Source organism: Vanellus vanellus (genome assembly GCF_965231255.1).
Source record: "Vanellus vanellus genome assembly, chromosome: 1".
NCBI lineage: Eukaryota > Metazoa > Chordata > Aves > Charadriiformes > Charadriidae > Vanellus > Vanellus vanellus.
Window position 1 is genome coordinate 30,221,675 of NC_138905.1, and position 72,089 is coordinate 30,293,763.

The 72,089-nt window shown below is 39.1% G+C and overlaps 2 protein-coding genes and 1 long non-coding RNA gene across 3 annotated transcripts in view; all 3 read left to right on the forward strand.

Moving 5' to 3' along the window:
* Positions 1-6,881: 6,881 nt before the first annotated feature.
* On the forward strand, positions 6,882-44,802 carry SAMTOR (S-adenosylmethionine sensor upstream of mTORC1; the record flags this gene model as incomplete). Its single annotated transcript, XM_082482686.1, has 5 exons — positions 6,882-7,065; positions 19,805-19,946; positions 29,612-29,785; positions 37,189-37,303; positions 44,111-44,802. 5 exons carry the CDS (start codon positions 6,882-6,884, stop codon positions 44,738-44,740), a joined length of 1,245 nt encoding a protein of 414 aa, XP_082338812.1. The 3' UTR covers positions 44,741-44,802.
* Positions 44,803-45,368: 566 nt separating this feature from the next.
* LOC309673047 lies at positions 45,369-47,455 on the forward strand. The gene is made up of 2 exons (XR_014269283.1): positions 45,369-46,687; positions 47,166-47,455. It is a non-coding gene; the product is annotated as an uncharacterized lncRNA (long non-coding RNA).
* A 7,551-nt stretch (positions 47,456-55,006) lies between these two features.
* The window catches only part of TMEM168 (transmembrane protein 168), a gene marked incomplete at its 5' end in the record, with an annotated part of 24,366 nt that continues 7,283 nt past the window's right edge, over positions 55,007-72,089 (forward strand). Inside the window, 2 exons of the mRNA XM_082494994.1 lie at positions 55,007-56,143; positions 71,293-71,435. Of these exons, the coding sequence (XP_082351120.1) occupies positions 55,007-56,143; positions 71,293-71,435 (1,280 nt within the window). The remainder of the gene's footprint in view (positions 56,144-71,292; positions 71,436-72,089) is intronic.

The window sequence follows — 72,089 nt, forward strand, 5'->3', positions numbered from 1 at the left end:
GCCCCCCGCCATTGAAACATCCCACCGGAATGGGAAGAAGGGATGTCTGAAGGTAGTAGATGCATATTCCCTTGCTGTTTGGCAATTTTAATTTTTCAACCTGCATTTAAAGTGATTTGTGTTATGTGTAGCTCAAACACACGTTTTAAATTATTACTGAAATGTTTTCAGCGTATGAGAATTCATTATTTTAACGAGACCGAAGGTTCCAACCACAATTATAGCACTCCATAATGGAAGCTTCTTAGTCTAATGTTTTTCTAGGAGTTAACAAGACGGTTAATGTCCGAGAACTCTCTTACACATAGAGAAAGGGTTTTATTAGCCAGAAATCTGAAAGACTTCAAGTCTTCACTAGAATCTGAACATCAGTATGAGATGGATGTCTCCATTAACTGCTATAGTACCTTTCTGTTCTATTTCCTGGTTTTTGAACATGACAGTTTATCAGTATATCCCCAACAAATTGAAACGGTTATTTAATTTTATCACAACTCTACCTATCTTTAAATAAGCATTTCAGAACTGCTCTCTTCCTCTGCAGACTGTTGTCTCATTCATACCTCAGGGCAACTGTTATCAGATCACTCTTAATCCATAGTAGTAGGAGATAAAATTTAAAAAAAAATGTAGTGTGGAGAATGCTCACTTCATGGCATTTGTGTCACAGTTGTTTTATTAGATGTTCTAGAGAAGAAAAGAGAAACCATTCTTCTAACAGTAGATAATCTTTATCTGTGGTGCTCATATGGGTAAACTATTGCATACCTTTGTGTATTTACTGTCAAAAATTCTGAAACAGCATTAATATTTGTGGTTTCATTTCTCCTACCACCATTCTTTAGGCTCCTAAGTCCCGGTCCTTCAAACTTATGAAAAGAGTACTAACCCCTTTAATTTTATCGATAATATCTTGGGCATTAACATTACTGAGGCCAGACTTACCCAAACCTAAAATATTAACTGTGCACTGAATACCGTGCATGCAGGGTAAGGGCTTTGGCATTCTTTCCTCTTCCTGAAGTTTATTACACTGCCTGCAATATGTTGTCCCAAAGACAGAGCTCCGTTTGATGTTGTATAAATAGACTGTTGTTGTTCTCTCATCTTCTTAACTGAAAACTTGACTTGAACTTCAGTAGAGTCCCAAATAAACCACATGACAGTATTCAAGAGGCGGGAGAGATTAAAAGGAGTTGGGCAATCTTTGGAATAGACAAGAATAGTTTATGCACACTAAAGATGTATTCCTTTATAGGTCATATCTAATGATACCCAAAATACCTTCTCCCACACCCTCTCAGGAGGGGAAGGAAAGAGAAAAGTGAAATGATGCAGCATACCCTGATCTATCCACGGCATCACAGGAACAGATTATTCTCCATAGATCATTTTTTTCTTTTCTGTCTCAAAAATTCACACGCAGCTTAGTCTTTCCCGCAACTCCAATCAGACTGTGAGGTCATATTAGTTTATGAGTCAGGCTATCACACCTGCAATACAAGATTACAGGGATACTGCTGTATTTCCCAAGTTGAAAATGACCTAATGTACAGCTACATTGCTATTGAGCTGAACTGGAATTATATATACTAGACTCATGCAGGAAGACTGGAATTTGAGTCCCAAGAATTGAGAACATCTTTAAAGCTATTGGGTTCCACAGATGCACAAATAATCAAACTACCGTTTTCCTACTAGCACTGAATTTTCTTGAAGTTACTGCGTCTGAATTGATTACTCAGCAAGTTTATGCAAGCAGCTGACAGAAACATGAATCAGTGCTAAAACCACATACTATTTTGACTGACACTGGAAGAAAACCAGTTAGACCTGCTGGATGTTTTGACATCTCTTGCTAAATCAAAGTGATTTTATGAGTTAATCTTTTATGGCAGCAAGAAATCAGCTAAGAAGAAACTCAATCTAGAAAGAGTAGCTAGTAGTCTTTGTTAAAGTAATCATTATATTGACTGTCTTAATTTAATAATTCATACATTCCAAATAACAGAGGAGTGTGCACAGACTGAAATCAATGAAAAAAACAGATTTTTAAGGGAATCCGGGATTATTTTTCAATAAATTATGTTTATATTTAATGATCTTTGTTAATAGAATGTTAAGTATGTTTGCAATGCTTACGTTGCAATGAAGTTGTACAATGAAGTGTAGCATTTATTAAAAAAATTGCATTATTTGTTCTCAGTGTTAAAGGATCATTTTACTTTCTACAAGTACACATAACATTCAGAATAACTCAGGTATAAAGTACTTTGCTGGCTTTCAGTAAACATTTCACTAGTTCCACAGAATTTAATTCCCACTTTACTATTAAACAAGCATCAGACTGAAGGGATTAACAAAGTCTTAACTTTTCCCTCCTGTGTCAAAAGAAAGAGCTCCTTTCCATGGACAGACACAATTGGTATCTGCTGGCCACAATGGAGGCATTGTTTATTGGAAATACTGGCTACTATTAAAATTATTCCTGCTTTATTGCAAGACAAGCTAACAAGCAAAAGACACAATTTCAATAAACAAAATATCCTATCAGTATCTAATTCTTGCAGTCTTGAGGATACATAATTAGACTCCATAATGATCCCCCATGTGTGAAGGATTTTTCAGTCTTCTCCAAGTTGGGTGTCTCTGCCTACTTGAGGAGCAACTTTAATTGGTCCTTCAATAGAAGAATCCTCTGTTTTCCAGAAGAAAATGTTTACTTCTGTAAATATTGGGATTTCAGATGCAAACTGAAGTCAATATCAAGGCTATTTTTCCACTAAAATACACAGGGGACTAAGTAATGGGACTGCTGATGTAAACTTATTTTTAAAGGTGTCAACCTCCAGGAATGGAATCCAGGATCTGTAGTTATAAAATTATTGTTATGGGGTAGCAGATTTAATTACTATGTAATGTTAATTACTAAATTACTAAAGTGTGTAGTCTGGAGAAATGTAATAATGGACCAGCTCTTAATAATTGCCTCAGTGCAAATTCAGGGATGTGACTCCCACTTTTTAAATCAAATCATCTTATTTTTGCGGCTTATAGGACTCTACAATTAATGAGGAAGAAAAATCTTAAATTCAAACCAAATATGTTATTGCTGCCTACTTGTCTTCTCTTTGGATACATATAGCAAAAACAGTTCTGCATCTAACGTTTTATCCCTTTTAAATTACCACAGCGTTTCAGTATTCCATTAAAATCATTACATGCTTTTGGTAATATTTTTGCAAATTACATTGCATTAGAGACTCTTATGATGATGTCATCACACAGAAAGAGTGTTGTCTAGAAAGGTTTCTTCTCTTTGATGCTGTATCATTTTTTTTGTTTCTTTTCAAACAATCAGCATCTGTGAGATAGAAGGGATGAAGAGGCTGAGAAGGCTTGATTGTGAAAAGTACCACTGAAATAGAGATGGAAGCAAAGCACTGCTGATTTGCGCAGCTCAGAAAGTTTTTATGTTACTTTTCTTCCATGGTTTCCCTGGGGAGAAAGACTGAAAATATAGGCTGCTGTCACCCTTCCCTGAAAAAGGAAGAGCACTTCCACTTTGTGTAATCTTGTAGTGAGATGTGGGTTCAGATCCCCTCGGGCAGAGCAGGGATGTGAACTGGTTTTCCCACATCCACAGTGAATGTTCCAGCCACCCGAGTGCTGGAAAGGGCTGCGGTTATTCCTCCTCCCAGCCTGTGAACCGAGACTTTTGTTTCTAATGCTATTCAAGAAATGTGATGGGGACTGAAATATTGCAGAAATGTCAAAAGAAACTGTTCTAGTCTGTCCTAGATATTTTTTTTAGAAGGTAACTAATACACTGAGGATCATTTGGCCATTTTCTACATTCAAGATAGGAAGGCCAGCTGCTCAAAACGATTCTTTCCCAGATGGTCAAGCTCCATCGTCCCCATCAGGACACAGATAGTTTATTGTCTTATCCCCCTGGAGTAAGTGCATGCATCCTTATCGCTTGTTCTGCTCTCGTGCCGCGGGGACAATCACAAGATTTATGTTCATCTTCATTTGTTCCTTGACTCTTCCTGTACTGCGCTCAAGAAATGTACTGAGCACAGATGTTTTCTCTCCACCTTGACAGAGCACTGGGTCATCAGTGCCTGCCAGAACCCGTCCTGCTTTAATCATCCACTCCATCACCCCCCTGGTATCTCCATGTAGCGCTCTGGGGAAGTGCCTCCTTCGATTGCTTTGCATTCGGATTTGGTTGCTGGGATCCTACTCTCACCACATATTGCGAGGTAAGTATCTGTGTGTCCTGAAAGCATAAAGCTTCTTCCTCGAGTATTCTTTCATTTTTGTTCCTGGAAAAACCTGACACCTGGTAAATGCTGTTTATTTGCTTATTGAAACTAAACATCTAAGTTACTTCTTTAAGAAGGACAAATGTATTTTACATCTTGGTCTATTTTCATATAGAACCACTTATATTAAAAATTCAGTACTTCTCCATTTCCTATTTTTTGATAATAGATTGTACACCAAGATATGAAAGTAGTCTGTCCATTCAAGTACTGAGTTAGATTTTTTTCCCTTGTTGACGTAATTCTAATATACCAGAAAATAATCAAAATATTGAAAATATAAAGCAACATAATGATTAACTTTTATAAAAAAGGAGAGTCATGTAAAAACTGTACAGTGTAAAGTCATAGTAATAAAGTATGCCTAATATTAGTACTGTAAGTTTTGAAATAATTGTGATAAATTAAAACCTCTTTGTATTTAAAACCAGTTAGTTTTAGAAAGAATTCCTAAGAACTGAAAACCAACAGTGATAACATTATTCAAATAGTAAGTTTTCATTACTATTCTGAGAGAGTATATTTCACACAAGACAATCAGATTTCCAGTTTTCCAAACCACAGATACACTCATATATTTTGACTGTGTACCCTGCACTTCTGAGTCTGGAGGCTCGCGACTGGGGAGGGTTGATGCCACCGCAGTATCTGCTAGGCATCCTCCAAATGCCTCCATCTCCTTTCCATCACCTCTGGTACTCCTGCTCTTCTGAGAAGGCTCCCTTAGTGTTCTCCTTGTATCCCATTGCACACAGAAGACTGGCTCATGCTTTTCCTCTTCATTCTGTGCTTCCCCAAATCCTACACAATGTAAAAGCGGAAGGAAAATTAACCACCATGTAGGCTGTCCCTTAACCAAAAAGGTCCCCAGTAGTTATCAATGTAATCTCTTTTTACACGGTCTTAGTTCTTCTTATGTGGACTTGCATATAAAACTAGAAATAGAAATATTTCAGAAAGCCATCATTAACCCCAGCACCCAGTCTTCTTTCTAATTCAGATTTAACTTCCTGGATCAGTTTGGTGAATATGAAATGCAGTATCCCACACGAGAAGCTTATTTTCAGATGTTTTCCAAGTCAAAACAAAATTAATATATACTGGTATTTTTTTAATTAACACGTTCTTTTTTTCAGTTTCAAAATTAAAAGAAAAATATAACTAAAAGAATAACTCAATCACTACACTTCTCTCTTCTTTCTTAGCGCTGACGTCAGTAGCAAAAATTGCAATTCTTCCATCATTCTCCTGTATTTTGAGAAAAACAAAAAACAAACCTGAAATATTTCGACAATAAAATACCTAATGGCATGTAAATATAGTGATGGAAGATCTGAACTATGCTGAAGGTTTTTAAGCACTCCCTGAAAAATAACAGTACTGGAAAAGCTGGATCTGTACTCATAATGTGCAATCGACTTTCAGGGCAGTGGGAGTGATGCGGTATTTGCCTGCGTGGCTCCAAGTGGAGTGAAAAAGGGGTGACTTCGCAGTCAATACTGATGAAAAGCTTTTGTTTGGACATTGTTGTTTCTTCTTGATAACTGTACCTTCAAAAAGAGGTTTATCGGGAAAGCAGAGTGACACCGTGCCCTGTGATTACCTGTGAAATCCTTTTGGCAGGAGCAACATGGTACTGGTGAGAACCTGTTGTACACCCCTCTGCATACAGTTGCATGTGTCACTGACTTCTCATTAGTGTGAAATCTTGACCCTACCCAAGTCGGATTTGTCACCCATTTAATTGCAGCCACAATTACCTCATTAATGTTTCTGAACATCTTCAGAGAAGGCAATTAGCTGCTTCTGGCCAAGTCAAACAAGCAGGCAGTTTCATGGCAGGTTCCCCTGTCGTGATCTCCTGAGGAGTGGTTTTGTCAGCGACAGCTGAAAGAGAGCACTGGTGGAGGGCTGAAGCTGGGCAGAGAGCTGCAGATGAAAGTGTTCTTCCCCTCTACCGGGCAGTTTCACTGGAAGTGGTGTATTTCCACCCAAATCACATTAGGAACTGTACTCTGCCGAGAAACAGGCCCAGCAGCTCCACAGAGACAAAAAAAGCCTGTACTAAACTGTGCTCTTCAAATGCCCATGTCCACACCGCGGACACCAACCTACCAAGGCTTGCTTTACCTTATTTTGAATTCAGGTTGTTTCCACAAGGCCTTTTTTAGGTGGGGGCCATTTTTTACCATCCAACTTAGGAGGGATTCCTGCCTGGACCTGTATGGGGTTCCCTGGGGCAGCAGGTGAGTGGGGGGCCATGCAGGGAGGAGAGAGGAGCCCGCGCTGCCCCTGCACCCTTCGTGTGTTTTTCACCCAATTTCTCCCACCGGTTCATCCAGCCCCGCAGGGCGACCGCCTCCAGCTGCACGGGAGGGGGGGGGGCGGGCGGCTGTGGACTCCATTTCCCAGCATGCCCAGCGGCGCGGGCGGCCTGCGCATGCCCGCCCCGCCACCGCGCCCGGCGCTCACGCCCCCTCTCCCCCCCCCCCCCTTCCCCCCCCCCCGCGCCCTCAGCCCGGCTGCGCGCGGCGGAGCAGCGGTAACACCATGGAGGCCGCTCCACAGCCACGGCCACGGCCTGGCGGGGCCGCCGCTGCCGCCTCCGCCTCCCCCTCCCCCCTGCCACCGCCGCCGCCGCCCCCCCCGGAGCAGGAGCGTAAGCTGGAGCAGGAGAAGCTGTCCGGGGTGGTGAAGAGCGTCCACCGGCGGCTGCGCAAGAAGTACCGGGAAGGTAACCGCGGGGGAGGGGGGCGTCCCCCCCCCCCCCCCCCCCCCATCCGCGATCCGCGCCGCCCAGGCCGGGCCGCCCCGCTCCCCTCACCGTGGGACCCGGGCCGAGAGGTTGGGGGGGCGGGGAAGGGGGGGGCGGTGCGGGGGGGAGCCGCCGTGCCGCGGCGGGAGGAGGGGAGCCGCCCCCGCGGGGGACTCGGCGCGGATCGGAGTGTCCCCCCGCGGGCCGAGCGGAGCGGGGCGCGGTGGGGCGGCCCGGTCCCCTCCTAAGCCGCTGCCGGAGCGCTGCGGGCCGGCTGGGCCGCCGACCGCTGCCGAAGGGGGTGTGTCCGTTGGGGGGGTGGCTGGCAGCAGCTCCGGGCTCGCTTCCTGCTCCTCCCCGCAGCCCCACCGAGGAGCCCCGGTCGGGTCTGCTGAGGTTTTGCCGCTTTCCTGGGGTTGTTGGCAGCGGAGACCCCTTCGTGGCTGAGGAGGGCTCAGGGCGCATCTCTAGAAGCTTTCCCCGTGGGATGTAGGAGAAGAGGAATGGCGTACACGGATAATGCTGCGAGGTGAAAATGTGCGCTTGGCTATAGGTGTGCTACACCTGTCTGTGGACATGGGTCCGTGTGGCCCTGCGTTAACACACCGTGTGACATTTAGTAGGTGATAGCTGCTGCGAGGCCTTTCAGCATAGGCAGCTTCCACGCCGTACAGCGATGTTTTCCAAACTGGGAATCTGCAGGGTTGGGAAGGACAGTAGGTCATGAGTGCCAAGAGAAGACCGAATGGTGATTTGGAGGGGCACGGGTGTTTGTGAACTGTTTGTGCCTCCTGTCTTTCAGTTGCGGAAGGATAGTTCAGGCTGCAGCACTAAGCAAAAAAGTTGGGAAAAGCTGTTGTAAAATAAATTACTCTGAGTCCTTTAAAAAAATCTACTTTGTCATCAGTATTAATGCCCTTATGCAAGGTTCTTATGGGTGATGTTGGAATGCTTAAAACTCCCCAGAAATGCTTTCAGATAAGTGTCAGAGTTGAGATTTGTTTTCTGAAATTTGTAGTCTCTTCAGGTTGATTATAATGATCTGTCTAATCTTTATAACACAGGTTACAAAAAAAAATCATCCATTCATTCTTTCAGTGGGTTCACAGCTCTTTCTGATCTGGCACATATCTCAAGAAGGACTCTTATAAAATGCGAACTCTTCCTGTTGTAGGCACTACTTGCCTCTCCTGTATGTCTGCGTATGACACTCCTGTTAGAGTAACAAGGTCATTCTGCTTTCTGGACTTCAGAAGTCTCTGTGGGAGCCTGTCCATGGGATTTGGGCACAGATGTCTACCTATGTAGACAATGATCAAGAGTTACTGCTTGTTTTGGACATGGTAAGCCAAAACTGAAGGGAGGATCTCCCTTGTTCTCCTGACATTTAGGTGAAGGAACATAGTACATTTTAACAGTTAAATCCTGCCAAAAGAGCCCAGCTTTGAGCAGTTCCTATTTCTCTGTTATTTCAGAGTGCCTGCAGATTAAGGCAGGCAAACATTGGCACTGTTAACTATGGGGGGGGGGAAGTGAGCAATCTCTGTAACAACTGAATTTTTTTTAGATGAGAGTGTAAATTACATAGAATTCTATGGAAGCCTACTTCTCAGCAAAGAGCAAGTTAGTATGTAAGGGTAGGTTGTGTTTTATCTTTAGTTCAGTGTAATTTGTTAAACAAAAGAGCAAATAGCACTCTTAACTTACTTCATATGTCCTGTAAATCATGCGTTAGTGAAAACTTTACAGTGATTTTTCTAGTCACTCTAAATTAGCAATGTTATATGTGTTTTCATGGAGAGAGTTAAAACATAAACAGTTCATTACATCTATGCAACAAGGAGAGCTCCATCTATTACCTACCCATCCAATAGTAGGTGGTCTTTACAAGTTACTAATGATTAGTAGTCGTAGTACTTCATACATTAGGTTGTTTCAACTTAAGAATTTTATTTTTGGAGTCTTTTCTCCCTACGTTTCTCTATGCTTCTAAAAGCAGACCTGAGAATCTCCTTCCTAAGTGCCTTTAATGTCATTCTGAAAGTGTAATACCAGTATGTGCTTGACCTGTGAAGGATCTTTTCTTGAGGTTTTGTTTGTTTGGTTTGGTTTCTAATACTCAGAGACACTAACTGGCAAGTACATTAGCCTGGAAAAATCAAAGTTGACAGTTTGCTAAAGAGAAGTAAAAAAGCAACAAATCCTGTGTGATTTCTCAGTATGAATTTAATTATAACTTGGATATGAAAAAGCAAAGGTAAAAACTGCATCCTTGGTTATATGCTTACAGCTTATTGCACAGGAAGAGCCTCTTGTCTCCACAGTGCAGTGCACCCACCTCTATATGAAGCAGAAACAGAACTATCTGTATTATTTCAGAATCTTGTATTGTCTTATTTTTTGTTTGGTCTTTTTTTTTTCCAATTTTTTTTTTTCATTTTGCCTCTTCTCACGTTTGCTAGAGTTCTATGAAGCTAGTTTCCATTTTGTCTAAATAAGCAAACCGTACTAGAATTGCTGTTGCATGGACTTTGGTGCTTTGTCTGTAGATACTAAAATAGAATTGCTTAATAATTTTGTTGGTAGAGGCAAAAGCTTGTTGAGTATCCTTCTGAAAGCTGTATGATTATGTTGCACAGGGTGGATAAGTCTAAGAAAGCCTTTGGTATTGTAATATGATCTTAAGTTACTGTCTTCTGTTAGAATTGTTGAAGGGAAATAGATGCGTCCTTGAGACACCGAGATGTTTGTTGATAGAAGTTATACAGGCTTGATTTTAATAAGCTGATTTCTTTGAGAATTCATTTGCCTTGCTGATGTTAGCAAGCCTTGAGTTTCAATGAGCAATTGTAAAAGGCCAGCCAGTGTATTATCTGACTTGCTTATAACTGGCACCATTGTTATAATTTTGTTTTATTTCCCACAATGGTTCCCCTCTTTTTTGAAGATGAGCCAGTGGAAAAGTGACAGTATGCTTCAAAACTGTAAGCTAACATGTTTCTGAAGAAGTCACATACTTGTCAAAGTGCAAGAGCAGTATTTCTTAACCAGGAGGGATGCATCACAACATTTTTTTTTGCAGTTACTAAGGAATTAATAGAGTAAAGTTCAGTCAGCATCATGGAATCTAAATGGTTTGATGTGTTTTTTCTTGGTGAAAAAAATATAACTCTTGAGATTCATCAGAGCTGAATCTTGGCTACTTTTTTAAGTTCTGCATTTGTTGAACCACTTCTGTACTGTAGCTCATGTCATATCATAGTCCCAGAGCATGCTAGTGTATTTATGACAAGCATTTGCCATGTTCAAAATGGTTCAGCTTAAACTTTAAGTTAGCATTGAACTGCATTTTCTGTTTTCTTCAACAATTTTAACTTTTTACTGTATGACTAGTACTAACCTTTTCCTATTTTTGAGGTGTTGTTAATCTAGTGTGACTTCCTAGTGGGAATGTTTATATTTTCCTCCTTTTTTCATGTCATTTTCCTTTCATCCTTTTCAATTTCCTTCTCTTCGCCTTATGCCCTCCCTGTTGATTAATAAATGGAGAAGGGTAGTATATAATCATAAATGCTGTGGCAGGTTTGATATTTTGTGATTGTAGGATACTCTTCCCCTGACACTGTGGATGCTAAGGTAGTATTATACATCATATATTTTAAAATAGTTTAATTAAGTTTAACTTAATTAAGTGTGGGAGGTTTTAGTGTGAATAAAAAAATGTGTATTAATTAAGGTGATTGATCCTTGTCCACACTGAGTGAATGTGTCAACTACATTAGCCTGTTGTTAATAAGTTCTCTCAGACTACTTTAAGACAGTGATAGAGAAAAAGAAAACATGTCTTGTGGTTCCTAAAAGTACACATCATTCCTCAGGTTAGCCTATAATCTTTTTTTTCACGGAGAAAACATTCTTAATTGAGAAAACACACTGAGTTGTAGTGTGTTCACTTAGGAGTGTGTCTCATTAGCATAAAACAATGTTTTTATGAAGTTTTACTTCTGTTTCCTGTCCAAAAGGATTAGTTTAATCTTAATTACCTCACACACCAGGGTAAAATCCAAAAGCTGAAACAACAGCTCTCAAGTGCTCAGTTATTTACTCATGAGAAACTTCAGGGTTCTGCATGCTTGACACAAGCACTTAGAAAGTATGGAAATCATGAAACCTGAATTTGGTCTTCTATTAGCCTGTTGCAACATGGGAGAGGGGGGCGGGAGACAGTTTCTCATTTAGTTTCTTGCTCTTAGTTCTGTTGCCTGGTATGATAGATGACCCCAAATTTTACAGGATTTTCCACTATGCATCTTTTAGGTACCTGTAGCCATAGGCTGGAACATGTCGTATTGGTTGCGTATATGCCTGTATGTTGTGTGTACTGCACGTACGCTGATGTCTGTCAGGCCTGACAGACAGGCTTGTTAAAGCAGATTTAGTGGTTCGTAGGGAACTAAACATGATCTGTGGAACATCTGCTATGTAATATTTGTTTGTTTCCTGTTGCTTGTAGCAGCCAAGTAGGGTTAATTTTTACTGTGATAAAAATCCCTCCCCTGATACAGAGGCAGCCTTTTTTTTTTTTTTTTCCCCTCTGAGTTGTTTGCTACCTTTGTAGTCATACAGAGCTGTATTTATCAAGTAAACACTTTCTACGCAGCATGACCCTCAGTTATATAGATGGTTTTATATGTAGTCTGGAAAGATGATTTGCAAGACCCTTTACTTCTCCCTGGAAGTCCCATATTCAGTACAAGTGGAAAAAATTTGCTGAGGTATCTGTAAAGCTATTTTATGAAATATTTTGCTGTGTGTTTTGTCTCTCCTTCCATACTGTTCAGGCTTAGAATCACAGAGCACTGATGTTTGGCCTGATATTAGATACTGTATCAGAAAAGCTGATAGAAACATTTCTAGGTGGTAGTTCGATTCATTAAAAGAAATATTTGTTGAAACTTCAAAGAAATGGGTAGTAACTTTATTAAGGGTTTTTTCAAATCCAGAAAACTAGGAAGAATTTACAGAACACTGCCTGACAATAATAAGTAGTCTAAGTAGGTAAGTGCTTTAGACGTTCGTGTGAGACAAGTCATTCTGAAGTCAGTTGCTTTATGGTCTCTTCCTCTCTCATGTTTTTCATGAAAAACCTTGAGAGAGCGTAAGTTCTTCCTGATGTGAAACAGGAAACATTTTGCAATAGTGGCATTTTTCACAGGACAGGAAAACTTTGTCACTAACTTTACATGATGAGTTAACAGTTGTTACTCCTTTTTGTTGAAAACTTATTTATTTCTACACAGTAAACCAGTTATATTTTAGTTCTCCATTTGTCTTTCCCCACTTGCATGAATTTCTTGGAAGAGGTGAACATTTGGGAACAGTAATTGTTACATTTTCAATCAACAGAAACTAAATTCCATTTCATTAAAAGTTAAAGTTGATGGTATTTTATGACATAGGCATTAAGATATGATTGTCCTTACAGGTTGCACACCAATTTTACAGTGAAACTTCCATTAGAAATCCCATAACATTTTACCATTTGGGGGATTTAACTAATAAAATTGTTGCTATAATTTAGCTAGCCCACAAATTTTGAATGCCCACTGGCTACAGCACAGATTTGCATCGACTGAATGCTCTATGCAACCGTCCTTCCTAGCTCCCTTATTGCCTTTGCGGGGAAAATGGTGTTCCTCTTGCAGTCAGCGTAATGAAATCTGTGCCTGTGCCTCAGCTGCTTGGCTCCTGTGTTTGCATAAATCTACCAAAATCAGTAGTTTCTGTTAACTCTGCAATGGTGGTGTTGAGGTGCAGCACATAGTCTCTGCCAGAAGGTCAGGTTTGGGGAAGAGGAGAGAGGGGTGATAGTTTCCAATAGAGTAGGTCCAACACCTGGGGGCAGTAATTGCTTAAACTATCACAAGTAGGCTCCCCACTGTTTGTGTGACAGCTGTCAGAGATTTACAGCAGATTGGAGACTGAAATCATTCTTCAGGGTGATACAAGCTGACCCCTAGTAGATGCTTTAAATGGCAGATGAGTTGTACCCTGGCAGTCTAGTGTAAACAGATAGATAGGAAGTTTACCTGACAGGTCAGATGTAGAAATCTGCATTTGGTCAAATGGAACCTTTCTATGTGAGTAGAAGGGAGGAATGTTGATATTGAGATAGAGAAAATAAGGTTCTTGCACTTTGTTGTTTTTTTAACATTTTATTGTGAAAGATTTCAGGTAAATCCTAAGAAATGGAAAGCAAACACTAGTCAGACACGAGAAGGAAAATATTAGCTCTGATTGCTTGAACTTTGCCCGAGTTGAAGTTCATATTATGTATTTAGACATATAAAACTGGAAAACAGTGAAGCCAAAAATACCTAATGTCTTTCACAAGAAGTACTGGATATGCTGTTTTAGTAAGACAGATGTTCAGCAAGTTGCTAGTTTATCTTGTATACACTGAAAGCTGTAAATAGCATAGTATTAGCTGATATTCCTCATGTAATTTTATTAATCATTGCCACAGTATCCAGACGTTTAGTAATACAGCTAAATTTCGGCTAAGTCACTGTTAATGAGGAAATTTTGTTGGATATTCACAGGAATTTGATTTCGGCTTTAGCCTGGCAGACAGTGTTGTAGAAGCTAGTTTACTGTTTCCAGCAAGTAAATGAGAGGTGGTCTTAAGCGGCTAAAAATGAGATGGATTTTTTCATTCCGCAGTGCATTGCCATCAACAACAAAAAAGAAAGCTCAAAGATCTTGTTAGGCATTGCTGTTGCCAGCAGCCTGTCATCTGAAGTTACCCAGGATTGTCATGGACACTTGTTAATTGTGGGGATAGCTTTGTTTTTTACAATAAGCAATTCCAAGAGCCCAAGAGCTTTATTAATAACTATTGCACAAATAGGAACATGTCACTTTTGCTTCTGGCTTTCATTGTTTGTCAATTTAGTGAGCTTATTTTCTCTTCTACCAGAGTCATCAAAGGTGTGCATAGGAAGGCAATGTACTCTTAAGTAGAAGTATTGAAAAGGGAGTGGATTGAACCTGTTTTTTTTACGTTACGAATTTATATCAGCATGTAGGTAGCCAAGACTTCAAACCCTGAAACCCTTGGTTGGTTGGGGTCCCCCCCCTTTTTTTTTTTTTAATTACATCTACTTTGAATTGGAAAATTGTGGTTTTCCTAAAGGAAACGATGGTTGTTCTAATTCTGTTTTTCTTCAAGTGTTAAAAAACTGTTTCTTTTGAGAGGAGTTGTTGATTAAGACCTAAACCCACATTGCATCTGCCTGAAGCTTAAGTGCGTGCTTTTAGTTAAATTTTGGGATGCAAGATCTTGTTCGGTGGTGGATGAAGTATTTCGTACTTGTTTTTGAGATTGTTAGAGATGACTGCACTGTTTTTTCTGAAGAGCATGGTGGAACTAAGGAATATAGTAGTTACAAAACTTGTCTCGTGGATGCAGTAGTATTTTTAACTCTATATGACTTCAGTATTTTATTGCTTGATGAAATAGAATGATTCAAATCACTTGTTTGGGGTTTTATCCCATTCCAAAATGAAAAATACTGCCTTTAACAAAACTGAGCTCTGTTTCTTTTATATACAGAGGGTTGTGTTTTGTTTAAAATACCAATTGATAAGACTTGTTCCATCAGAAGTTGAAGAATAATTGACTAATTATTTTTTCCTATTTATTTCATAAACATACCTTAAATGACAGTTCCGTTTAGCACTCTACAATGATGTCTTTTAAAAATAAAAAAGACAAAAAATAGGATGCAAGAAAGTTGATTTCTTTTTTTTTTTTTTTTTTTTTTTTTCTTCTTAAAAATAGACTGCCTGGAGAGAACAGTTATGGTGTGGGATTGTCCCACCAAGAATGACAAACCTGGTCTTCTCATGCTGTGCTGGGGACCTTTGAGATCTTGTAAATAAATGTGGAATGATGGGAATTCTTACTGAGCTTGTATGATTCTTTCTTCTTTATGAAAAATGTTTTCAGTTGTTGAAGCTTACAGCTAACGTTAGGTCTTTATTGCTGTCACCCACAATTAAAGCTATCTTATAATTAGGATCATTTAAAAATAACTTCTGCATGCCTGACCTGTTCTGTCTGTGATAGCATTCAGCAACTGCTGATTACTCTATGGAGGTGTTTGGGGGTTTGATCTGGCTATTCTGTGGGCAATATTAATGTGGGTGGAAACTATTTAGAGGGGTTCATCTGTTCTAGGTAAAAAGTATTGGATTTTTGTTACTGCATTAGAAAAGACTGTTACAAAGAACCTACAGGTTGGTCAGTCATTTGTTGATTGACAGAATTGCTAGAAAGCAGTGGGCTTTGGGCTTTTTTTGTTTTTAAACAAATAACAAGGTGAAAAGTAGGTAATTTATTTATTTTCTAGGAAATTCTGGATACAGAGGAGAGCAAACATTTTAAAATTCTCTAATGTCGCCATAGTGATTTGAGAGGTGTGTGAAACCCCTGTTAGGAGCCGGTCTTGCCAATTGCACTTTTCAGCTGGAGGTTGGCATAACTGGTTCCTTGATGGAGATCTGAGGTGTATGAAGATCTCTGAAGAGTCAGTGCTCAAACCAGGTTTTAAATCACGTAAAAGGTGATCTCCACATGCATAGTAACAGTGTCAAGTAGCCTTAAACTTTACATTATGATATGGTTATGAGTACGTCAAGTGAAAAGTTTAATGCACAATATCAAATGTTGACTTTAAGATGTGATCAAACATGCAAGACATTTTTTTTATTCCTTTAGATTAGCCTACCACAAACTTCTGCTTAATTTACTTCATTATTGATTGCTTAACAGAAGAATTTATTTATCTTTTTAGTAACCATTAGTTTTGCAACGAAAGCTTCCTGCATATTTTACTGCCTTTTTGGTTACACAAGCAATGATTCATAAATAAATGTTTAACTCCACTAGAGTTAATGCAGTATTTGCACATGGATTATAATGTATTGTTTGAAAAATTAATACACAGTAGATTGTAATATAGTTTGAAAAAATTTAATACGTATCTCTACTATGTGCCGGATGTCAGTTTGAAATTGGATGCTGGAAGACCTGTTGTAGTCACTACCTCAAAATCTCAACAGATAGGAAGCATTATTTGCATTTTCAACTCGGTATTTGAGTATGATTCTGGAGTTAAAGTTCCTGTAAATCCAATGTGCCTGTCTGTGCCTTCTCAAAGCTCACTCTGGAGAAGAATGGGGGGAAAAAAATCCCCGAAAACAGCTCACTACCATGGTACTTGCTCAAGGGAAACTGAACCTCAAGCACTTCTCTGAAAGTCCCTGCACAGTGGTGCCAATGTCTTAAGAAAACCCTTTCTCTGCAGTTGTTTTGGAGCTTACGTTAATGAAAGGGCAGATAAACAGGCATCATATCAAACCCAGTATTGAGAGTGGGTCAACAGCAGATGCTCGGACAAGAATAAATGAGAAGTGCTGCTGGAGTATCACTGTATGGTTGCTTACCATTCTGACTTTCAGTGATTTCATGGTCTAGGAGCTTCTAAGTTAGAAATTGCATCTTCAGATATGAAGTTTGTTATGGATTATTTTGTTTTTGCCCAGCTACATGAACTTTAGGTGTAATTATATACTTTGTGAAGAATATTTTGGTTTGCTTTGAAGCTGTCTTTTTATGGTTTTCCTGAATGCCTCCTACTCTTGAAACAACCAGTTGTTGTTCCATATTTACCTTTCCTCTGTCACTCATGTTCTTATGGAGGTCTGTCCTCTCCTGCTTTCATCTGCCTTTTTCTTGACTCTGTTTAAGTGTTCCTCATACAGAAGCTGTGCTCTGTCTGTCCCATGTTGACGTTTTCTGTATCTCTAGACCTGCTGTATCGGTAGATGAAAACAAACCAGAAGTGCGCACAAAATTGACTTGATATAGGATGTGTGACAGAATTACTTTGTGATGAATGTTTCACTTCTGTTCTGCATGTCTCTCTCAATAGTCTGTATCATTCCATTTTATTTTCTTGTCAGCTCAGAGCCAAGAAGCTGTTACTGTTATAGGCAGCTCTGTTGTAACCCAAAGTTCATGTCTCAGAGTGCTGGTAGTCAGCTCTGTGTCTGTTGCTATAAATCTAAATCTAGGCTCCCTTATCTGTGGACCTTTTTGCCCCTCCTCTGACTTTCAGAGAGAAGTGCAAATCTGCCTTGTTCGGAAAGAAATAAGAAGAACTTCTATGAGAGCAAGATTCAGTGTTAGGAGGCATTGCTACTTTGCTGTAAGAAAGGACTGGCTCGTTAAGAACATCTGGTCTTTGCATATTTCTTCTCCCCATCTGTCTTATTTCTTAAGTTTTAAGGAAAAGCGATATTTGGAAATAGAATAATTGCTTAAGAATAGACCAAATGAAGTAATGGACTAAAGGAAGAACGGTATTAAACTTGGGATTTTGTATTTGTGATGTTTTCCCTCGGTAGGTGTTCACACATTTACTTTTTTCCTTTCTAATTAGCCGTGTATTCTTCAAACAAAACTCTAGCAACTGCATGTCATTTGAGCATTTTACAGTTGTCTGGAGCATGCAGTAAGATTCAGAGTATTGGGGCAGAGAAACTATGAAACTTTATCTAAATTGCACCAGAATGAATTTGCTTTGACAATACACTTTGAACTTGGCTAGTGCTGTCTGGCTTGCTGCTGTGTACATTCTGTACTTTGTTGACACAAGAAATAAAGATTTGAAGAGTTGTGCTTATTTTGCCCCCTTTGCTGGTAGGACACTGTCTATACCCTTTCTTGCTCTCTTTTGTCAGTAGAGCATGTTCTGTCCTGCATTATAGTTTTTACATAAGGCTTTTCTCCTGAAAGCTCTGGAAAAGAGACACGCAGGTTTTAGGAGAAACCCCGGGAGGAGGGGGGCTGCTTGCAACTTGGGTATCTCTCTGCTCTAGTAGTCAGTTGGCGACTATGCTAGTGCCTTTTCTTACAAAGCATATCTCTCTGAACTTGGGTCATTTGGGAAATAATGAAGGATACCTCTCAAATAAAATACAGTATTTTTTTTTGTCCAGTCTAATAACTTTCTCATATATGCTTGTTGAATAGCAAGCAGAATACATGATTTCTTGCATAGTTTAGTTTTAAGGAAATAAGGAAGCTATATCCACTCCCTTGCATCTCAACTGCCATCTTGCACAAAGGAGTATAAACACCTAATTTTAAACATGACTCATTTTGATGATGGTACAAGTGTGCTAGATGATTATTTTTGAAGAGAAAATTGCCATGACATCCCCAAACCAAACTTAAATAGGGAGTAACCTGGATGCTTGGTTTAAAACTTCTAAATATACAAGTATCTATACTTGTCCATCATATCCAGTCTTGCTGTAATTGGAGGACAGGTGAGGTGAGGGGTTGTTACAGCTTTGCACACGAGGAATTAAAAAAAAGTTTCCTCTGGAAGAAATCTGTTAGTTATTTCCTGCTAATTAAAACAAAGCACATCAAAGAAATTGCCAAAAGTGGGTTAGCAACAGAAATCTCTTACTGAAATGAGCGCAGGTCGTACTGTAGGGTAGTTTCAGGCTTTAGCAGACATCAGTAGTTAGCTTATGCTTGATACACTTTTAAAATATTTCTTTGTAATATGAACGTGCTACAAAAACTGTTTGTGGAACCATGTTGTGAAAAGGTGTTGGTTGTCCGAGTCAAAGCTTAAAGTATAGCTCTGCTCTTGAAAGCTTGTTGTTAGCTGTATCAGCTTGTGGGTGCAAAATCAGTAGATAACTTTTATTCTACAGATTTATATATATTTATACTGGATGTGTGCACACATTTGTGATTAAGAAACACAAAAGGAATTAGTGAAGATCATACCAGTGAGCGTGTATTTTTCTTTCTTAGGGCAGAAATGTCTTTTTAGTAAGATATACCAAGGGTTTGCGTGCTTTAGAAAACCGCAATAGGAATTGTGGCTAGCCATGACAAGCATTTATCTTGTTTTTGTTTAGCAGTGCATTATGTAAAGCTGGGAGAAGAGGATACTTAGCAGAAGAAGAGGGAAAATCATCATGTTTAATTATTTTGCAGTGCCAGAATTTAACCTGTAAGACTTCTTTATGGCAAGGTGAAGAGCATGGAACTAAATCTGTCCTTGGAGATCAGCAGAGAAGTTCACCCTGACTGTAGTCGGTTTGATTTTTTTTTCAGTACTTTCAGTACTTTCTCCTAGAAGCTAATTCATTGAGACTGGCTAGATTAGGCAGACATCAATGAAGGCTTGAAGTCCTTTTCCAGTGTATCCAAAGAAATTGATATTCTGGCTTAAATTTTCTGACATTTTTGCATGTAATATCATCTGTAGTATTTGCCAAGAAGTTGAGTGCTACCGGGAAACCTTGCATTCTTTCATTTCTAATGTTAATGCTCGTGGACAGAAATCTGAAAGCAAAATTTCCCAGGGACTTGAATTTCACAGGACAAAACTGAACAAAATACTGAGAATATTGCTAGTTTATCAAGTACCCAATAGTCCCTTCCTTCTCCAAGACCTGGAATATTGTGTTTGACTAGGGAAAGGGGACCTTGTTTTTGTTACATGCAAGTAAAGTAATCTCTTGGTGTGTTATGTAACTTCTTTTAATTGGAAGATGGGGATTTTGCCATGGAGATAAAGAGGCACTTTGTATCTAATGTGCAATTTTTTGTTGTTTTGTTTAGTGGGAGACTTTGATAAGATCTGGCGTGAGCACTGTGAGGATGAGGAAACTCTGTGTGAATATGCTGTGGCAATGAAAAACCTTGCAGATAATCACTGGGCAAAAACTTGTGAAGGGGAAGGCCGAATTGAATGGTGTTGCAGGTAAATCTTAATGTATTTGAAAGAAGCAATTGCACACTTCTACTTGCAGTTCTTTATAATGCAAGGCTTAAGCGTGTTTTGCTTTTTTTGTCTTTTTTAAGATTTGTTCTATAACATGTTAATGATTTATTGCTTCTTAAAACAAGTACCTTCTTACTGTTCTAATTTACTAAGAAAGTATAGCTTATGAAGTGTTTTGTTATAAAGGTGGCCCTTTTTAAAAGTATCTTCAACAAACAACTTTTTTTCCTTGAGTACTGAAGCTGTTGCAAGTAAACGTATGAAATAATTTTCTCTACATTTGTCTGAACCTAAACCGAACAAATACAGTGAGTGTAGCTCAAGTTTAATTTCCAGGGCTTTGGTTTGATTTGTGCATATAATAGTGCTTGATTTCTAATTACAAATCTCTGCTGCTTAATTTTCAAGTCTTAATCTTGACTTTAACCTCTGTGAAACTTATTTTAAATGGATTTTAAATTCCTGTGTCATAAACATCTAATAGTAAAGCCATGAAGTGAGTTCAGCTAAACTATTTCAGTCCTTGAGGAAAATAAACTCCTAAAAGAGGGGAAATATTGGTCACTCAGGATTCCTGCATGCAGTTGGCATCCAGGGCATACTGTGGAATCTGTACAGCAGAATAAAACTGTATAAAAACTGTATAAAAGACTGAATAAAATACTGTTGAAATCTAACCAGGAGGAGGATTTATCAATGGTCTGCCCTTTGGGAATGGCTTTAGACAGGTGAAAAGTAACATCGTGTGCCAGTGTGTAGGTCCTGCAGGTGAGTGTTGCAGTGTGATGAGCAAAACAGCAAAGAAAAGCTGGCACAGTATCACTAAATTTAAATTCATTACATGGGTCCTTTGAGCTCATAAAGCAACAAAAAAAGGGGGGGGAACAACTGTGGAACAGTTGATCTAGAGTGTATTTTGGTGCTAACTTGAGCCGTTCTGTGGCTTCTGGAAATGGAGCAAGTAGTAACAAGCTGGTTTCCTTTTTCCCTACGACAGGCTCTTAAATATTTGTAAATCATTCCTTTATGTATCAATCTTTTATGCTTTAGCTTAACCCCCACCCCCACACTCCCCGCCAATAAAGTTCAGTGTTTCTCTATAGATCCTTTTCTGGACATGCGTTCCGTATCCTTATCCCCGTTACAAGAGGGATGGATCAGTTGGAAAGAGCTATGCTCAGAAATGGACACACCATTTCCCTGGCCTTGTCAGGGATAAATAAAATTAAGAAATATTACTGAGGTTGTAGTAAACTCTTGTTATGCTGCTGACCTTGTTTGGGTTTTCTGTGGTGTTTGTTTTTTTTTTATTGGTGCAGGCATTGATTTATGCTCACTTGTGATCCCCGACTGCCTCTTTCTTTTTTACAGGCTTTCTCAGTTGCTAATTGTTTTCTTGTATTCGTGCTATTCATTACCTGTATAAAAATGCTGATATTTGTCCTTCTCTTTACTAAATTACTCTCTTGAATCATATTGAATTTTAATACAGTGATTTCTTGCAGTATCCCTGCCCCACCTTGGCATAGTTTGCAGATCAGTTAAGAGGAGCACTGACTGTTCCCAATGTTCAGGTTATCTGTAAAAAATACTAATTGTACTGGACCAAGGACAGACTCCCAAAGAACATTGCTCGATATTTTCTTACAATTTGCTTGTCAAATAATATATGAAGCTTTTTTCAGCAGAGCTGTGTGCACTTACTTTGAAGTAACTTCAGCTAAACAGTATTCCCTTAGCTTGTGGCAAGCTTGTCTGTTACCCTGTAGGACAGGGTTATGTTTCTTGTGGACAGTTGATGGTCTGTGTATTGAAGTTGTTTGGCTTTGTGTCTCGCTTGTTTTCTGTTTGTAGTTCTTACAAGACTTAGAAAATAAACATTTAAATAAGTGTTCAGCTTGGGCCTTGCAGCATGAACTCATATTAAGAAGAGAATTCACCTAGTGAGAGACACTAATGTTCTGTCTCAGTCTAAAGTTCCAATTAAAGCAGGTCAGGAGTTTTACATCAGTAGAAAAAGAGGGGTACTTTTCACTTTTGTGTGTCTCGGATTAAACCGAGGCCTGGATGGCTAGATACCAGAACATATCAGATTGAGTTTGTGTTCTGCTATTTTTTGTTCCTTCTCAAAGGGCCAGGAGGTGTGCCAGACAGATGGCAGGTCCCATTGCTGCTGCTACTCCTTGTGTCTGGGTGCATAATTGCATGCAAGAGAACTTGACTTGCATGAGACTTCACTGAAAGCTTTTGCTCAATGCTTTAACTGTGTCACCATGACAGCAGGAAGGTAGCCGATGTATAAGATGAAGTTTAATTTGGGAGTGGAATGCTGAAAATACTTTGAAACCATGGGTGCATCCCTGCTGAAGAAAGGATAGTCTAGGCTTTTTTGGTTTTTTTTTTTGAAGAAATATCTTTTTCAAGATCTGAAACTGGGAAGTGTTTTTCTCTCCTAGTTAAAAAACAAAGTTGTGTGTATTTTTTTTTTCCATCTTTCCTTCATTTTTCTTGACTTCTTTTGTAAACTTGATAAAATAAATCAGAGGATGCAGAATAACCACTAGAGAAGCCATGTGTATCTGTCAGGATAGAGAATAAAATTTTCTTGTGGGGTTGAAAAGCCTTTCTAGCTATTTAGTTGAAGCCACTGGAAAAATGCTTATTCTGACATTAATTCTTAAACCAGATGACATAAAACTTATTATTATTTTACTACTTCATTATTTGTTGATTTAAACAAGTACATATCCAGACTTTAGAAGTTGTGAAAGATGGGAAGCAGTACACGATAGACTGTGCTGATGACCATATGCTGCATTGTATAGGGCCAGTTTCATTTATTGTTTCAGTGCAACATTAGACAACTGTTAGCTTGAGGGGGGGGTGGGCAGGGAGGGAAGAGGGATTAAAACTTTGTCCCTTCTAGATGCAGGTTAATGGTCCCCTGAGTGGTGCTGTAAAAACGCCTGCAACACTCAGCTGTCCTTCCCTTACATTCTTTTTATACCTTTAGAAAACTGAATACAGTAGCAAATGGCATTTGGAAACTAACATTTCTGTTTCTCTTTCTTTTCATTTATATTACAACACAAAACTTAAACCAGAATGGGGTAAGGTGATGTTTACCCTGTTCTAACTCTTGATTTTTGCTGGCATAAGTAGGCTGGTGAACCTTTGTATGGGCAATGAATGCCAGCCTGTTCTGGTTCTAGTTAAAACAAGCTAGACCAGCAGGTTTGCTTCTTTCTGCTGCTTTTGCATCAGTGTTAAGACTCGTGTTGACTTGGCAATTTTTTTAAATAACAAAACCCAAAATCTGCACTTCTAACTAAAAATGGCTGTCATGACAAAGCACTGTTTAGACCTGCACCTTTTTAAAAAGTCTTTTGACTTTCATGAGCAAACTGAAGAAATAAGGACTTGATGAAGTTACTGTCAGGTGAGCACAGAACTGTGTGGAGAAACTCGCAGAGAATAGATGTTAGAAGCTTATGTTAAAAATGTGATTTACGGAGGACGACTCTGTCACTGCCTCCATTACTAATCAATATTTTCATTAGCAATCTGCTAGAATAAAGTATATTAAATTTGCAAATGAGATCAAACAGAAAAGAATTGTCACTTTGAAAGCAGGATTAAAATTAACAGTGTTGTTAACTATACCAAATATTATCAACTATACAAATACAGGCCAGGGAGTAATTGGTTGTGTCAGTCTTTTAGAAAAGCATTTGGATTCTGTAGCAGGCCACAAGCTGAATATGAAACAGTCATGGGATGCTTTTGCAATAAAGGCAAATAACATACTGGAGTGTGTTAATTAGATTGTTCACAAGATACATAAAGTACTCCTCTGACTTTGTTTAGCATTGCTCTTAGCCAAAACATCATTTTGGCCACTGCACTTAAAAAATAACAAGCAGCAGCTCAAGTCCAAGAAAGTCAAAGAAATTATCAAAATTCTTCTGTTTTTTTTTTTCCACAAAAGCCTTGTGGTTTTTTTTCTAGAAACTGGCTGAAACTCTCTAGTCAAAAGAAAAGAAGGTGAAGTGATCTCTTACAGGATCTTTGAGAATAACAGGTCTCTGATAGAACTGGAAAGCTGATCCTGTTTGGGTCTGGAAGATTGAATGAATGAATGTTTGAAGTCCTTTCAACACTGTTATGCAGCTTTTCTTGATGAATGCAGTTAGTCAAGCAATTCACTTTCAGGAGAATGGAATTAAGAGGGAGGTGGCATAAACAGGAGGAGGGAAACGATTTAAAATAGAAAAAAGACTTAATGGTCATTGTTCATGTTTGTATGACAGTCTTCATTTTTGCTCTTAAATAATACTTTGTTCTGGCAAAACTATATCTGTTTGTTGAACACTAGAGCTAATTACAACAGTGATCATATGATAACTGTTGGCTATTTTCAAGTTCTTGGAATCCTCTGGTAATGAATATTGCTTCCAGAGGTTGACTTGGGGTGGAGGGGTGAATACACCACCAGAGAAACATCTGATTACAAACCTAATTGTGTTTCTCAAAAGGAAAATGTCTCAAAGCCCTAGAACTGAGACCAAGTACGAAAAATGTGTTGTATACAAGTTTCTCAACTTGAAGTTTAACAGAATGTAATTGTGATAATAAAAAACCTATAATAATTTAGATTGAGAAACCTAGTGTATTTCCTTCACCTAAAGCTGGCTGATCCTGACAATAGCAGAATATTTTCCAGTCCAGAGGAAACTTTTCTGCTTTTTCTAGGTATGATTAATGTATACAAGGGAAATAGAGAATTCTCCCTTCCTTGATTTTCTTTGGAGGTTGGGAGGTGGGTGGGTTAATCCTGTAGAAGAGTTTACACTTTTTTTTTTTTCAGGCCAGCAGTTCTGTCAGTTGACATTAATAAACTTATTCCTCAATGTGTGGGAGGAAGGGAGAAATGTTTTACAGACAGAAACCATGATGAGAAGGCCAGACTCCTGCAGCTCTGAAGGGAAATATGTTATTTCTCTGTACCCTCGCTGAACTTCATCTTCAATATTAGGTTTTGGTTATTAAATACTGTAAGGAACATAACTCAGGCTCACCTTTTCCTCATTATAAAGCAGAATGAAAGAGATGGACTGTGTCAGTTCTTAACCTGTAAAACTGGCTGCTTGAAACCCTTAAGCATTGATAAGGGCTATCAGAAACTGCTTTTTGGCATGATAAATGCTGACCACATCAGCTTTAATTTAGTTGTTTATTATTACTTGATGAGGAGAACTACCTATGGATTCTTTCGTGGGTTTTAAATTCCATAAGGTATCTCTTTGGCAATTCTCTCCCCTCCCCCCCCCTTTTTTTTATAATTATATATGCTATTGAAACCCTGGGATTTGGTCACTGTACTCGAAAACAAAGCTTCTTTTTCATTGCTGGAGTGTATTAACAAATGACTATGTATTTATATTGGCTTTTACTGAAACTTGCTATACATGTCCAGCCTAAATGACAGAACAGGGGTGTCAACTTGAACAGGTTGTTTACCATTTCAGATCTCAAGTATGGAAAACAAGTTTCACTGAGGAAATACCGATATTTATTCATTTAACGCAAAGACATGAACTGGACACTTCACCTGTCTCTCTGCCAGCAAACTTAAACAGTTTAGACCCAAAAAGTTTATTTCACTGTTTGTGTAAACTGTAGCAAGTGTTAGCTCAGGTAGCATTTACATTGCACAATTCTTCACAAACAAGTACGTTAATTGTAGAGCTATTATTGTATCATCAAAGCCTGAAAGCTTGAATGTCAGTTCAAAATGGAGCTGTGTCAGTTCTCAGAATTATAAAATCATGGAATCGCGTAATTTTCAGAGTTGGAAGGGACCTCTAGAGATCATCTAGTCCGACTCCCCTGCGAAAGCAGGATTGCATAGAGCACATTACTCGGGACTGCATCCAGGCGCGTCTTGAAAATCTCCAGAGAAGGGGACTCCACAACCTCCCTGGGCAGCCTGTGCCACTGCTCTGTCACCCTCACCGTAAAGAAGTTTTTCCATGTATTTGAACGGAACTTCCTGTGTTCTAACTTGTGCCCATTGCCCCTCGTCCTGTCACTGGGAACCATTGACAAGATCCTGGCTCCATCCTCCTTCAACCCACCCTTTAGATACTTGTATGCCATAATAAGGTCTCCCCTCAGCCTTCTCTTCTCCAGGCTCAAGAGTCCCAGCTCTCTCAGCCTTTCCTCATAAGGGAGATGCTCCAATCCCTTAATCATCTTAGTTGCCCTTCGCTGGACTCGCTCCAGCACCCTGTCGCTCTTGAACTGGGGAGCCCAGAACTGGACACAGTATTCCAGTTGTGGCCTCACCAGTGCCGAGGGGGAGAATGACCTCCTTTGACCTACTGGCCACACTCTTCCCTATGAAGCCCAGGATTCCATTGGCCTTTTTGGCAACAAGGGCACATTGCTGGCTCATGGATAATTTACTGTCTACGATAAAAATAGATTCCTGTCTACAGTAAAAATAGATTCCTTAATTTTACTTCTCTTTCTAGATAATTCAGGGATGTTCTGTTCATTACTTGAGACAATTGTTAAATGTAGTCTTATATAGCTGCATACTCAAAACCACAGTGTGATCAATGATGGCTTGTAATGGCTGTGAAGTTAAACGTGTGGCTACGTCAGCAAGTTACCATGGGGTAAACTGATTGCATTACCTCTGTTTAACTACTGTGCAGTGACTGCCCACGTGCTCCTGCCCACAGGAGGTGTGGGGAGTACCTAAACAGCTCCTCTGAGGCCACGGAAGCCAAAAGGGCAATATGTAGTAATCCTGCCAGAATTATTGTAACTTCAGAAGGGCGTAAAATGGAGGTAACCCCCAGTGGTTATGAAGTACACTGTTTCCTGGGGTTTTGTGTTTGGATGGATGGATGGATGGTTTTGGTTTGTTTTTTGTTTGGTTTTGGGGATGTTGGTTTTGGGTTATTTTTGCTTTCCTGTGGTTCTGCACAGACTGGGATCTGAATTTGAAGAATTTAACTCAGTCTTGGTCCTTCCTGTGGCTCTGGCCCCTCCGTCCACCAGCAAAAACACAGGAGTAGAATATGCCTTGCCTCATGGTTGACTTTGATAGTGTCTTTAGTGTAGACAAGGAAGGTCAGCTGAGAAGAAAAGAGAATTATGAGAACTCAGTTGACATGATAGATTTGTGCTGAGAATGAGGAAGAAATGGCTGCTCAGTGACAAGGGGAGCTTATACGACACTTTACAAGTAGGTGGTTCTCCCATACAACAGTTCATTAATCAGAGCAACATACCAGCTTCTAGTGAGTTAAAAGGTTGATAACATCAGTAGTTCAGGAGAAAAAAAAATACTACATTCTCCCAAGGTAGTGAACTTTTTGATGTGTTCTGACTTACATGTCAACGTGAATGGCAGCGCAACACTATTTAAACTGCCGTTGATTCTGGATGTCTTAAGAGAGATAATGAGAAAAAAAAGCTTACAATAAAAATAGAGACTGGAAGATGCTAACAGAGTAGTAAGGTAGCTGATAAACTGTGAAGAGAAAACAATATTTTTTTCTTAGTTTCTCTTCTTTGACTGACTAAATAGTTCTAAATTGATCATATGCTTATAAACAAATAATACACTAGAGTGTAAAATACACTTTTATTATCATACCAGCAATAATTCAAGTATTTTTCTAGGGTTCTCTTTAGTTTACTGATGTTTTTAATCTCTTGCCTGCTAAGTTAAATCTACTTTAACTTTGTTAATTTCAGAGTTGTCTTTCCACATGTGCAAGCTGTAATGGATGGAGTTGGTATGGTTTCACAGTGCATATATCTAGGAGTATTGCAGTCTGGACTGCTATTCATGCTTCTGCATGTGATCTTGCTCCATATTGTTAATATGTGGATTTTATTTATTTATTCCACCTAGCTTCTCTTTGGTCTGAAAATAGCTTTGGTTACTGAGGAATTGTAATTATAAACTTGTTGATTGTAAATATAATGTTTACTGAGTTTCTTTCTTATATAGCTGTGTTTTCTGCTCTAAGGTTACTGTCTGCGTTTAGACTTATTATATGAAGTGCAAGAACGCCTACGGCCTACCTGAGCAAGTAAAACTTGCTTGTGCTTTGAGTTTCTTAGACAGGTCAGTTTTGATCTGGAGGTCCTGTAAGCATGTCAGCACAGAAATGTGTCCAGGATAACTCCCCCCCCCCCCCCCCCCCCCCATGGCAAGAATTAGTAACCTGGACGTAATGTGCTACTGTAATTATACCTTTATTGACTCAAGGTGGTCATTTCCTACCATCTTGAAGTAACACAACTTCTACCTGTACCTGTTTGATTGTGTATGTTTCTCTTTAAGAAACTCCAACCAATTACTTTTTTTTTTTTTTTTTCTCCTTCACATCTTATATGGTGGAGAGGCTGGATATATTTGTTGCCTATAATATCACCAGCCCTCAGATAAAGCCTGTGTGTTCCAAGTCCTTGTCTCTATTTGTGATTTAAATGCAGCATTATACCAACATGTCCTTTCCTGAATCTGTGATGTGAAATACTATGTTATCTTGATCCTGCTTTGTATAAGGTGTTATTAAACTACACTTGAATTTATGTTTTCTGAAATCTTTCCTTCAAAACTCTGCAGCTTTGTTCAAGAAAAATTGAGTGAATTTCAAGAAAGCACCATAAAAATGGGTTGTTATGAAAATATCATACAAACAAGTACTATTTCTGTTAAACTTTCTATGCTAATACTTGGCTGGTACATCTAATTAAAAATACTGCTTTGTTCAGGGTGAGTCAGGCTTTTTAATTTCACAGCAACAAATTGTTTCCAATTCTAGTTCTGTTTTGTGGACAGAATTCAGCTATTCTTGAACATAATGCTTGCTTCGCATACACTAATGCTGACTACTGGTTAAGTATGCAGGTGCAATTTAACTTTTTTGATAACATTCTTTCCTTTAAACTGGTTAACGTTTCTGTTCAAGTATGACCAGATTATTTTGTTCTGGTTCCTATGAGCAAATTAAGTATGGGGAAAAAATTGGAAGCTAAAATAAATCTTCCACAATAATACAGCTACTGCACATATCTTTTATTTAAAAACAAAAAACATCCCAGGCAAACTCAATTAAAATTAAAAACTGGTGTATGTAAGTTAGCCCATAAGCTTGGATTATGTTTCTTTTCCCCAACATTATATGCCTTACAAGGCAAAGTTATTTCAAAAGCATCTGCATTTATGGGTAGCTAGTTTGTAACTCTTTGCACCTTAGCAGAGAACTGTGGTGCTCGGGTGACAGCTGAAGTAAGTCTACACTCTGGTGATGTTCTGACAAGGCTTCTGCTATCTTGCTCTAAAAGTCTATCCAGATAAAACTATTTTGAGTTTGTTTACTCAGCTGTGATTTACAGCCTAATTTCTGGAAATAAAACAGCAATCGACTTCAAGTGTGTCTTTGGGTGTATTGCATCTTTCCTAAAGCAGATTTACCAAAGCTGCAGTAAAACCCAGATTTGTTTAAAAGCTGACCACTTTTATCTCTTAAACCTCGATCTTGCATCTTATCTATAGTAATGACCAAAAAAAAGCACCCTGTTTTTGTGGGGAATTTTTCGTTTTGTCTTTTCAGTGTATGCCGAGAATATTTTCAGAACGGTGGAAAAAGAAAAGCACTTGAGAAAGATGAAAAAAGAGCACTTCTTGATTCTAAGACCACTCCAGCTTTAAATGTTCCCCAGGCACCCAAGATTGAAGATCCCTTGCCAAACTTTGGCTTGACAAATCATGAAGCTATAACAGAAGAGTAAGTTTTACTTGTTTTCCAGACTTTTTCCCACCCTCCCTCTGTGTGGTAAGACTTACCTGGATGTTTTTTTCCCCATAACATATTAAACCAGTCTGATGTATTTTTAATAGTTAAGAAAGGGCATTTTCATGTGAACATATATGTGTTTCAAGAAATATTTGTTGTATATTTTGGTGGGTGCCATAAAAAATTGCTTGAGAATGCTCTTAACACTTAAATGAAGATGACTAGTCAATTTCACTTTTGTATGTCATTGGTGTGCAATGCAATTTATATTAAACCTGGAGGTGAAATAAGGGAGACGTTAATTAAGTTAGAATCTAATGGCTGTTCAGCATTGTTGAAAACTCAATTGCTTATGTAAGTACCTAGTGTCAAATGTAAATATCAGAGTACTTAAAACTTTCTTTTCATAAATAATTGCAGAGAAACTCTTCATTCCAATTATACACTTCAAAAGTAATTTTGAATTATAACCCTTAATTTTACATGTGCTAGCGTTCTGATGACTGGCTCTGCAGAAGTTGTAGTATCCTTGAGGTATTTTCCTAACAACAGTTTTAATTTTGGTTTTGACCTTCACTCAAGTAAGAATTTTATTTTTGGCATTCAGGAGTAGCTCTATTATTTCAGTTACAGTTCTTTTTTTCCTAAATAACATGGGTCATTTTTGTGGCTATTACATGTATGATGGAAAGAATTTAATATTTTGCAAGTACAATGGAATAATGCATAAGCATATTATCATTAAATGTTACACTTATGACTTTTTTCATATTCTTTATAGACCAATTCTTACAACTGTCTGCAGTAGTGTTTATTCTGTGAAGAGATTTTTCTCATTATTGCAACATGTGTTCTGTGATTAGCGTTTACTGTAAGTTAGATATAGTATTAGTTAGGAAAGGAATGAGCGTACTACTACTGTTACTAGCAGATGTGTCTGTCCTTATAAGCTGGTATCTTTTTTTGCTTTTTTTTGCTTTCTCATGCTTGTAAAGTAACTTGCAAAAGGCATAAAGATCTCAAACGCCTGTGTAGTTGAATAGTTATATGCAAAATGAAAACATTTTCCCTGTTGTTCTCCTCCTATGACAAGACAAAACAGATTCTTCCAAATTTAAGGTAGTAGCTTCTTATAAGCTGACTTCCCCCACAGATTCCTCTTTTTAGTGCTTGTTTTGCTAAGTCAGCCTCAAACGGAATACCCGTTTTTAATGAGAACTGCCAGGCACTTTTGCACAAAGGGCTGATGAGATACTGCTACCTTATAACATCTCAATAATGCTGGCATTTGTTAACACATAATTTTAGCGTTACTCTAAATAGCAGTGTGTTGGTACTTGTTTGTTTAAATCAATAGGTTTGATGATCATACACTACTTCAAGTTGATTTGTCTTCCAGTGGGAGGCCTTGTCACGACAAAGTATTAGTGCTCCCTTTGTGTGTGCTCTGTCTTTGTACTTGGTACAGTTTATAATGGCTGTTGCGGAGCTAACTTCACATGAGTTTCTTCTTGCTGCCAGTAGTCTGTAGCCTTACTTTCTGTTCTGAGTAGTGTGTATAGAAAGTAGTTAATACAGAAGTTTTTATTAAATAATTTTAAAAGTATTTGTTAACATAGTGATGATGATTTTTATCTTCATTGTCAAAACTTTACAAATACGTACATCCACATACCTGGCAAAGGCAAGATTCATACTATTTACCTGAGTAAGCAACAAATGATAGTAAGGATTTTAGTAGCCATACAGACCTTAAAGCAAGAAGGCATAGCTGTTCTATGTTACTGCCCAGAGAAATGAAAATTCAATTTTTTTCCTCTGTGCTGTATAAAAGAAATTACAGAGTTAATCAGAATGAAAATGGAGTGTGTATTACACAAAGCATGCTTTCCTCCTGAAATGCTTTTCTACCACGTCTACACTGATCGATTAGTGAAGTCTGAATCTTGGTGAGGTCTTGGTACAAAGGGTATGGGGGAACCTCCCCCCACGCGCACACCCTTGTTTAAGTACTGTCACTCCATTCTGGTCATGTAACGCTACAAATAAGAGTTGGGGGGGTAAAGACAATAATTTTGTTCTTTCCATATATAATCCTCTCAAGTAGTATTAAATCCAGGTTGTTTATGTAGGAGCTTTTTCTGAGCTTACCTTTACTGGCAAGCCATTGTAGAGAGACTGTACTTTGGTAAGGAGTAAAGCTAGCTCAGGAATAAAAAGCTCCGAAGGTAGTAAAAAAGATGCTGGGAGATGTAGAGAGAAGTAGGAAGCACTCAGCCAGCTCTTGAAGGTGATGGTAGGAAAAATCATAGGAACCAGAAGGCCAAAGTTTACTGCAACTCAGAAAGTCACTCAACTACTTTGAACCCATTTCCAGTTGCTCATGTTGCTCACCTCTTTGCCATATTAAAAATGGCGAGTCTTAAGAAATAACTAATGTGAACAGTCCTTTTTTACTTTAATCTGTATGAAAAGTAATGTATTGTCCACAGTACTTCCTTCCATCCCAGAATGAGTTAACATTACAACTGCACCTGTTGTGAAGCTGGACATCAAAGTGGCTCCATCTTGCAAGATAAAAGCAGCTGTTACCTGCTATTTAACAGCTCCTCCCTTCAATAAATCAGTCCCCCCTTTGTTCTGTTTTTGAGTTGTTTTCTCTTCTTTTTCTGTCAAATTAAGCAGTCTGGCTTTTTATCCTTAATGGTAAATATCATAACCTTTTTCATATGGATTCTTCTCACGTGTTGGTTTGAATGTCTCTTAGGATTCAACCTATCATTCCTTCTTTAATATAGCTCAGCAAACTACATCTTCCTAGTAGATATGTGTATGCATGGATGTTATGGAAGATTTAAGGCATACCAGTGTTGCCACTCAGAACCAGATGTATAGCTTTGTTCTGCTCTTCTGACAACAGCATAAGGCTTTTGAATTTTTTCCCTTCCCATCCTTGATAAATAATGGAGTAATTGAAAACTGTAAAGTAGGAGATCAGCACCTGAAGTGATTAATTTCAGAGATAAAGTGACTTTCCTTATGGTCAAATAACTGTGCTCTTTTTCTATCTGCTTCCAAGAGAAAATGTCACTTATCGGTACAACACCTAGTTGAATAATAGGTGTATTTTTAAGGGGGCTAGTAATCAAAAGCTGCAGTCCATTTAATAAAGTTCTTAAAATAAAGAAGTGTGGCATATATTAAAAATGTACTCATTTCCCTGGTTATGTACACTTCTTTACCGGTTCCTGATCTTTAACTATTCAAATTTTGTTTTTCTACATATGTACCAATGCATTGGAGAGCTGTGGATTTAAGATGTGCTTGGAGATTACCTGCAGTGGCAAAGTACTTCCTTTGCTTTTAGTGTTACCTTGACTGAAGATCATTAGGAAATGCAGCTGAAGGGTGATTATTAATGAATTCTGCAAGACTACAGTTCTAATGAATTCGTAGGATCACTGGATCAGTGATTGTTGCAGTTACATTCTCACTGAGGAATCTGACTTAAGAGTTAGAGTGCTGAAAAAGTAGGCATCTGAATCAGTGGTCTGTGCTCTCTGTATACATTCAGTGACCAAATCTAAGTGCTTCTAAAGAGCTTCAGAATTATTTCAAGCACCTAACTAGGAACCTGCCCCTACTGATAACTGGCAGCCTGAGAATTGCTACTAAGCAATTCATTGCACCTGTGTTCTGAGAGGCAGCAAAACCTGACAAACAACAGGAAGTGAAGACACAAGTGAGCATCTGAATTCCTGCTACTATTAAGGTTTCAAAGTACATTTGCTTTGAACTTAGACTACAAGGTTCCTTGAATGTGACACACCTGTCAGAGTGAATTTGCCCTCTATCAGATGCCTTAGATCTGTTGTCCTGTAGCGTGGAAGAGAGTTTCTGGCTTCTGATCAGCATAGAATCTGGAGTTGTAGCTTTCCAGAAGTGTGCCCCAATGCTGCAGTAATCTGAAGTTGTGTCCCCCTTCACCCAGTCAAAAATAATGCTGCAGCCAAGAAGGCAGGTTTTGTAAGAGAGGAAGACAGAATACATCACAGTGATTTTTCACTTTACTGTAGGTGAAGTGGGCTCTCCTGGAAATTAGATGGTTCTGGGTTGCGCTGCTTAATTTTAATCTGTACAAGTATCTGATCGAATACTTTAAATGGAAAATGTTAAGGTTTCTAGAGGCTGTCACTCTTCTTTATGGGAAGTTTTTTCTGCACTATAAAGTCATGTTCCTTCTTGTTGCATTTCTTGTGGTCCCAGATGTCTTCATCATTGGACTCTTATGTAAAACATAGGCATATATATAGACATACATTTTTGTGTCTGAATGATAAAGAATCTGCCATTAGGGTCTCCATTTGCTAGACAAGGATACATGCCAGTCTGAGAAATCTCATACTAGCCTTACATGGAAAAAGACACTACTTGACTTTAGCCCATGTTTGTGATTTATGGCCACAAGGATCTGAATGGTCTCTCTGCAGTATTCAAATTCCTGTTGTACAGATTACATTGTGATTAGCATCTAAACTGGGAAAAAAAATGTTGCTATCATCTTCCTTCTGAAATCTCACTCAGTACTGACTGACTTAGAGAGTATCCTGGTAATGTATGAGGTTTTAACTTAAAGATAATTGTTGCACTATTTGCTTTGGTGGTGCTGGTATTTTGACAGAAGTATCCCCTGGCTATCTTCTATTCCATGTAGAAGCAAAATCCTTAAACTTGGCATTATTATTCTGCTGAATGCAACAAGAAGTCTTCTCTTGCTTCTCCAACATCCTCTCTGTGGAGACCACTGGGAGTTTGCGAGGAGCACAGAAAGTCCAGATCTCTTTATTGCTGCATAAAATTTTGGGTTTTTTTTCCCCTGCAGTATTCCTTACTGCTTTGTTGTTGTAACGAGTACAACCGTGGCTTTGTTGGACTCCGTTCGCCCTGCAGATCTGTTTCTGAAAGTTTTTGCAGTTACCTGTCTCTCTAGGGCTGAATCTTTCCCAGAAACATGACAAATGATATTTTGGAGATGCCAGTTGGAATTGGCTGCAGAAACTTGAAGAAAAAAACAACATTTACTTGCTGGAAGTTACCATTCTCCTGCCTGTGAATTCCCTGTGAAAGCTACGAGTTCACCTTTGTTTGCCTCTGTTAATAGACTTTGGGTATTCTAAGGTCTTACAAATCATGATGGAAATTTTTAGATGCAGCCCTGTAAATGTTCCAATAAAAAGAGTTCAAACTGTTGAGTGGTAGTGGTGCTGTATTTTTTTTTTTTTTTGATATGTGGATGCACTCATCAAGTTGTGCTTTAAAGAACAGGCAGATGTAGTCTGTACTAGTGGACTTGCTGGAGTTAGACAATTCTGTTCATTTACAGATCTGTTGCAATTGCAAAAAAAAAAGAATAAATAGCAGGGCCCTTCAAATTCAGAGTGGAAGGAAAATAAAAACTGAAAGAACGATCTCTTTGATTGCAGGATGTATTCAACAGCTGATTCCATGATATTAGTGGTAACTGAGTGCAACATTCAAATTCTAATTCTTTTAAGAGGTACAGCGTATCAAGTTAGGTAAACTAAGTGCCAGGATGAGGCAAAACCTTTAAACGATGATGAGATAGCTGACCGCCAGTACTTCTCTACAGGTGCATTGATCTTATCTGATGCTACATGATATACATACATATATATATATATACTGGTAACTGCCTTAGGCATGAAGAAAATGCCTACAGTTGTAAACTTGAAGACCACAAATGTTCCTCTAGGCATTGGTCACAGAAACTATGCTTTGGAAGATAAGAGTGCTTTCAGAGCCAAGGCAGCAGTCACTATCTATAAAAGATGCCAGGCATCATCTTTTTTTCCCTTTCTTTTTTTTAAGCTATGTATTTAACTTAAAGAAAAGAGCAATGATGCCTTTATCTTCATAAAGGCATTTCAGGTTGGTTTTGCAGTTGGTCACAGATGATGTCAGAGCTTCCCAAGAAAAGGTAAATCTCATCTGCCAGCCTCTAGTGTATCTTCTGCTGTGCTATAATGGGAACTTCCACCCGACAGTACAAGAATGTCCTCTCTTCATTTCTTCAGTCTGCTATTTTCTTTCTAAAGGCCCACTCTTCCAGGTTTTTTTTACCCCAGGAAATTTTGGAATCTGGTTGAGAAGATGATGGGCCAGTTACTCAGTGTGGTGGGTTTTGTTTTCATTTTTCATGACATTTTGGATATGCATCTCTCCAGCATTCTGGAACTAAAGTATCAAAGTGTCCTCAGCAGTCTGTCAACCTCTTTCTGTCAGTCCAAGCAGTAAGTCATGATTTCTCAATTTAATCCCCTCCCTTTCTTTCCTAATTGTTCAGCTTTTGTTGTTTGGTAGCATAGCTAAGTACTTAGCATTACAGCCACTGGCTGCCTTATCTATAATTTAACATTGGATAGTAGGGTCATCACACAGTGGCAGATAAGGAAATAGATTTTTGGTTTACTAAAATATTCTTCAGAATTCTTATGGTATAAATCTTCATTTTTGAGTACTTCAGAAATACTCTGATTAGGACTCTTTCTTAAACCAGATGACTATTTTTGACTATTTCTCATTAAAAAGCTTTTGGATGCTCCAAAAGAAAACTGATTGCATGGCATGGAATAGACTTCTTGTTTTTCAAGTAGTTTTGAGGGAATACTGCAATTCTATTAGATGTTTAGAACAACTTCCCTACAACTTTGCATGGGCTGTTCTAAATCTTTCACAGCATCCATTGAAACAGAATTGGAGTGAACCTCCAGCATTTTAAAAAAACATTACCTAACATAAAGCAAATAAAATATTTTAAAATTTTTGCAGGGAATAAGTAAATGCTTTCATTTTTAGATACTTTTTGTTTACCTTGTAAAACCATTATGTGTTCTCTTGTCTTTATTAAATTATTGTACTCGACTTCAGGTGCCCTTTAAAATGGGACTGACAAGTAAGTAGGTCATAGAGTGTTGCCAGTTTCTCTTTTAAAACTCCTGAAATTTTAACTCTGGTGACTTGTGTGACTTCAACACCATTGAATACCACAAAAAGGTAAGTGAGAAACACAAAGCAATAGAGAAAGATTGTCTAGTGGGCGCACAAGTTTCCATTTTAGTTTCTTACTACAAGTACACAAGTTAGTAGTATTACAGCTGCTCTGAACATAAACTGTTCTGCTTGAGGACCATCTGCTTTATTGATGGAGCTTGATTCTTTAGGTATTTCAGCAATTCAAGTAAGGGATTCGTTTCTATTAAGTCACTACTGCGGTGTTCTGTGAGAATTTTTTTGCGTTAGTTATATTCTGAATTACAATTTCAGATAGCTTCAAAAATAATATTTGATAAAGCTGAACTGTTGTTGCTTCTTAGATTGCTCCACTCCTTGGGGAAGATCAGATTACTTGATGTTGGTAGCTGCTTTAATCCATTTCTGAAGTTTGAAGAATTTCTGACAGTTGGCATAGATATTGTTCCAGCTGTTGAGGTATGTAATGTTTGCTGAATTTAATATAAATTTCATTCTCAGATATTTTAGAATGCTTCAAAATGACTATAAAAAAAAAGTATGTGTAATACTTAAGTGTGTATCCTAAATATCTGGTTTAATAGGAACTGTTGTCATGCAATATTCTTTCCCGTGAACAGGCTCTAAACTGTAGTTGTGTTTTGTTTTAAACATCTAATTCTTTCCACCAATTATGCCTTTATAATGCGGTTTTGAATTTTAAAATTTGAAAATGTCAGTAGCCATCTTTTAGTGGCATTTCAGATGAGTCGTTGCATCTTAAAAGGCATAAATAAAAACTGAGTAGGCTTATGCTCAGGCATGAACCTCTCAGAAGCTGCATTCATTGACAGGAGGAAATGATCAGTGACTGTACTTGGTGAGTTTTTTGGGGAATTTTAGTAACCAGAAGTGCACTGTAAGGGGGATTTTCTGTTTATTGCTAGAAATATAATTGAACTTCTGTAATCCTGAGGACAAATTTACTAGCACTTTTAGGGTAAATTGCTTCAGTTTCTCTAGGTAGTAAGGTTCTCATATTATTACAGAAGAATTAATGGGTTTGTTCTTTCTGTCTTTTGCTCTTAACCCAACTTTTGTCAGTCTTTATAGCATTTATCAACCAAGCAAAATGACGAAGTGGAATGAAAATTAAAAGATACAGAAAGGAATGCATTTCTGACAGAAAACAGAAAAACCTTTGACCATACACCTCTTGACCACTTAGAGTTTAAAATCAGGCTCTGTTAAAATCAGTGGCCTCTGTAGAACTGGAGAGGTGAGAAGAAGTGTACAAGTACAATAATACAGTTAACTTGAAAGTAATGTTCTTATTTGCTGCAGAGTAGTTTACATGCTAAATGCATGGTATTTTGTTGTGGTCACCAGGTTTAGTTCACCAACAACTAATTTATATTTTTGCATATATGCTTAGAGATGGTGAAAGATATCTGAGTCTGGTTGAATTGCTTTTTAAAGATGTTAGTTTCATCTAAAACACAAAGAAACTTTGAGTGGACTACATCTTGCCGAATTTGAAGAATAGACATCAGTTGCCCAAATATGATTGTTTTCTACCACTTAAGAGGCTGTTAGGACATCTGCATAGGGCTGTTGGACGTGACACAGGATCTAAAGGAGACACATGCCACTGAGCAGCAGCCTGTGGCATCTAAAATGCTAATACATGTCAAGTAAATTTCTAGCTAAGATACATAGATCATGGATGTCTACATCTGAGGTTCTATATTGCAATTACAGTCAGTGGAGATCTATTAAAAAATAGCCAGTGAAACCTAAATGTCTGCTGTTACATGGTGAGGTGAACTATGTGTTGACCTCATGGGCTGTATTGACTGGCTCTCCAGTGACTGTAATGGGAGCCTAGGCACCTGAAGTTACATGAGCTGAATTTCATAGAATCATAGAGTGGTTTAGGTTGGAAAGGACTTTGAAGATCATCGAGTTCCAACCCCCCTGACATAGCCAGGGACACCTCCCACTAGACCAGGTTGCCCAAGGCCACGTCCAGCCTGGCCTTGAACACCTCCAGGGATGGGGCCTCAACCTCTCTGGGCAACCTGTTCCAGTGCCTCACCACCCTCACAGTGAAAAACTTCTTCCTAATGTTCAGTTTGAACCTGCCCTCTTCTAGTTTAAAGCCATTCCCCCTTGTCCTATCGCTACATGCCCTAGTAAAAAGTCCTTGCTCAGCTCTCCTGTAGGCCCCCTTTAGGTACTGGAAGGCTGCAATAATGTCTCCCTGGAGCCTTCTCTTCTCCAGGCTGAACAGCCCCAACTCTTTCAGCCTCTCCTCATAGGAGAGGTGCTCTAGCCATCGGGTCATCCTCGTGGCTCTCCTCTGGACACACTCCAGCTGGTCCTTGTCCTTCTTATGTTGGGAACTCCAGAGCTGGATGCAGTACTCCAGGTAGGGTCTCACGAGAGTGGAGTAGAGGGGCAGAATCACCTTTGACCTGCTGGCCACACTTCTTCTGATGCAGCCCAGGATACAGTTGGCCTTCTGGGCTGCGATCGCACATTGCTGGCTCATGTTGAGCTTCTCGTCAATCAGCACCCCCAGGTCCTTCTCCTCAGGGCTGCTCTCCTGCCATTCCCCTCCGAGCCTATATTTGTGCTTGGGATTGACCCGACCCAGATGCAGGACCTTGCACTTGGCCTTGTTGAATTGCATGAGGTTGGCTCGGGCCCACCTCTTCAGCCTGTCCAGGTCCCTCTGAATGGCATCCCTCCCCTCCAGCACGTCTACCTCACCAGACAGCTTGGTATCATCAGCAAACTTGCTGAGGGTGCACTCAACCCCACTGTCCACGTTGCCGACAAAGATGTTGAACAGTACAGGTCCCAGTACCGACCCCTGAGGAATGCCACTTGTCACTGCTCTCCACTTGGACATCGAGCCATTGACCGCAACTCTTTGAGTGCGACCGTCCAGCCAGTTCTTTATCCACCGAGTGGTCTATTTGTTGAATCCATGTCTCTTCAATTTAGAGACCAGGATATTGTGTGGGACAGTGTCAAACGCTTTGCACAAATCCAAGTAGATGACATCAGTTGGTCTTCCCTTGTCCACTTCCACTGTAACCTCTTTGTAGAAGGCCATCAAATTTGTCAGGCATGACTAGCCCTTGGTGAAGCTATGTTGGCTGTCACCAATCACCTCCTTTTTTTCTACGTGCCTCAGCAGTTTCCAGGAGGATCTGCTCCATGATCTTGCCAGGCACAGAGGTGAGACTGACTGGCCTGTAGTTCCCTGGGTCTTCCTTGTTTCCTGTTTTGAAAATAGGGGTTATGTTTCCCCTTTTCCAGTCAGCAGGAACCTCGCCAGACCGCCATGACTTCTCAAATATGAAGAATTCAACCATTAAGTTTTGGGTATGCATAGTTGATTTTTTGCTATCTAGTCTATCCTCTTGTTTCCATAAGAAAATTACTTTTGTTCTCATGAAAATCAATTTAAATGTACAGTGACCAAAACCATTACTGGAAGAGTTCCAGAATCATTACTTCTATGGATGTAATGGAGGAATGTGAGTAATCCATGCCAGACAACAGGAGAGGGAGTAGTCAGGTAGCTGCAATTTCTGTGTACTAACCAGTTCTTCAGGCTCTCTCCCAGTACAAGGGAATGATAAGATAATTGATTTCTTGTCATCTGACATAGTTAGTATCATAGCTTGATGATGGGAATTCCTCAAAGTGCTACTGTGAGGCCTGTCTCGGGCTCACCAGCTTCTCTTACTTCCATTCTCTTGGATACTTGGTGTGTTCAGGGCACCTTGAAACCTAGCTAGCAAGTGTTCGTGGAGTGACGTGGAGTACAGTTTGTGCACTCAAAGCCATCTGCTAGAATAAGTTTAGGCCCACCTCCAAACCAGAATAAATAAGCCCTGATGTATTCAAGATGACTCTACTTTGAGCTGCATCAGCACCATAACCTCCTGAATAAATTTATCTTTAGGCCAGCAGTTGCTTGGTCTGATTTAAGATTTCAGAATAACAACCAGAGGGTTCTTATGGTAGTTAATGTCATCTTCTGACCTGAAAAACTGATCTGATAATTTAGTGGTAGACGCTGACAAAAGAAGTGGTAAAATCTTCTGATTTAGTAGATCTTTTAGGTAAGATACCAAAATACTTTTTGAAACACATGGAAGCACAGAAACTTCTGAAGAAGTCAGTTTCTTCAGTAATGTTAGAGAGGATTAAATAATTCCTTCTTTAATAAAAATAGTTTGATCCACTTTCTGCATATAGAAATGCTTTGGTTATAGACTTAAGTTGTTGAGTAAAATACTTAATTTAGGAATAAGAAGGATGCGATTGTGGAAAAACTAGAAGAGGAACTGAAATGTTAGTGATATAATAAAAGAATTAATGTCTTCAGAATGCTGAGAATCTCTGTTTCATATAGAGAGATTGTTAACTGTAGAGATACAAATATGGAAATATATTTCCATTAAAAAGTTTTGTGTTTTGAGGCAGGGGGGACCGCACCAAGAAAAAATTAGTATTCTCTTTAGCTAGGCATTGTTCGCTCATTTACAGTATCCTGGTGTAAGGTACACCAAGGGAAACATGCAGTATTAAAGAAACACGCAGGAAAGACGTGGACCTGTTGCAGCGGGTCCAGAGGAGGGCCACAAAAATGATCAGAGGGCTGGAGCACTTCTCCTGTGAGGACAGCCTGATAGAGTTGGGGTTGTTCAGCCTGGAGAAGGGAAGGCTTTGGGGACACCTTATTGTGGCCTTCCAGTACTTAAAGGGGGGCTATAGGAAAGATGGGGAAAGACATTTGAGCAGGGCCTGTTAGGATAGGACAAGGGGTAATGGTTAAAACTGAAAGAGGGAACATAAAAGGAAAAGAACTTTTACAGTGAGGGTGGTGAGACACTGGCACACACTGCCTAGAGAGGTGGTAGATGCCCCATCCCTGGAAACATTTAAGGTGGGGTTGGACGGGGCTGTGAGCAGCCTGATCTAGTTGAAGATGTCCCTGCTCATTGAAGGGCGGTTGGAGTAGATGACCATTAAAGGTCCCTTCCAACCCAAACTACACTATCATTCTATGAAACTAGGAGGAGGGAAACTGAGACTGGGATAAGCAGAACAGGTTTCTTTTTGAGCCAGTATTTTTGCTGCCCCTTTCTTCAAATCATTCTGCTTATAACACAGATATTCCAGAGTATAATTAGCTGTGGTTATTTTTTTAGAGAAGTTTAATTTGTCTACATAACAAAAAAAATAAATTAAAAAAAAAAAAAAAAGATGGCAAAATTGGAATGAAGGGAGAATCTCCACTTTGGGAATCCAAATACAACTACGTACTGCTGGGAAACATGCTGAACATGCAGCAGATGTTGTATTGGAGTAAATATAGTCTGAGACCAAAAAATAAAGATGCTGGAAGGGTACTGGAATGAAAAATTAGAATATACAAGTAGGATTGTGATCTTAAATGTCAGTGGATGCACTAAAATATAACTGCTGTTTCAGTGTCTAGAAGGACTTTAACATCAGTTCAAGGCTTGTATATCTAGTTTAGTAGCAATCTCCAGTTTAGCAGCATTTTTGTCCTAAAACTGCTTGCAGAGTTCAGATTCCACTCAAAACATACTTTAGTCCTGAAATTGTCTTTAATATTATTTCTACATAACTGTTTTATGAGTATTTTTCCACTACTGAGAAATACATGCAGTCTAAATCATTTTTTCAACTGTGTATGTATAGCCTCTAACTTCTTAAGTCTTGCTTCTAAGTTACCATGGCTCTCTGAACAATTATTCTTCAAAGCACTTCTTTATTTTAAAACCTATTAGAGGATATCATGAAATTACTATTGTTAATTTCCTGTTCTAAATATTACAAGGAAGCAGAGTATAGTCCTGCAGGTTTAATTTCTTGATTATAGCCACGTAATGCAAAGCTCTTTTTTTGATTTTTTTTTTTTTTTTTTTTTTTTTTTTTGCATGTTGGAGGCCAAGATTAAAACTACTGAAAAATAAATCACAGATTTTTTTGAACATTGATTACTATTTCCCATTTACTGCATACTCTCGAAAGAGAATGTGATTTTATTTAAACAGAAATAACCTTCTCTTCTACTTGGAAACAATTGTGCATATCAGTTGCTTTATGAATACCTTTACAATACTGTTCTAGTGATTTTTTTTTTAATATTGTTTTCTGAAACACACTATAAATATTTTTGCAGTATGAAAATGCAACAGATCTAACTCCACCTTTCAGATGTGCTCCACAGAATGTTTTGTGTCTGCTTTCATGTTCACTTACCTGTTTAGAGTGTCTGTTGTTCACTGCACATTCTTTAGGCATTAATAACAATTTTTGTTGCTATCCTGTCAAAACGTTGTGTCTTAACACCTTGTTTGTGAAAGAAGTCAGTCCCAGGTTTTGATTAATATAAAGTGTCAAAACTTAAATATAGTCAATAGTATACAGTTACACTTCTTTTTTGAATGCTCTGTGATTAAGGGAAGTTAAGAACTTATTCTTCTGTATATTGTATTGTGGTGTCATTTCCCGTCTTTGACAGTTTGAGTGCACAGATGATCAAGAGATGAATTTACAGCCCTTACCTTACTTTGATAATGTAATGCGTGTTCCCACACTTTGTATTTGCAGCGAGGTTAAAACACAGCCCTGCATCACTGCTGCAAAGCAGTTAGTGTAATGTATCTTTCCCATGTATGTTGCTTTGTCATAGCTTCTTTGTTTCTGTACCAATAAAGAATGACACTTTTTTTTCCAAGTGACCAAACTACTAAGTTTCATGGATTCTTTTAAAAGAACTAGTGGAAATACTGAGGTATCAAATTCATTTTCTAATTACTGATTTCAGGTTTATAAAAACCTATAAAAGGCTTCCAGCGTCCAGAGAAACAAAAGCAATATAGGCTTATCTGTATTCTTCTTCAATCATTTGTGAGATAGTTGATATGATACTTTGTTCTGTTTAGGTTAAATTTCTATTTTATTTTCTTAATTAACAATCCTCAGCTATCAAATCTCTAGTAAATTACTACACATCTAAAATTTTGCTTCACAATTGTGAAAGCTAACAATATGCATTAAACAGTTATTTTAGATTATTTGATTTAATAGCAAGAGGAATGTTCAGCAAGCTTGACACTTCCTTGAGGGAATGGAGAAGTTATCATTGATTTTTCTGTGGATTTGGATTGTACTTGCTCTTTAAACTAACCTTGGTGTTTGTTTGGTTTTCTGGTTTTCTTATTCCACCAGAGCGTATACAAATGTGACTTCTTAAATCTTCAAATTCAGCAACCTCTCCAACTGGCACAAGATGCTATAGATGCCTTTCTTAAGCAACTGAAAAATCCCATTGATTCTCTACCTGGAGAACTCTTCCATGTCGTCGTTTTCTCGCTCCTTCTTTCTTACTTTCCATCACCCTATCAACGATGGATATGCTGCAAGAAGGCACATGAACTTCTCGTATTAAATGGCTTATTGCTTGTAATAACTCCGGATTCTTCCCATCAGAATCGCCGGGCTATGATGATGAAAAGCTGGAAAATTGCCATAGAGTCCTTGGGTTTTAAACGCTTCAAGTATTCCAAGTTCTCTCACATGCACCTGATGGCATTTAGGAAAACTTCCCTGCAAACAACAAGTGACTTAGTTAGCAGGAACTACCCGGGAATGTTGTATATCCCACAGGATTTCAACAGTATAGAAGATGAAGAGTATTCCAACACTTCTTGCTATGTTCGATCTGATACAGAAGATGAACAGCTAGCTTATGGTTTTATGGAGCTACCTGACGCTCCTTATGACTCAGACTCTGGAGAAAGCCAGTCTAGTTCAATTCCTTTTTATGAGCTAGAAGATCCTATATTGCTCCTAAGTTAATGTAGCCGTTGAAATGCCCTTTCAGTCAAGCCTCTTGCTTAACTAATTTTGCTATACTAACATGGGCTCAACATACAAAAATGGTTTGCATAAAGAAAATGCAAAGGTTTACAGAGTTTGCTATTTTTTTCTACTTTTGAATTTTAAAATTTATTCTTGTATGAAAGTGAAAAAATACAAGTTTTATGCAAATGACTTATGTCATAGCATAAATTGCTGTTACTTTCTTTAAATTTGTATCACTAATTTTTTTTCCAGAAAGGTACCATTCTTTTCTTTAGTGCTGTGAAGTGTGAATTCTATTTAATTTGCTAAATGTTGTTTCAATATTTTAACTCAATGTGGTTGAGCTTAAGGCACTGGAGCTGGTGGGCTTCTGAGAAGTATATGTAGGAAGAAATAATTTGCACTTTAATTAAATGTGCAGATAGGTTAAGACACTTGGTTACACGTGTCCCTTCTTAATTATGGAACAAAACTCTTTTCCAAAACTTGTTTCACTTTGGTTAAACTTGGGCTGGAAAAACTGTAATGCTTGCACATTTTATTTTGTGTTTATTGCAGCCCTCTAGAGATAACACCAAATCGAGATAACACCACAACACTGGAATATATTCATCCATAGTTATACATACTGTATGATTTCATTGCATAAAGAGTAGTTAGACATGAGAGTTCTGAAGAGGTTATTCCGCACCCCACCCCACCCGCCCCTGGGGAGTATGGTACGTCTGGACAATTATGTTTCAATTCAAAGCTGGAACATGGGTTTGCTATTTTATGAGTGTACAAGCACTAACATATATCAGTATTTCCCTAATGATGGTGTTCTGTATTATCTTCAAAGTGCTTGTTGGGGGACAGGATGGGGTTTGTCATGTTTTAAAGTAAATTATTTATGCATTTTAAAAACAAACAACATTTTCTTTAATTGTCCTTATTTGTAGACCTCCCAAGTTATAGGTTAACTACAGACTGATTTTGTAAAAAGGAACATAATTATAGATGTTTTTCAAGGATACACATATTTGCACAAAGCTGTGTATTCAGACCACACAAGTGAAGTTAACATACACTATTTATTTGCTTATTTGGACCCAAAAATCTTCTGTGTGGTTAAATAAAAACTCCATAGCTGTCTGAAAACTGATCTGCACTGTTAGGAAATGGAACAGAAGTGGTTTACGTCTATTTAGTTTTTTAACTTGTGTAATAAATTTGTGAGTTTTTGCAGAAAAAAACAATTCAGTGGTAAAAATAGAGGATTCGGTATTAGTTTAGCTTAGATTCCCTTCTATTTAAAAATAATGGCCAGAATTTTTGGATTTGAATATTAGGCTGTTAAATCTATATGTAAGTGCCTAATAAATGATTTGAACAAGGTGCCACATCAGAGTTTTAAGAGTGACTTCAGCAAAATGGTAGAAAATACGAGTTTCAGAGGTGGTTGTAATGAAATACACCTTACACCATATTAACCTACCATTTGTATTTATAATACAGAAGTTAACCAGATAAAGTGAAGTTGTAGTGTGGATTTTACAGTGGTTGCTACAAAAATGAAACTTACTCCTTCCATTGAAGTTTTGCACTGAAAGTGTCACAGTTTGACCTACCTGTTTTTCTTTTATACTGTTTCCTACAAAGAGTTATCCTGCATTGGTCCATCTTACACTCTAAACGTGATCTGGACTGCAATGCTTTACTCTTTAATGTAAGCTTTTTGTGTCTCTCTCCTGAAATATTAAGCATCCCATAATACCAGATTCAAATTTTTTATTCAATCTGAATGATATAGTTATAACAAACCAAACAATTATATCCTGATGTGGGGGGAAAAAAAAAGTTTAGACATACAAGTATCATGGTTGACTCTTTAACTTATTTTCTTTTTTACAGAAAATACTTGTCTAATGAAATACACAATGGCTTCAAAATCAGTTATAGGTCAGTATTTGCATCTAATGCTTTACCACTTCACTTTCACTAAAAAGTTTGTCAGTCAAAGCCTTTCTTCTTCCCAGTTAACCACTGACTCCAGCAGTGCTCATGTTAAAGCTACGATACTGGTGCTATAAATTCAGCTGCTTATGGAAACTTAATCTGTGCATACTTCAAAGTGTACCTACCATTTTAACTGATACCCCTTCTAAAAAGTTGTATTCCAGCTAACATATGTGTTGGCATTGGTTAATGTAAATTGGCTTGTGATTCATACAAAAAAGCAATTCAGACCAAGATTTATCCCCCCAAAACAGTTTAAAATATTAACATTTAAAGTTTAAGCCTTTTTGGCAGGTTAGTGACACCATTGTATTTGTGGTTTAGGGACCTGAAATTCATAACAGCTTGGTTTTCTTGCTGCTCATTCTAAATACCTGAAGTGTTCTTTTTTTTTTTTTTTTTTTTTTTTTACAAGGGACAGTAGATTGTGGTGAAGGAGGAAAGTGGGATTTACATAAATACTTATACCTCTCTGAACAATAAAGTGGTGATATCAGTTGTTGGATATTTGGCTTTGGTGCAAGAAGAATGTTTCTAGGTTATGAAATATTTGAAAATTATGACTGTGCAAGAGATCCCTCGTTCTTAAGGTGCTGGAGAGGAAAAGGAAAAAAATGTGTATTTGCATTTCTGTTGTCTTTATGTCACTACTTTTTGTGAACAAAGCACATTTATTAAAAAAAAAAAAACTGAAAACCTTTTTAAAAATTGTTTCTTTTGTGTGGAGATGTCTTTTTTTCTTCCTATGCAATTGGTTTATGCTGAAATCCAGTGGAACCAATGCATAGTTATTTTCCTTATTGTCAAGAAAACAGTTGTGTTGGGTTTATGTTATAAACAACTGAATTATAGTAAAGATGTTAAATTTAGTACTTCAATTTCAGCTTCTACATCTCAGTTGTGGTCTTTGCTTTACAGAAGGGTTTTGGGAATTATTCCAGTTGATCCTGTATCATGTTTCTTTGCCCGCTCACTTAAGATGTGACCACGTTCTAACGCAGTGCCTCTCTTCTCTCCCTAGATGTTCTTAATTTTTCCTCTATCTCCCTGAAATATCTTTGCAGCACCTGTGGTGCTTTGGCCTTTTGAGGTCATTACTGTATTTTTCTGTACGGTGATTTTGAGTACTGGAGGTGTTGGGAAAGGATGGCAATGGGAAAAGAAACCGAAAAAACTGAAAATGCAAGGCTTCTACTCAGATCCAGATGCTAAGAAAATTAGATTTCAGCAGAACTGAAGTGTGTCCCTAGCACTGCAGAGCCAGCTGGTATATTCTGGTCTCTTACTTGACAGTGAAGATCAGAAAACATGATTTCACAGCTGTTCTCAGTATTGCTTCCTGCAGAATCATTCTGCTTCAGGGAAGACTTGCTGACTTGCCTTTAAAGGGTGATCATTCTAAGTATTTTTAATCATATTTCCATGAATCAGCAGCATATCTGATTCCTTGCAGTTAAGATATGTATATATTTAGGTTTTCTGCTCCTTTTTCCTTGTTTCCTTGATTTTCCTCAATTCATTGGTTTGTACCTGTAGAATAGCAGGAAGGTTTCCTTTTTAGAAGGGTTGCATTTCACAAACTTGCACAGAAGCTTTGTTGGTTTTATACATTTTAAATAAAATATTCTCCAAAAAGTTCAACCAATAGTTGCTTGAAGAGTATCCCTAAATCATGATTGGACAGATACAGTACCAACTCAGTGTTGTCCATGATGCTGGTAAAGCATCTGAAGCAGGTGACATTTACTAAGCAACTGAGATTTCTGATGTTAAAGGAAAACCTCTTGATTGCTTCCCCCCCTCTTCCCCCCCCCCTCCCCAAAAAAGTAACTTTTAGGCCTGTTAGCAAGTTTTATTTAAAATTTGAAAAAGGGTAAGGATTTTGGAGATGACTGAGGTTCTTGTTTATCAGTTGCCTGAATGGTTGAGGCAGGAAAGACAGACTGTTAGAGACTATCCAGCTGCCACCAGTCAGCACTAGTGCTTCTTGACTGAGGGGCCGAAGGGGCTGGTTGTGATGAAGGGATTACAGGAACAAAGGATGTAAATCCGCAGCACGCTAGCCCTCTTGCAGTTCAAAGAGCCCCTGTGCAGCAGCTGTCTAAACTTCATTCAAACTTGAACTGCCCTTGTTTTGCCTAAGCAATGGAGCTATTAAATAGATCCAGAAACTTCCCGTTCTTGCCCACATGTCTGCAAGGGGCCAGTTCAAAACACACATTGCCAACACGAAGTGTTGTGAAACACTGGTGGTCAAGGAAGCATACCTCCTGCAAAATGCGAGGGTGGTGAAAGCTTTTGTTTGGGAAGCAGGAGTCTGGGACCAGCGTCCTCTCCTGCTCGCAAATGATGGGAAAGGCTGAAGAGGTGTCAGTCTGTCTTGTGGTCCTGATGCCCTCTTCTGTGTCCTCAACACCAGCTGACAGCATTTAGAAGTTTGGGTTAGGTTTTGTGATTGTTTTTTTTTCATTCTTCCCACCTATCGACCTTGCATTTTTTGTGTGTGGAGGGGAGAATGTGCTTTTGTAGAATCATAGAATAGTTTGGGTTGGAAGGGAACTTTAAAGGTCATTTAGTCCAACTGCCCACTGCAATGAGCAGTGACACCTTCAACATCAGGTTGCTCAGAGCCCCGTCCAACCTGACCTTGAATGTTTCCAGGGATGGGGCATCTACCACCTCTCTGGGCAACCTGTGCCAGTGCTTCACCACCCCCATTGCCAAAAATGTCTTCCTTATATCTAGTCTAAATCTACAGCTTTCCTGTAGGCCCCCTTTAGGTACTGAAAGGCTGCTGTAAGGTGTCCCCGGAGCCTTCTCCTCTCCAGGCTGAACAACCCCACCTCTCAGCCTCTCCTCACAGGAGAGGTGCTCCAGCCCTCGGATCATCTTTGTGGCCCTCCTCTAGACCCGTTCCGACAGGTCTGTCTTTCCTGTGCTGAGGGCTCCATCGCTGGACGCAGCGCTTCCCGGTGGGGTCTCACCAGCGCGGAGCAGAGCGGCAGAGCCGCCTCCCTCGCCCCGCGGGCCACCTTTCGCGCTCTCTGTCACCTAGATGCTGCTGAATTTCCCGAGAGCGAGTCCGCTGTGGGGCTAGAGGGTGCCGATGGGAACACGGGTACGACCCCACCGTGGCCCATCGCCGCAGGCACCGTCCCACCGGGCGCCTCGTCGTCCGGGCCCGGCCCGGCCCCAGCCGCCGCGCCGAGCTGTGCTCCGGCAGCGGCCGCGGCGGCGTTTGAGCCTCGGCGCGGCCCGTAGGCGGGGACGCCTCACTCAGCTTCAACATGGCGGCGGTGCCGCGCGGGGCGTGGGAAGTTTCCGGGACGCCTGTTGAGGTGAGTGCGGGGACGGGCTGCCTTCCCGCGGGCGAGGGGCACGGCGGGGGCCTGCGGGACTTGGGCCAGCCTTACCCCGGCGAGGCGGGGACGAGGGGAGCCTGGCGGACAGCCCCGAGGGGGACGCGGCCTGCCCGGGCCGCGGCGGGGCGGGAGCCGTCTGCCCAAGGCAGCTCCCCGGGGCGGCGGGTCGCGGTGAGCGGCGCGGCCCCGGCAGACCCACGGCAAACGCCGTCACTGAAGTACCGTGGCCGGGCCCGCCTGGCAGCCGGTGCTCCGGCTGGCTGCCCGCCGTTTGTCTGACACCGCACACCCGAAGTTTGGGCTCGGGATTCATGTCCGCAAACTAACAGAGCCGTGCACCTGAGGTTGAAGCCTATTGTATTAATGCGTTAGCTAAATATGACTGTTTGTTTGTTTTGTTTTGTTTTGTTGTTTGGTTTTTGGTTTGTTGTTTTTTTTTTTTTTTTTTTTTTAAGACTCATAGAGTTGCTTTTTTAGAAAGAAATGCGCTAAACTGGAAGAATAAAACTGAAGGAAAAGCGGGTCTAGTACTTCAGACAGGCCTCACATTAAATCAACTGCAGTTGAACTACCGAACCATCTTTGGGTTTTGCTTCTTTTTTCTACTTTCTTAGACAAATTAGGATAAAAGCTGCTTTGGGAATGCTGTTCCTTTACGTGTGGGAAAGCTCTCGGATAGTTTAGTCTCTTAAGACTCCAGGTTTTGCTTAAAATTGTGTTTGCAAAAGTTGTTGAATATTTGAAAGTGGGTGTACGCGTTCTGTTTGTTTTGGGTCTAAATGTGGTTTGCTCAGAAATGCAACTTGGATGTTGCAACCGTTAGTTTAAAAAACAAACAAATGCAGCATTCTCCCCCTGACTTTGAACAGTCTTTGTCTGACCAGTCAGTCTTAAACAGCAATGAGTAACAAATAGCTACGTTTTAAAGAATAAATCAGATGCTGAAATTTCTTATTAAAATTGTCTGAATTACTGTATTACGTTTATTCGACAGTAGCTGTGTGATGGGATATGTTCATCTTGAAAATGCTCCTTTTCCTGTTTTTTCCAAGAAGTTGACTGTGTCCTTTAGTTAGAAAAATACTAATGATTAATTGTGTGGTTTAGTAGTGCACCTTTTTGCTAATTGTCTAGAAGATCAGGAAGAGGAGGTTGCATTCATGGTCCGAGCTTTGTCATTTTGCAATTACTTCGTGCTCGAGCAGACTTTGCATCTCTCCGCTAGGAACAGGAGCGTTCCACCCCTGGCACCCGGATCAGCAGGTGGGGCGGCAGCAGAGGAGCTTCCCTTTCATGTTTCTCACGATATGATGGCAGCAAGACTCCGCTCGGCACGAGCTGAACCAGTCAGAGCGGTTTTCTGTCAGAACAGCTGCTTGCCTGCAAAGGAGTTTTCTCGTGTGACAATCCCACCAGAAAATAATTTAGTGACGGTAGCAATATTTTCAGCCAGGTGTTAGGCGAGACCATCCACCCTTTGTGTATGAGGCAGCGTGCTGGCTTCTGTGAGGCTGTTGTCCAAGTGAATATGTACCGTATTGGCCCCTTGACTTGGAGGAGTTCCAGAAGGGCTCAGGAGTCAAGATAATAGGACAGGATGGCAGATGTGCTTCAGTAGCAATAGTCATTTGTCAGTATTGTAGGTTGGAAGGAGATGTGGAATCATCCCTCTGTATTCGATGATCTTAAAAGGTCTTTTCCAGCCTAAACGATTCTATGATTCTATTCATGGTGTGAACAAGAGATAACTGGGGGGCGGCGGGGGGGGGGCATGTGTAGGAGTTGAAATAAGTGTCTCAAGTTACCCGTAAAGTGAATGTTGATTATAGTACAAAAAACAGTGAGACTGCAGACAGTGCTATGATACCTGATATATTGTGACCTAGAATATGATAGCTAACTCTGGGCTGTGCTATCTATATAAAGTAGAAAGAAATGAAAGGTTGAGAGGAACAGTAAGTATATTACCACGTAAGGGGAGAAATATTACAAGATCTTAAGCATCTAGGCAACTCAGAATTAAGTTTATATGTATAAAACATTAATAACAATGAGTACGATGAAAATGCACAGTTGAAATCCAAAGAACTTGAACTTGCAAGGGCATCATGTATTAACCGTTTGATTTAAGTATATGGTATGTATTCTATTTCAATTGAACAGATTTTTGATGTGTAGTTCTTCCAAGTAATATCTGCAATGTTGTTAGGTATTTAACATAATTTAAAAATATATGTTACCAAACTTACGTAATTTAAACAAAAAGATTTCTTAGGCCTAGTTTGTCCTACATCAAGTAGTTAAGCTGGTTTTACATTGGGTGTCAGTCTTCAGATTGTCAAAACTTATGGGCAAATCAGTCAATTCACTTTTTCTTTTATTGTTCACTGGTTTAAAAAATAATAATTTAAAAATCAAGAGAAAATAAAGTCTAAGTTTTGAGTTTAAGTCAAGGTGTTCTTTCATACTTCCCACAGCATTATAAATAAAAGCTGTAAGCTATAACTTGGCTCTGAGTGTTCTTGACACGTTGGTTGCCCTGTCATACTAGTGTATCTTCAGAAGTCTCTGTAAGATGGGTGATTAGGTAATTACTTAAAAAATGATAGAGGGTACGTGTGAGTCTTCTTACATGTTGGGGACTCTGCTCATAACCTGTATAATCATACTCTTAGGTAAACTTTTTGTTAATAACTTTAAATGCAAATATAAATACTACACAGGATTTCAGTAAGTTTTAGGTAATGGAATTTGGACAACTTCCAGGCATCTTCATAATTTGTGACACTTCTTAAGACAATTAGAGACGAAACAATATTGATGCTGATTTTCTCGTTTCTATACTTTCTAGTGATCCACCTGTTGTTTTCTGCCTTAGTTTCTCTGGAGGTATAGGCTCTGTTTTGTTTGTTCAGTGACTCCTGGTTTAGATTTTCTAGGCACAAAAGGATCCAAAATCAGAAGAACACGTGGTTCTTTTTACGTGTAGTTTTGCAGAAAGCTTTTTCTCTGAGTAATTCTTACCAGTTTGTCACTTAAAACACATTTTGCATCTGGAGCAGGGTTGTGACTTCAAAGTACAAACCTTTTTTGCCTTTAACTAGAGAGCTCTGAACTATGCCTCTAACTTTGTGACAAGTAGGAAAGTATATAAATACAGTGAAACAGATTTTCATGGAAATAGATTTTCCTCAATAACTTTTTTCCCTAATTATAGCAATTAGTAGTATTGTTTATGTGTAAACCCCATAAGATTAAGCACCAATAGAATTACAGTGGTCCTTGTGTTTCAAGATTTGAGTTCAGACCAGGAAGAAGCTGTCCTGGTTTAACCCCAGATGGCAGCTAAATCCCATGCAGCCTCTCGCTCACTCCCCCCTGGTGGGATGGGGGAGAGAATCAGAAGGGTAAAAGTGAGAAAACTTGTGGGTTGAGGTAAAGACAGTTTGATAGGTAAAGCAAAAGCCACGCACGCAAGCAACGCGAAACAAAGAATTCGTTCGCTAGCTCCCATCAGCAGGCAGGTGTTCAGCCATCTACAGGAAAGCAGGGCACCATCATGTGTGATGGTTACTTGGGAGCACAAACACCGTAATTCTGAACATCCCCCCCCTTCCTTTTTCTCCCCCCAACTTTATATGCTGAGCATGTAGTCATATGGTATGGAATATCCCTTTGGTCAGTTAGGGTCAGCTGTCCCAGCTGTGTCCCCTCCCAGCTTCTTGGGTGCCCCCCGCCTTCTTGTTGGCAGGCCAGTATGATAAGCTGAAAAGTCCTTGACTACTTAGCAGCAACTAAAATATTAGTGTGTTATCCACATTATTCTCATCCTAAACCCAAAACACAGCATTATACCAGCTGCTAGTAAGAAAATTAACTCTATCCCAGCTGAAACCAGGACAGAAGCTTATCCCGAAAAATAGTAATGATCTCCACTGAAATCTGCCTAGCCATGCTTTCTTACAAAATTCCCCTAAACATACTACTGTCTGTCTCTATACTATATTAAAAAGAAAAGCATGTTGGTTAAATGGATTTGAATACAAGGTGCTTATGTTTTGAATATAATATATATCCAGATCATTTTGTTTGGGTTGTTTTTTCTGGGGAAAAAAAAGGGGCTTGGAGGGTTGAAAATGAAGGCTTTGATTTTTCATTAAGAGAAGTCTTTGAAAATGTTGCCAGATCAGTTGATACATTGGTGTGTCCACTCCTCTTCTGCGAAATGGAGATGATGATAATATCCTTTTTCGTTACCTACTGTGGGTTAAGCTCATTAACTGATTATAAAGTTTTTTTTGTAAATCCTGTAGCTGTTTGACTACTAAGAAGTCGTCTTGCAAAGCTTACTGAAAAGGTTTAGTATAAAGTGAGAACTTACCAAATGTGATGGTGAAGTAAAACAATATTTTAAAACAATATTAAACTATTTTAGAAGGTAATGAATATCATAGCAATATTTTGGATACCCATAGATATTTAATATATATACCTAATGGATGGGTTTGGTGGGAAAATGCACAGGCCAGGTTTGGTTTACCTTTTCCTCTCATTCAAATTATGAAATAAGATTTATGCAGAACCCATTTTATATTGGTTTTAATAATGACCCCAGTTTGAATAGCTTTTAGGAACACACTTACTTGATCTTTATTATGTGTTTTTTAATTTAGATGTTAATCTCCTTGGTGTGAAAGGATGTGTCATGTTTATGCTGTATATGATTAAAAGGAATTATTTGCCATTAAAACATTTTAATTCTTCTTCCAGGACTTCAGTGATTCTGGACCACTGTTACTGAAATGATATTACAGAAGGCAGCGATTGCATTGTGTTTGTTGGATGAAACCCAAATATTTATTTTCAGTCAAGTGGGTAAAAGCCCCTAACTGCAGTTTACATGTGTAGGTCACTGCGTTACTGTGTTAGTCATTGTCTCTATGCAGCAATGACGAGGCTAGAAGAAGCAAACAGAGAAGTGAACATGCACTCATCCGTCAGATACCTTGGCTATCTGGCCAGAATCAACCTACTGGTTGCCATCTGCATGGGCCTTTATGTCAGGTGGGAAAAAACTGCGGATGCACTGATTTTGGTAATATTTATTCTGGGGCTCTTTGTTCTTGGAATTGCCAGCATACTATACTACTATTTTTCGATGGAAACAGCAAGTTTGAGTCTCTCCAATCTGTGGTTTGGTTTTTTGCTTGGCCTTCTCTGTTTTCTTAATAATTCTGCCTTCAAAACGGATGTGAAAGAAGAAGCTACGAAATATCTGCTCCTCTCTGCCATTGTTTTAAGGATATTATGTGCTTTGGTTGAGAGGATTTGTGGTTGTATCCATCATCGACCAACTCTGCTGACAACAGTTGAATTTTTGGAGCTAGTTGGATTTGCAATTGCCAGCACAACTATGCTGGTAGAAAAATCTATGAGCATTATTCTGTTGGTCATGGCTTTGGCCATGTTGATTATTGACTTACGTATGAAGTCTTTTTTGGCAATTCCAAATTTGGCAATTTTTGGAGCCATTGCATCCTTGCTCTTTTTTCCATCACTGCAAATCCCCACAAACCCATTTGCCTTGGCCTGTTTCTTCAGCTGCCTGATTTCAGATCCCCTTCTCGACGTTTACTTCAGTGGACTTTCAGTTACTGAACGATGGAAGCCCTACTTGTACCGTGGTAAAATTTGCAGAAGGCTTTCTGTCATCTCAGTTGGAGTCATTGAACTAATCTTTTTCATTCTTGCAGCCTTTAAACTACGTGATTTGGATCTCTGGTATTTTGTGATACCTGGTTTTTCTATTTTTGGAATTTTCTGGATGATCTGTCATGTGATTTTTTTTATAACTCTGTGGGGATTTCACACAAAACTAAATGACTGTCACAAGGTATACTATACCCACCGTGCGGAAAACAACAGCCTTGACAGAGTTATGGCATCTAAAGGCATGCGTCACTTCTGTTTAATTTCGGAACAGCTAGTATTTTTCAGCCTTGTCGCGACTGCTGTTTTGGGAGCCGTTTCTTGGCAGGTAAATAATAATCTCTTTATCTTGATCTCCCTCTTGAGAATGCTCCTGAGAATTGTTGGCTCCTTAAAATTCCTGTGACGTTTGATGGTGTGCTGTGGCTCAAAGTTGGAACCCTTAGTTTCACCAGCATGCTCTTTGAATTTAAACGCTTTGTGCTGCCTTGTCTGTGGCCTGTTAAGGCAACTGGAAAATACCAGCTTCTTTATGTGGGCTGAATGGGAAGAATTAATGCTTCCAGGGCAAAAGAATTGTGCAAAGTATTTTAAGTTTACCTACTTACAAAATTACTTTGCTTTTGAATTCATTGTGGCATAAAACTTGTCTTCAAAGTAAATAACTGTGTGGAACCCTAGTAATGCTCAATATATTGAGGCCTTTTCTTATGGACTATTTTAGTTGAATCAAGGCAAATTCATGTTTTAAGAATGTAATTTTCAATAATTTTGCTTTGAAGTTAACCATTAATGTAGAGTTAGAAGTCAGCTGATAAACTGGTAAATTGTTGGCATGTGCTTTAAATGTCTTATTTTCAAATCTAGTTACGTGCCACAGGATATGTCCTCTGAAAGACCAGTTCTTAAAATCACACAGAGTTTTTTGTCTTTTCTTTCCATTTCTGAATTAAGGACGTTGTCTTTTCTTTAGCAGAAAACATAAATTTCTCTCAAAATGCTTGTTCAGTGCCCAAGTTAAAGTACAGTGTGTGGTGCAATGAAAAAGGAGCTTGGTGTCTCTTTTCTTTTTTAAGCTGATCTAAAACCCAACAACCATCATTTTTGTACCCCTGCATCTCTTAAGTGAATTACATATATATAAATAATAATAATAATATGTAAAAATTATGTATTATTTATGGGACATCCAGTTTACAGAAATGTCTCCATAGTGTTTCCAAAACAATTTGCTGCCCATTCCTGCAGATTTTCTTAGATTAAATAACCTTGTGGATGAAAGGTGTTACAGAACTTGGTGGAAAACGAGATTTACAGTTATTTTGTGAGGTTTTGTGTGTTGTTTTTTTTTGTTTGGTATGGGTTTGGTTTTGTGGTTTTTGGTTTGTTTTTTTTTTCTTTTTTTTTTTCTTTTTTTTTTTCTCATGAAGAGCATTAAAAGTTAACAGACAAGCCTGGGAGGAAGGCTGGGTGGTTTTGCTCTTTCTTTGGAAAAATATCAGCATGCATAGCTGTAGTGTGTGGGCTTGCAAAAAGGACAAAAAGAAGAAGTAGAACCAAAAACAAGTAGATAAGAAAAACCCCCCAAATGTATTTACAGAAAGTGAAGGTGCCAAAAAGAACGGGAAGGTAGTTTGGGAGACAGAAACAAAGATGGAATATCAGCATGCTAATATTGCTAACTTCCATACTTTCTCTTATGGGAAATGTGTGATTTTATCGAAATGCTAGTCTTTAATTTTTATATACTAGATGACTGTTTTTCAGTAAAAGTGATTTTTTACCATCTCTGTCAAATAGTCTTACTAATTTCTCTATCTTTGCCCTCCACCTTTAACATCCTGAGACATATGATCTATGAAGCTACGATCTAATCGGCATCACGGAGACATGGTGGGATAGCTTCTATGATTGAAGTGTTAAAATGGATGGATACAGGCTCTTCAGGAAGGACGGGCAGGGGAGACGAGGAGGGAGTGTCACCCTCCATGTCAAGGACCAGCTGGAGTGCATGGAGCTGTGCCTGGGGATGAATGAGGAGCCAACTGAGAGTTTATGGGTCAGGATTAAAGGGAGGGCACGAACAGGTGATATTACAGTGGGGGTCTGCTACAGGCCACCTGACCAGGAAGACCGAGTGGACAAGGCCCTCTATAGACAGATAGGAGCAGCCTCACATTTGCAAGTGCTTTGATGGGAGACTTCAGCCACTCCGATATCTGTTGGAAGGCCAACACAACAGGGCATAAGCAATCCAGGCGGTTCCTGGAATGTGCCGATGATAACTACCTTCTACAATTGATGGACAAACCAACAAGGAGAGGTGCCATACTGGACCTTGTTCTCACCAACAAGGAGGGGGCTGGTGAGGAATCTCATGCTCCGGGGCAGCTTTGGCTGCAGTAAGCATGAGATGGTGGAGTTTGAGATCCTTAGGGTGGCAAGGAGGGCGCACAGTAAGCTTGCTGCCCTGGACTTTGGGAGAGCAGACTTTAGCCTCTTCAGGGATCTGCTTGCTGGAGTACAGTGGGATAAAGGCCTGGAAGGAAGTGGGGCCCAAGAAAGCTGGCTAATATTCAAGGACCACCTTGTCCAAGCTCAGGATCGATGCATCCCGACAAAGAGGAAGTCAGGCAAAAAACTCCTGGAGACCTGCATGGATGAAAAGGAACTCCTGGACAATCTCAAACAGAAAAAGGAAGCCTACAGAGGGTGGAAACAAGGACAGGTAGCCTGGGAGGTATACAGATAAATTGTTCGAGCAGCCGGGGATCAGGTTAGAAAAGCTAAATCCCAAATAGAGGTAAATCTGGTCAGGGGCAACAAGAAAGACTTCTGTAAGTATATCAGTGACAAAAGGAAAACTAAGGAAAATGTGGGCCCACTCAGGAAGGAAATGGAAGACCTCGTCACCTGGGACATGGAGAAGGTTGAGATACTCAACGACTTCTTTGGACCAGTCTTCACTGGGAAGGGCTCTAACCACACTGCCCAAGTTGCAGAAAGTGAAGGCAGGGACTGGAAGAGTGAGGTACCACTCGCTGTAGGAGGTTTGAGACTAGCTGAGGAACCTGAAGGTGCACAAGTCCATGGGACCTGATGAGATTCATTCACAGGTCCTGAGGGAACTGGTAGATCAAGTTGCCAAGCCACTGTCCATCATATTTGAGAAGTCATGGCAGTCTGGTGAAGTTCCCACAGACTGGAAAAGGGGAAACATACACCCTGTTTTTAAAAAGGGTAAAAAAGAAGACCTGGGGAGCCACAGGCTGGTCAGTCACCTCTGTGCCTGGCAAGATCATGGAGCAGATCCTCCTGGAAACTCTGCTAAGGTGCATGGAAAATAAGGTGATTGGTGACAGCCAGCATGGCTTCACTAAAGGCAAATCGTCCCTGACAAATTTAGTGGCCTTCTATGACAGTGTTACAGCATTGGTGGATAAGAGGAGAGCAACTGATGTCGTCTACCTGGACTTGTGCAAAGCATTTGACACCATTCCATACAACATTCTGCTCTCTAAATTGGAGAGACATGGATTTGACCAATTGACCACTCAGCAGGTAAGGAACTGGCTGGACAGTCACACTGAAAGAGTTGCAGTCAACAGCTCCACGTCCAAGTGGCGAGCAGTGACAAGTGGTGTTCCTCAGGGATCGGTACTGGGACCGGTGCTGTTTAACATCTTTGTTGGCGACATGGATGTTGGGACGGAATGCACCCTCAGAAATCTTGCCAATGACACCAAGCTGTGTGGAGCAGCCAACACGCTGGAGGGGAGGGATGCCATCCAGAGTGACCTGGACAGGCTGGAGAGGTGGGCATGTGTAAATCTCATGAAGTTCAACAAGGCCGAGTGCAAGGTCTTGCACGTGGGCTGGTGCAATCCAATGCACAAAACAGGCTGGGCAGAGAGCAGCCCTGAGGGCAAGGAGTTGGGAGTGTCAATTGATGAGAAACTCAACATGAGCCAGCAATGTGCGATCATAGCCCAGAAGGCCAACCATATCCTGGACTGCATCAAAAGAAGCGTGGCCAGCAGGTCGAGGGAGGGGATTCTGCCCCTCTACTCCACTCTAGTGATACCCCACCTGGAATATTGTGTCCAGCTCTGGAGCCATCAACGTAACGGACATGGACCTGTTGGAGCAGGTCCAGAGGAGGGCCACAAAGATGATCCGAGGGCGGGAGCACCTCTCCTGTGAGCAGAGGCTGATAGAGTTGGGGTTGTTCAGCCTGGAGAAGAGAAGGCTCGGGGGAGACCTTATAGCAGCTTTCCAGTATCTGAAGGGTGCCTACAAGAAGGCTGGAGAGGGACTTTTTACAAGGGCATGTAGTGATAGGATGAGGGGTAATGACTTCAAACAGGAAGAGGGGAGATTTAGATTAGATATTAGGAAGACATTTTCACTATGAGGGTGAAACAGGTTGTTTCACCAGGGAAGTTGTGGAGGCCCCTTCCCTGAAAGTGTTCAAGGCCAGGTTGGACGGGGCTTTGAGCAACCAGGTCTAGTGGAAGGTGTACCTGGCAGAGGGGTTGGAACTAGGTGGTCTTTAAGATCCCTTTCAACCTAAACCATTCTGTGACGCTAGTTAATAATTACGTAGTTTTAAAATCAGTTGGATGGAATCATTCCACCTAGTCACACCTAACAAAGCAGTTAGGACAAATCAAGTGTGTAAGTTGTCCAGATAGCCGCTGGAGAGAGGCAGTTTCTTTTGGTGGCACCCAGAGCCTGTCTGCAGGGAGTGAACCCCCATCCTTGGAGAGAATCTTCAGCAGAAGGGCTCACTCTCCCAATGCATCTGCTTAAAGTACACAGGGCACTTCCTGTAGGATGACTGCTTCATTACTGCAAGCTGTGTCCGTAAGCAAGAAGGACTGGATTCATACCCATCTTGCTCCTTTTTTCTCTTCATGTCGATTAATAATTCTTTGTAATTTTTTTTCTGTCTCTGTCCACTGCCCCCAAATAAGTGCAACTGTTATATGTGTGATAATTTTCTGTCCTCTCTAATTCTGAAGAAGTGCTGTGGAATGACTTGTCCAGAACCATTCACAAGAAGCAAACTGGAAATGCTTCTAAAATCTTAATATCTGTTATTGGCTAATTTCAGTTTCTAGCATCCTGTGTGCAAATAAGATAAGCTGTTGCTCATCACCTCTGTCTGATAGGTTGTGTACTTGCCTATTCAGTGGGAAAAGGAGTAATTGTATTGGCAAAAAGTGAAATCACCAGACCAAATACTTTTACTTGTCAGGAAATCCAGGTTTTTATTATAATCATTTAGTTTTAGTAGATAATTACATTTACATTTCTTTTACTATATTTATATTTCTTTCACCATGTATTTCTAGTAATCAATTAGATTAAGGTTATGAATGCAGTTGTATCCAACTAAAATGATTCCTACTTCTGAAGATGTTGTGATGTTTGCCTTGCAGATCACTATGCCTATTTCCTCTGTTGTCAGAAAATTAAATACTTTAGCAGACCTGGCCAGACCATAATTTCAGAAATGGATGTATCATTTATTATAGTGATAGCAGGAAACTGTGGCCTTTTCTGTATTTTTCTGGATAGTGTCAGGTTTCAAAATAATTAGAAGTAAGAAAGCAATAATGCATGAGCACAAAATTGACCCTCTTGCAGGGCATATTTTTTTTTTCTAGGAAACTAGTATTTGTTCTTCTTTGTAGGGGGAATTCAAGGCCTCAAGACTCTACTTTACAATCCTTCGCTGGATTTTTGAGTCTCTTTCAGGAGGTCTAACAAACACAAAAGTAATGCAGCAAACAAGCTTCTCCACTGAATGTATACTTTCCTTATAGTGATTCATATGTATTGTAACAGTTAAAGAAGCAGATCAGACTGCTAAAGAACACTGTCTGCCTTTCCTCTTTAAAAAGAGATAGTTATTGCTAAATACTTAGTGGGTTGGGATTTCAGGGTTTTGTTTGGGTTTGTTTTGTTTTTAAGAAAACTGCTGAAGAAAAAAGCTGGTGACATCAGGATGTGGTAGAGGTCTTAGGACTGTGTTAGATGCCTTTCCATGAAAACATCAGCTTAATGTTTATTAGTGGTCAAAAAAAGCAAATTAAATATTGGGGATTATTAGTAAAGGACTGGAGGTATCACTCTGTCACTGTATAAATCCCGAGCTTCTGTATTTTGAATAACTGTGCAATTCTTAATTGCCTTCCTATAGATAAGAAAACAAGGGAAGCTTCAGAGATGGGCGACGAAATTCATTATAGATATGAAACAGTTTACATGGAGGGAATGATTAAACAAGCCAGGAAAAGAGAAAACTAAGTGAGGATATGATGAACATATAAAATACATGTGATCTGGGAGAAGGTAAACAGTAAGAGACAGTAAACAATCAGTTCTGGTGTGAAAGTTGAGGGGAATCAAGTTGGGAAGAAGCAGGTTGGAGCCAGACAGGTGGGAATAGTTCCTTGTACAATGCTGAGTTAGCTCTGGGGCCGCATATCGTGGCATGCTGTGTGTGCCGCGCAGTTGCAGACATTCAGGAGGAAGCTGGACAAGTTCACGGAAACAAATTCACTGAGGTTTACGTACTATATGGAAACCATGTCTGACTCAGGAAGTCCTTGAGCCACCAGTAGTTGCTGTACTTGGGAAACATGTGTGCTTGGACTGTCCTTACAGGCTTCCCTAGGCATCAATCTTTGGAGACCAGACATTCTTCTAGATGGACCTTTGATGCAGACTAATACAGCCACTCTTACATTCTTATATTATGGATTTTTTTTTTTATTTAAATTTTCAACATATGTTCTCTTAGCAATGCTAAGTGTTCCTCAGTCACCACTTCCAGAAAATGTGTTTGCTCTTTTTAAATTTGTTTAAAACATTTTTCTGTGTTAAGATTAACAGTTTTCAGTCTTTGCAACTTCAGTTTGGGATTTCTGTGGTCTTTTTAGTAAGTGCTAATTATACGTGAAATTTGTTAAGTGTCATCTGGAAGGTGAAACATTTTTTTACTTATACCTTTCCTCACTCTGAAAAAGTACTGAAAGCCTGCTTAATGATACAGCATTTGATAAGAGAGGTGGCTTGAAATCACTTCATGGTCTGCCATTTGACCTCCTATATAATGAATAGAATTTGCTAAAAACCTGAGCCTTGGAAAGGTACTTTCTGACAGTCAGCTATAAATAATTAGCATATAAAAAGTCTAGCTCAGCTCTGTGTGTTAGGTTACAGCCAGAAATGGGGTGGTGGAAGGGAGGGGTTCTGTTTCATGGAAAGCTTTGTTACAGGCACATTATATATGCCCTTTTAGCGGTTTTAATATCTGTAATATCTGTGCATCATATAAATCTCAAGTGTATGAAAGGTCAAGACCTAAAGACACAGTTGTCTGCTAATTGGTGGCTAGAAGTATCCTATTTGATTAAAATTGCCAGAAAAATATTGAATCTCCTTTTGTGGAAGGGCCTTTAAAGTGAGGTCAGTTAACTCACTGTTGCACACAGTAGTTTTGTGACTCATGCAGAATTGTTGAGGCTGGAAGTCCTCTTAGCCAAAGACCTTTCTTTAGGGGGAGCTTAGCCCTTGTAATAAGCCTCAGGTTGAAAGTCTCTATTCCTGGTGCTTCAATATGTGCTTGGGAAGAACTGTGGCTCCTGAAAGCAGAATCTCTCTCCAACGGATCAATCTTTAAATGTGAGGAGCAGAATCACCAGGGCTGTCTGAAACTGGAGGATGGGCTCAGGAAGTACAAGAAGTGTAAAAGTAATTTGATAAAGCTGGCCGCACTCACAAATGGAGTAACAGCTTTGCAGTGGGGCATGTTTCACCTGGGACATGGTCTGCCTCTGAGAATAATCCCTGCTTTAACTGGAATGGAAAGACACCTTGACTTGTGAGTGGGAATACGTTAAACTTTCCTTGCAAAACCTGCAGGAAGTGTTCTGTATTTGCCTTAACATTAGTGTGTGTAATTTCAGTGATATCAATAGACTCTTAACTTCAGCTTACTCATTTCAGCAATTACTCACGTGCCTGTTCATAATTAGGCTTTTGGATGGGACAAGATGCAGCAGAAGTAATGCAAATGTCTCAGGCATTACTTCTTTCAGAAGCCAATAAAATGATGACAAATTTGCAGATGGAAGTCTTGGAATTTGCAAGCAAAGATCTTGGAAAGATTTGGAGGAATCTTTCTCTCAGAAATTTAAAATCAGATTTTGTTAAGTGCTCTATGCCAAGGTAACAGTACAGTTTTTCTGAATTACTGGCCAAAGAGAATTATTATCCCTGGAGGACCTGTATTTAATATTACCAAGAGAAAAATTAACTATGTTGAAGTCAGGTAAAGTAATGGAATAAGGAATTTTCAGTACATTATTCTTGTTTTTAATGAATTTTATGGGTTAGTAAAATAATAGTATTTATGATGTGCTTGAGTACTTGTATTTAAATGGACAGTAATGTTGAACTTGAATTATTCATGAAAGAAAAGTTAGTTTATTGTATGTGTGAGTATTTTCTTGTTTTGGAGAAAGTTAGTGATTTTGTAGTCTTTACTGTGGTGTGATTGCCTGGTGTTTCTTGAAAGCTGAATTTACAACGCCATAATAAAGTTGAAGGTGGGGACTGATGGTATCTGAAGGGGATCTAGAAGAAAGTTGGAGAGGGACCTTTTACAAGGGCATGTAGTGATCGGGCAAGGGGTAATGGCTTCAAACTGGAAGAGGGGAGATTTAGATTAGATATTAGGAAGAAATTTTTCACTGTGAGGGTGGTGAGGCACTGGAACAGGTTGCCCAGAGAAGCTGTGGATGCCCCATCCCTGGAAGCATTCAAGGCCAGGCTGGATGGGGCTTTGAGCAAGCTGGTCTAGTGGTTCCAACCGAAACCATTCTGTGATTCTATAACTTTTTTTAACTTCTATGAATTTTTTTAACTTCTCTAAAACCAATATTATTTTCTGAATAGTAAGAAGTTTTCTAAGTAAAATCTATATTTACTTGCATATACTTTTGTTAACATTGCAGATTAAATAACTTTTTTGAATGCAAATCGTATCCAGTCTTTCTCCTTCATTTTTGCCCTGCTTTTCTTCCTGACTTGTATTTTTAATCCAGTCCTCTGCAGGCTTTGCTTGTCCAGTTTAATTTTTTTTTTCTTTTTTTCCCCCGGAGGATCTGCTGCATCTTCTCTCGGTATATTCTCAAATAGCCATGCCACTCCTGCTTTTTTTTTTCCTCTCTGTCTGGTCATTTTTAGTTCCCCTCTTTCTTTTCCTCACTGTCAGTTTTGCCCTCCTTGCCGATTTGACTTGCACATCTGTGCCTCACTATTTCTTCACAGACTTGTCTGTTTCTTTTGCAATACTATTCTTCTCTCTTTCCCCACTGTTTTGTTATCTCTTAAGCTGGATCCTAAATCCCCCTTGCTCACTGCTCATCATTTCTTCTGAAACTCGTCCACTGTCCTGTTTATTTTTGCTGCCCATCTTTCTCTCTGCAGTAGGTGCTTCTTGGCTCTCTACCTCTCCAGTCGTGTCCGGAGGGCTATGTCAGCCTTCCTGCTCACATCCACAGTGACAGCACACCTTGCTGCTGTCACCACCACTTCCAGAGGCCCTAGGTCATGAAGGGGATCTCTGGTGGCAAGAGAAAGGTCTTCACTGTTAGTCTGAAGTATCTGATTTATGTGTTAAGCTTGCTGTCAGTCTCATTAATTTCAGAACTCAAATTTTTATATTAAAAAAAATAATCAGAAAGCCATGTAGTGTGCTTTTAAATTGACAACCACTTCTGCTTTTGCTAGGACAAATGCATGTAGACTAAAGCACAGGCTTTCCCGTGGTTAGAACAGGAGTCAAGGATGGGAAACATAACACATTAAATCCATCTGCCAGTGAACATGACAACTATTTTCTGCAAACTGTTTTCTAGATTTTCCCAGTGCTGTTTTAATAGTCAGAAGTAATGGGTTATTTATTGTTCTCCAGAGACTATTCTTTCATTCAATAGCTTGTTATAAGACTGTTTCGTCTGCTAGTTGTTCTACATTATAACTTTACAAATTTTGTCTTTAAGCTTCTTTTTACCTGTAACATACATATCTTGTTTTCATTTGGAATAAGCTATCCATGAAATATTTGTAGATTAGTTATCACGTTATCCTTTTTCTCCTGAGCCTTCTCCATCATGGAGCATATACTTTATTTTGCAGAATCACTGGAGAGGAGCTAAGCAGAACTGTTTAGTTTATATTTACTTGTGTGTGTGAGTATATGGATATATAAAAATAAGTAAATATTATTAAGCTTGGATAATGGAAAGCAGGGCAGAAATTTTGCTGGAAATACACAAAGACATCTGTGTGAGCCTCCTCAGTTGTTGGTCCGTTACATGTAATCCTGGGCAGCCTGTTCTAGGTGGCCCTGCTTGAGCAGCAGGTTGGACCAGACGGTTTCCAGAGACCCTTTCCAGCCTCAACCATTCGGTGGTTCCACGATCGTCTCAGTTGACATATGTTTAGTAATTTATTTCTATTTTAATCGGAAGGGCTCTTCTACAGGTCTTTGTAACTGATTTCCAATTTAAACAAGTGTTTCTTTTTGGTTTTGTTTTTGGTTTGTTTTTTTTTCCTTCCTCCTTGTTATTTTCATCAGTCACATGTCAGTATTGCTCCGTTGTTAGATGCAATTCCAGAATGGTTCCACTTCCGACAGTGGTTTACTCCTTGGGAGTGGAGGTGTCCTATACATGAATATAAAATTATATATCTTGGCTGTAAAATACCTCTAAATTCTTCTAATATTTTACCAGTCACACTTAATAATAAGCATTGCTTGAAAAACTAAAGAAGGAAAGTGGAAAGATACTACTACTAGTGAATCTCACCGATCTTTTATTGTCTGTCATTTCAGTCAGCAGAGGCAAGATGTATATTCTTTTACCTTTTCTACATTATTTGAATTTCTGTGTATTTCCTAAATATTAATTTAGAAGAAGACAAAAGCAAAAAACCTCAAAGATTAAGAGATGAAATGGCTTCTCATGTTTTCCATGGGATTGCTGAGATGGTCCCCATCTTCTGTTTGCTTTTTGAGCAGTCTGTTGGCTGGACGCTTAGAGTACAGGGATGTACTGCAGGCTGAGATTGTCAGAGCAGTTGAAAACAGAATGAAAATGGGTTGGTTGAATAGATGACAGAACAAAATCCCTTTCTGGTTTCACCTATGCATCCATCACCATCTGCTCCATTGAGGACCAGTCATCAAATCTTTTGGATTTAGTAAAGCACTGACAGTCTCCACCTGGCATCTTAGCTATTATCTTAAAAGAGGGACCTATCTTCGCATTTACAGTAATTCCTAACTTAATTAGGTATTATTTTTTGCTACTTCAAGTTCTTATAGTTTAGGTATTTTAACATGTCATCGATCTTTTTTTTGCAACGCTGAATTAAAATACTTTATTATCTTACTAAGGAGCTTCTCTAAACATCATTAATCATTCTTATATTTGTTAGTGATATATTTCTTCTAAATCAAAACTGCTGAAAAGGTGCTGACAGCAAGTGCCAGCATCTTTACATTAGATAGATGTTTATACATGTAAAATATCTGTACTAACAGTACTTTCCTACTTTAAGATGGCCACTAAATGAAGATGGATTTGAATCTTCAGACAGAGTTGAGTTGATTCACTACAGAATCGTATAATCACTGAGATAATCCTTACAGTTTCTCTGTGGGATCCTTATCTCACAAGTACTTATGAATTTTCTTGCCAGTGTCTTCATATTGGTAGGAATAATTTCAACAATTAAATGTAATTTTTTTTTTTTTTTTTTTAGAAGTCAGACTCAATCAGAAGTTTGGTGAAAACTATTAATCTTTGTGGTGATCTCAAGTTCTGTTACTGCAGAACACTGTGGGCTTAATAACTTGCATGTGTTTCAGGGGATTAAGGAAATGCAGGGAATGTTTAGAACAACATGGCATGTTGTAAGAAAAATTTTACAATAAAATTATATAAAGTAATAAGATAGTATTCTTTAGGATATTATGATAGCTGTAGTTTTTATGGGCAAGTATGTTTTTTATTTTGTAATGTGTTCACTGGAATCAAAACATTAATGCAATGTAAGAGCAGTTTGCTCTAATAGGATCCAAGAAAAGTCATATTTATATATGATGGAAAAGCTGAATTTCTCATAAAAATGCATTATAATACTTCCTGGTCCATGTGTTCGGTCTTTCCAAGGTTTAGAAAATCCTCTAACTAACCAATCATGAATAGGAAGCTTTTCCAGACAAGAACTTCAATTTCTGCAGGATCCAAATATTCCTTTTGGGTTTTTTTGGTTTTGGTTTTGGTTTTGGTTTTTTAATTTAAAGCAAATTATCCTTCTGGTATCTACAGTTGCAAAAGTACGTCTCCAAATCTTGAAACTAATTTAGCTGGAGCACTCCACTATTTCATCAAAGTCTCATATTTTACAAGGTTTCTATAGAATGGAAACTAACCAAAACTTTATAAGTTTTTATTGCCGCTGCTCTGAGTCCTTTTCATTTTCAGAGTACATTTTGAAAACTGAGCAACAAAAATGAACACTTTCTGCTGATACATTTGAAACAAAAATTATGTTGTCTTAATTATAGGATTTTTTTTCTTATTATTGACAACTGTCGTGGTTTAGGCCAAAATCCACTACTGGAGACCCGAGGGACCCCAGATGGGACCGACAGATGCTCCCCTCTACCCCTCTTCAAAGAGAGAGGCAGAGGAGGAAAAAGAGATGTATGAGTTTAGAAGGAACTAAACTGCTTTAATGAAATATTAATAATAAAACAAAAGAAATAATGAAATATATACAAAGCCATATCAAGCTCCCGAGATGACAATCACGACACCGGCTGGCACTGGGGCAGTCCCAGGCTGGACTCAGTGACGGATGGGAACTGGATTCTGGATCTGCATTCAGGATCAGGATCACAGGCAGACAAACAGAGTCCTCCTCAGACGTCGGCCATTGAAGGAAGAGCGCTGACCCTTTGATCCCTCAGCTTTTATACTGAACATGAGGCAGATGGGATGGAACACCCTGTTGGTCAGTTTTGGGTCACCTGTCCTGTCCGCTCCTCCCTGCAGGTGGGACCCCACTATGCTTTTACGCTTCCGACCCTCCAACGGGGCAAATAACAAAGTTGGTTGGCCTTGGGGGTTATGGCAATAAGTATAAGCAAGAGCCTCTCTGCATGCCATGCCTGGGCATCAGCTATAAACAATTGGTCTTATCACTCTGAGAGAGTGAACACTGTCTGCACAATGTGCAGTTAATTTCAGTAGTTAGAAGAGGCGCAGCTAAGAAGCGAAGTTACTGAACAAGATTGGTTCTGTTTTACCTCAAACCAGGACAACAACAAAACAAGTTGAGGTTGCACTATAATTTTTAAAATGTTTTAATCTTTCTTGTCGTCAGGTGATTTCAGGTAATTGTATGGATTTGGGGGAAATTAATTATGAAAATCCTAATTCTCTGACACAAAATTTAAGAATCACTATGTGAATGCTTCTCTGCACTTGTCCTCAATACGTTCAGTCTGCTCACTCACTCATTGATCCTGATCCTCTGAGTGTAGCAGGGCTGGGGTAGGGAAGGGCATATGTCTGGAGTGATGCAAAGTACCTCCTGAGATAGCTAAGAAAATGATGTACGTAAAAGTGATTGTGAATCTCCTATAATGCGTGTGCTTTGTAGGCACACATTGCTCCTCGTAGTTTCAAATTATTAACACAAAACATCAAATAACATTATACCACGTGAAATTGGATTGCAGTATTAACACTAGCATTATCACCTCTTGATGGATTTGTTATATCCAAACCAGTTTTGTAGCTCGAATGTAAGCAAGTCAGGGAGCAAATTAATTGCACTTTTCATTTGTCATGAATTGTATAAAGCATAATAGGAGCTGGATATAGTTTTATAGTGGTTTCGGGTGTTGGAATTTGAGAATAATGCTATCAGTTACCAGTTATTTGAGACCAGTGCTATCAGTTAATAATGCTATCATTTAATATCATATCCTGGTGTTTATTTGTGGTTAAAAGTATTGCTGTCATCATTTCAGGGACTCATAGGTGAAATTCTTCTATCAGAAGTATAATGGCAAATAGTATTCTTCCTTAAGTCAGGAAGCACATTAGATGGGTAAAGCTGTTCTTTCAGACTAAGTTGTGTAATATTTTCATGTTATAGTTACTTGCCTTTGTCTCTGTGTTAAGCTGAACTACCAGTTCACATCAAATCAGTGTTGAACAATAAGGCAATATCCAGATTTAAAAAAAAAAATAAAAATTGTAGATTTATGCAAAGAAGGCAAATAAAACATAGATGTGGTGAGAGGCCACAGAACTCTTCTCAGGACAGAAATACATAGCTATGAATTTATTTCATTTGATAGATAACAAACTTTAATATTTAATAACTGCACCATGGATATTAAATTTCCTGGTTAACTATATATTATAATACTGTTTCTACCTTTCCTAAAGCATTTAATGCCTCATTAAACCTAGTCACATCATGTTAAAATAGTTAAAATGAATCTGTATCTGTTCTGCCTCTTGGTGACAGCTGGTATTTCGAAGTCTGTTTTTATTTTACTAGTACTAGTGGTTGACTAGTTAACTTCTGAACTCTTTTTTTTTTTTTTTTTTTTTTTTTACAGAAATCATTTATGTATCAGTGAGGGTAATCTTTTCCAAAACTGCATTTTACCTACAAAACAGGAAAGCTCAATGTACAAAACACAAAGCTGTGTGAAGGCTATGAAGTCATGTAGTGGATGTCTCTTTCATCTGATATTTGTGTAGCTGACAAAGAATTGTCTTTTTAATTGCAATAATGTTCATAAATGTTCTCACAAGTCATCTTCTGTGTGATACATAGTATTCCACAAAGAATATCTTAAAAACTCTTGGCATTAAAAAGCAGGAGTAGTTAAATCTATATTTTTAATGGTGCAATATAGTATGCTATCATCTGATGCTAGGTACATGATATTCTGCATTGTGCTTACTGATTAAGGCCTGATCCTGCAGATATTTACAGATACACTTATTTTATGCACATAAATAATTTTGTGGCATTTGTTTTTCCTGCTTAAATGGGTAAAGCTAAGCTGTGGTCAGAGCTTTTAAACCTAAATCCTGTGCTGTTAAGTGTTTTCAAATGCATTCTTTTCAGAAGAGTGATCGCTGCTTACCAGCCACCTTCTCCCCAGATTGGCCTTTCATTGTTTTTTAGAGTACTTCACCGTGTAATATGTGGGAAAAAAGTATACGTTACGTGTAGTAACTTGCATGTTTCAGGACCCAAATATGTTTGATCAAACACAGGGAATTATTCATAAAACCGTAACTGACAGATAGGAAGGATTTTCCATGCAATAGCTAAATCTGTCTGTTTTCTTTTCAGCCAACCAATGGGATTTTCATGAGTGCATTTCTCATCGTTTTACCTCTGGAGTCCATGGCTCATGGGCTTTTCCATGAGCTGGGAAACTGCCTGGGAGGAACGTGTGTTGGGTATGCTGTTGTGATTCCCACCAACTTTTGCAGGTATAGTTGCCATGTATTTCACCTTCACAGAAGTATAAGTGTATTGTTAGCTCATGGAAGCAATGCAGTGCTGTTGCTTGTATTTTTCAATAATTACATACAAATTTAAATAATAGATATTGTATTTTTCCTTTTCCTCACCTTCCAAAAGGAATGAGTAACTCCAGCTCCACCTTTTTATATGTATCTAATTTGCTTTTAGAAAGCCAATGAATGCTTTAGGCACCAATCATGCATAGGCAGAGTCCACATTCCGTATCTCAGTCAAATGCCTTAATCATCCTTTGTGTAAGTGCAGATATTTTATAACAGGAGATTTAATAAACCGGACAAATCAGTTTAAAACAGTTTTTAATTCTGTTAAATGAGATGGTGTCTATTTTGAAATTAGATTTGCGAGTGGACTACATGTCAGTTATTGTTATTGTGAATTTACAGCTGATTTTTGTTGCAATATAAATGTTACCATATGAGAAATGCTTGGGGGTGAAGGGATTGTACTATTATTATTTGCCCATGTGTGTGTTTTTCTTAGAAGCCTTAAAGTTGCAAATGCTACTTTAGCCGTATAATTAAAATTGTGCGTACACCTTTTTTTTCTAAACAATAAAACAAGAGCTAAGTTATCTATTTGAGTTATAAGAGAAGCAGAGG